At 44.5% G+C, this 64951-nt stretch overlaps 1 protein-coding gene across 1 annotated transcript; it reads left to right on the forward strand.

Moving 5' to 3' along the window:
• The first annotated feature begins 7595 nt into the window (after window positions 1-7595).
• On the forward strand, window positions 7596-58908 carry Fkbp9 (FKBP prolyl isomerase 9). Its single transcript, XM_059257888.1, has 10 exons — window positions 7596-7832; window positions 26311-26456; window positions 27266-27455; window positions 28081-28226; window positions 32386-32575; window positions 36718-36863; window positions 45278-45464; window positions 50342-50487; window positions 52567-52730; window positions 58100-58908. Exons 1-10 carry the CDS (start codon window positions 7612-7614, stop codon window positions 58274-58276), a joined length of 1713 nt encoding a protein of 570 aa, XP_059113871.1. The 5' UTR covers window positions 7596-7611; the 3' UTR covers window positions 58277-58908.
• The last annotated feature ends 6043 nt before the right edge of the window (window positions 58909-64951 follow it).

A 64951-nucleotide genomic window follows, 5' to 3' on the forward strand; every position in this document is an offset into this window, starting at 1 on the left:
CAGTGATTGTTTGCTGTTATCTGTGGAGTTGCTTTTCTGAAGGAGCTGTACAGTCCTTGCATGACTTTGGTCACAAGACAGTCCTGGCACACCTGGATATCTTGGATTCCTGGGTACTGCAGACAGTATATAAGGAGGACTAAAGTGGCAGAGGTGTGATGCTTTGCTTCAGAAAACATGTAGATTAGATCAGGGGTTTGGTACGAGAAACTTGTTTTACCCCCCAAAACAGCTTTTGTGTAACAATCAATAAATATGCCTGTTCGAGATTCAGGTCATAGCAACTGTTCCCCCCTGCTGCCAGAGAGCCTAAAATTCATCTTGGAGTGACCCTCTTTCTTTGACCACACCATACAGAACACCCGACATCTTCAGATGAACCTTACAGAAACCCAAAGGGAGTTATGCAGAAACATGCCGTAAAGAAACTGGAACTCATAGATTAGGATGTTGGCCCACAATCAAAATGGTCTGATTTCTAGCCCAGGGTGTGTCATGGACACTGGAGGTAGGAGACGCTCTTGGTCTTGGGGAGGGAAAAGAATAGGGAGTCTCTGAAAACAAACGTCCCTGGACTGTCCATTGACCTCGGCTCAGACAGCTGTTTTTCTTACCATCTCTTTAGTCATGCTCAGTGAGAAGGCTAGAGTTACACCCGACCTGGCTTAGCTGCCACTGTTTGTTGCTTTCCAAGCTCAATAAAACGTGGAATTCTTTTCCTTTGGTGACCTGCTTTACTTACTAGTTTATGTTTGATTTCCTACTAACACTTCAAATCCTGTTTATTGCTGGGGCATGGGTGGAGCCTAGTTTTCAGCCTTCCGCTCATTGCCATCTGTTTAAAGTAGCCCCTTCTCTCCGGTGAGATTTCGCTGCACTCTGAGGTTGCTGGCTTCCTGTTCTCTCACCGAATCTCACCTATTTTTACATTCTGATCAGCTTTCTCTCTCATCACCCCTTTTTATCCCAATATGAAGTTTCCTTCCTTTCTAGAAAATATTTCTCAGTGCAGGAGACCAGCTGCCATCATAAATATCCATGTGGACTTCCTTCCTATTGTTCACTGTGATGTCAGGCCAGTTGCTCTGATTTCCTAGTCTTAACTGCACAGGAAATTGAGCCAAAGGCTTCCCCATTTGCCAGAGAGAGAGGGTACAACCTAACCCACTTGGTCCCAGCACCATCCACCCCAGGTGGCCCTGGGCTTTGTGGACCACTGCCTGGAGTAGGAGCATCTGATCCCAGGCACTTCTTCTTAGGAAGGGTCAAGGCTGCAAGAATAGGTGTGCAACCATCCACACCATCCAGGGGCGACCTGAAGATCCTTGTTAAAATAGCTTCTCAGAACTCAGCTAGAAACTTTGTCTCCTTGGACTCTGCATTAATCCCTGGCTCTCAGAGCCCCCTGCAGGAGCACAAGGGACTTTTTCAGGGGACAAGGGGCATCATAAATCTAGTGACCCAGCTCTGGTGCAGCTCCCCATCCTTGCCAAAGACATCCTGAGGCTCTGTTCCTCCAGGTCCTGACGAATTTGCCCGAATCCACCAGCAGCCTTGGTGTCTGAGGTCACCCCGCCAGGAAAGGAGGGATTGTTCCCTTGCTGGTGTCACCCTGGAGTCCCCCAACCAGCCTTTGCCCTAGAGTGGATTTATTTGTATAATAGCATTTAATGCCAATAAAAAGAAAATATTGAAAAATACATTGAAAAATAAGAATTGCACAAACTTATGGGCTACAGTGCAATATTTCAATACATATGTACAGTGTACAATGATCGGGGTGGTTGGGTGTCATCTCAGACATTCATTATTTCTCTAAGTTGGAAATATTTCGAATGCAAACTAGCTACTTTGAAATATTTAACTTATTTTTGTGAAGCTCATTTGTCCTATAGTCTTAGAGAAACCACCTTTGTGAGGTGTGAATTAGGACCCTCTGTGGGGGCATGTAACTGAATATGGGGCCTGACTTGTTAGGGTGACTGTTGCTGTGATGGAACACCATGACCAAAAGTGACTTGGGGAATTTGCTGGCTATTTTTATCTCAAATCGATAAAAGCTGGAGTCATCTGAGAGGAGGGAACCTCAGTTGGAGAAATGGCTCCAGAAGATCAGGCTGTAAGTAGACAAGCTAGTAGGGCATTTTCTTATTAGTGATTGGTGGGGAAAGGCCCAGCCCATTGTGGGTGGGGACGCTCCTGGCCTGGTGGTCCTGGGTGCTATAAGAAAGCAGGATGAGCAAGCCATGGGGAGCAAGCCAGTAAGCAGCTCCCCTCCATGGCCTCTGCATGAGTTCCTGCTTCCAGGATCCTGCCCTGTTTGAGTTCCTGTCCTGTTTTGTTTTGTTTTGTTTTGTTTTGGTTGGTGAACTATAGTGTAGAAGTGTCAGCTAAATAGACCCCTTCCTCCCCAAGTTGCGTTTGGTCATAGTGTTTCATCACAGCAATAGTAACCCTAACTAAGCCAGAAGTTGGTACCAGGACAGTGGGGTGTCATTGTGACAGACCTGAAACATGTTGTTTCAGGGAGGACTATGGAAGGACTTTGGAACTTTGGACTAGAAAAGCTATTGAGTGTTGAAGCTTGGTGAGCTGCTCTGTGGGAGCTTGGAAGATATGAGTGTTGAGAGAAATGCAGGTGATGATGGAGGCCTGGCTTGTGAAGTTCCAGAGGGAAGTATGAGAGTCACTCAGAGACTCTATTGGGGCTGTTGCATATTCTAAGTTAAGAATCTGTGGTTCTGGCTAGCTGGGGCTGAAGAACCAGCAGTAATCAACAAGATACCAGAACCACTAAAGTGAAACCTTTGCTTTGCTGGGATAATCAGTGCTGGAGCTGAGAAATAGATGGTGATTAAGAAGATACCAACATCGCTGAGGTAAAATCTTCTGGCAAGTGTTTCCTTGGAGTTAGCACACAGAAACTGTGTTCCAGAAGTGGCCAAGGTTGTACCCTCGCTAGAGGCCGAACTTGGTAATGTTCACCAAAGTGGTATTGGTTTTGAAGGTCATGGAGGATAGTTGAGGCTTGGCACTGTGTGGTAGAACTGGAGTCCCTGAGGAGAACACAGGAGAAACTATTGGTGAAAGGGCAGCCTAGTTGCAGCAGAAAAACCCAGGATTTTGGAGATGCCAGGACCATGGGATGACCACCAAGAACAGCAGCAGCTTTGAAGAGGAGCCAGCCTGAGTTTAGGAGACAGTCTTCATTGGCTGCAGAAAATGGAGCTGGAGAAGTGACTCAGGCCCTTTGGAGGAGCCCAGAAGATCATGAGTCCAGACATCGGACACCAAGTTATTTACACAGTTGGAGTTCAGTTTTACTTTGATTTGTTTGTGACTGTGGCCTAGTTCTTCCTTCTTGAAATAAGAAAGTATTTTTTAAATTAATTAATTAATTAATTTTATAGGACTTGTTGAATGTAAAGTTGGTACAAATCCTGTGGCTGGCAGAGGAATGATAGTAAGAGGCAAGAAGGAAATCCAGCTTAATGCAACCTAGTTAGCTGGTGCTGGTTCAAACCTAGAGTCTGACATCAGGAGATTTATTATAGGCATATTTAAATATAGTACAATTTGGAAAAAAGTTTCCCAGTGCAAAACAACCCCCTGTGCACAAGGAGGCATAACTACACTGAAACTCTTCAAAGTACATGTCACTTCATCTGTGAAATTGGGTTCTAGAGATAGGCCGCATGTGTTATCTTAAGGGCCTAGGGAAGGACCTGGTGTGGTCTTAGTCATACAGATAGCACAGAGGTCATCTGGGCTATTAACCACCTCTAGTTCTGGTGGTGGGAGCTTGGGGGAACCCCTGACCACACAGATAATGCAAAGGTCACCTAGATAGACTATTAGCCACTTTTGGTCCTGCTTGTAGGAGCTTGGTATGGCCTGGCTCTACAGATAACACAGACCATCAGGTTATTATTCACGTCCATTCCCAGCCTTCTGGATAGAAAAACTAGGTATACATATTTCTTTGAAAAGACAGCCTTACTTGTTTGGCTTCCCCAGAACTATCGGTGAGTGGCACTTTGGGTCCCCAACAGTTGAGAGACTACATTTTTAAAGAGACTGTGGATTTTAAAAGAGACTTTGGATTTTTTTCTTTTTTCTTTTTCTTTTTTTTTTGGGGGGGGGGAGTTTGAGACAGGGTTTCTCTGTGTAGTTTTGATGCCTGTCCTGGATCTTGCTCTGTAGACCAGGCTGGCCTCGAATTCACAGAGATCTGCCTGGCTCTGCCACCTGAGTGCTGGGATTAAAGGCGTGCGCCACCACTGCCCGGCATCCTATCTAGTTTTATGTCAGCTTGACACAAAGTTGTAATCATCTGAGAGGAGGGAATCTCAATTGAGAAAATATCTCTAGAAGATCGAGCCATAGGCAGACCTATAAGGTATTTTCTTAATTAGTGATTGATGGGGGAGGGCCCAATCTATTGTGGTTGCCCCCCCCCGGGGGGGGGCAGGTGGTCCTGGGTTCTATAAAAAAGCAGACTGAGCACGCCATGAGTAGCAAGCCAGTAAGCAGACTCCCACAACCTCTGCATCAACTCCTGCCTCCAGGTTTCCTCCCTGCTGGAGTTCCTGCCTTACTTCCTTTGATGATAAACTATAATGTGGGAGTGTAAGCTAACTAAACCCTTTCCTCCCCAAGTTGCTTTTGGTCATGGAGTTTCATCATAGCAATAGTAACCCTAATTAAGACTGGGAGGAAAGTTTTATTTTGCTTATGTTTCCACATCACTGTTCATTATTGAAGGAAGTCAGGGCAGGAACCTGGAGACAAGAGCTGATGAGAGGCCATGGAGGAGTGCTGCTTACTGGTTTGTTCCTCATGGCTTACTCAGCCTGCTTTCTTACAGAACACAGGACCGCCTCCCCAGGGATGGCTCCACCCACAAGGGGCTGGCGCATCTCTCATCAATCACTAATTAAGGAAATGCCTTGATCTTATGGAGGCATTTTCTCAATCGACTTTCCCTCTTCTCAGATGACTATAGCCCATGTCAAACTGACATAAACTAGCCAGGACAGGGTCCTTGTAAAACTGGGTAACTGTCAATGTTTTGTGAATGTGACCTACCAAAAATCAACTAAAAATCCAACACATAGTGAACCCGAGGTGTTTCTGGAAGCCTCTGGGTTCACCACTTAATGTTGATGCAGCCAGGGTTCAGAACCTGCACTGTGTGCTCTTCACTTTGCCACAGCAAACAAATACTTTCTGAAACAAACTAGACATCACTGTCTGACATGAATTCCAGTGTTTTTACTATATGAAGCTTTTTACTCTCATAGAAACATAATGGTTTAGTTCTAGAAAACAAAGACTTTCGCTATTTTCCTACCACCGTTTCTCAGCACGTAATAATTGCTCTTTTTTCAAAAAAATTATTTTAACTTTATTTTATATGCATTGGTGTGAAGGTGTCAGATCCTGGAGATCTGAACTTACAGACAGTTGTGAGCTGCCATGTGGGTGCTGGGAATTGAACCCAGGTCCTCCGGAAGAGCAGCCAGTGCTCTTAACCATTGAGCCATCTCTCCAGCCCCCCTTGGTGCGTAATAATTGAGTTAGTATGTTTTTGGATACTATGTGTAATAATGTTTGATTGTGTGGCTGTTGCACTCTTGAGCTTACAGCAGCTGCCTGCACAAGTCTGTGTCATCCACACTCTATCATGGATCAGGGAGGGCCTCTTAAGGCTCCCCCATTTCCCTAAGGAACTACAGGCAGTTATGCGGGAGTGTCAGTATCAACTAGTCAGTCGGGACTAATTCTTTGTGGGAAAACAAACAAGTAACACCTCGTTATTTCACAAACTTGGTTTCATTTCTAATAAATGGTAAAACATACATATTAAAGAATTGTTTTAAAATAAAATTCTTTATGATTTATCATCAGTAAATATTTGATTTATATACCTATTTATAAATTTACATACCAGAGTGAAAGGGATTATGTGTAGAAAAATTAAAGAATCTCTGTTATAAAACATCTGAAATCATTATGTGTCCTTCCAACTGCTCCTAGCCCAGTAATTTCCTCTTTCCATCCTTTCCCAGGTTCTGGTGACTCCCCTTTTCTCTCCTTCTCTTCCTTCTCCCTCTTCTTTTTCTTCTCCTTTTCCTTCTCTTTCTGCTGGGCATTGGATCCAAAGCCTTGGACAGGTTAGGCATGCACTGATGTATATGTACACACACACATATATATATATATATATATATGTATATATGTAGATATACACACATATTTAAGTATATACATACACACCCATTTTGAGTTGACTTTTGTGTACAGCAAGAGATAGGGTTCTAGTTCATTCTGCATGCAAGAATGTTCAGTTCCCCAGCACCACTCATGGAAAAGATGGTCCTTCATCCAAGGCATGTTCTTGTTAACTTTGTTGAAAATCAGGCAGCAGTGAATATGTGCATGCTGGGGATTGAACTCTTGTCTTTCAAATGCTTGGTAATGGACACTAGGTAAAGGAAGGCCTTTTCAGAGTCTCAGGTAGCTGAGAGTAAAGAAAGGTTTTGGTTGATTCTCAGGTTGCTTGACTCTAAAAGTAGAATTCGATGTGGTCTTGATCTTCAGGGTTCAGGGAAGGAATGTGGAACATTTTTTTCTTCTTTTTCTTTGTTGATTTAGCTTGAAGCTCAGTTAGTATGGATTTCTTTTTTCCTCTATCCTTTCGTCTGTAACTTAATTTCAGGATATACTAGAATTTTTTGAAACATTAGAAAAACTGACAACTAGCATGTTTTTTGAGGGCCACATGTAGCTTCTTATCAGGTTGCTGGACTCTATTAATTAGCTCTATACTATTTTGTAAGTATCCTATTTTCTCTTCAGTTTGCAGATGTCTCTGAAACTTTTTTTTTTTAACTCCCAGCTCCCTCAGGTTTAGGCGCTTTTGCTTTTTTAACAAAATAAACTTGTTTGTTGTCCATTGTTTACTTTTTCTCTTTTGTTGATGTCTTTTCTAGGTTTTTGGTATCTGGATTATTTGTTAACATTCCAAAACAAGTTAAGAAAGCCCTGGTGACTGACTTTTAATATTCCGAAGTTTTAATAAATCGAGGGATGTATTTTAACTAGTGAGTAGCTTGTGGGATCCTACACACGCTTGTCACATGTGTGGGAACTTGACGTTCACTGATCACATTAGCTCACAGCAACTCAAAGACATCCGGAGGGATGGTTCCAGCCTGTTTACTGAGTACACCCCATTAACTAAGTTTTTAAAAAAGACTCAAGTTTCCTTCCTTTCCCACAGCAGCAAGGGGAAACTGGATCCGCTGCCACGTTGGACGCTCCGAACGTCTCTTGGGACCTGCAGAGCTCAGGCGCGGGGCCCGGCCGTCCGAGCGAGCGCAGCGGTGCTCTCCGAGCTTCTGGCCGCGGGGAGGGCAGAGGAACTCCCGGGAGCTCGACCCCCCTGCTCCAGGGCGCGGCTCCTCCCCTCGGCCGGTCTGGGGGCGGACGCGGGCGGCGGGGGGCGGGCGCTGCGGCCCGGGGCGAGCCGGGAGCCCTTTTCCACGTTTGCAACGCTGCTGCGGCGCACCCAGCCTTGCCCCTCGGCGCTCCAGTCCAGGCCGTGCGATGGCGTTCGGGGCCCGGGGCTGGCGGCCCCGGTCGCTGCTCCTGCTGCTGCTCTGGGTGACCGGGCAGGCGGCGCCCGTGGCGGGCCTGGGTGTGAGCTCGGAGCTTCAGATCGAGCGGCGCTTCGTGCCTGACGAGTGTCCGCGCACGGTGCGCAGCGGCGACTTCGTGCGCTACCACTACGTGGGAACTTTCCCCGATGGCCAGAAGTTCGACTCCAGGTACCCCGCGCCCCTTCACTCCCCAGGGACCTCCGCCAGCCCTCCTCCTGCCCCCGGAGGTGGGCTGAGCCTCCCGCTCGCGATCTCAGCGGTAGGTGGGACTTTGAGATTGGGGTCCGGACAATCCCTCCCTCCCTCTCTGACCGGTTCAGCGGCACATGCTTTCACACAGTCATGTAAAATGGCCACTCAAGGAGACCTCCAAGAGTGAGCGATGCCCACCCGCTGCCTCCCTGACGGTCCCTCCCGACTGGCCCCTGAATTTCATCCCTTGAGCGTCCAGTCAGTGGTAGCACTGAGGACGAGGAGGAGGAGGAGGCGGTTGAAGTTTGCAGCCACAGTACTACACTGTTGAGGAACTAGACACCGGTCTGTTGTGTATCTCTATAAATATGCATGAGCTCATTTAAATGTGTTTGGAATTCCGAGAAGAATCTTGCCTTCATTAAAAAACAAAACAAAACAAAAAAACTAACGAGGTACCAAGACCAGCGAGGCCTGTGCAAACAGTGGATCCTCAGGCTACTGGAATTCAAATGCAGTGCCTGTGTGTAACGTCCTGCCCCTTCCCCTTCCGGCTTCACAAAAGCTGGGAGAGATGGCCTAGAGCAGCCCTGTGGGCTTGCCTGCATAACCTATCTTGGAGTCTTGCGTCCACATCAACCTCTCTCCTCTCCCAGGCTGCTGTTACTCACCTTGGGCTGTGCCCTCGTGGTGAGCCACTCCACTAGGCAGGGACCTGTTCAGCCTCTGCAGTGTGCCTGAGTGGGCTTATGAACACGTACAAGCAGCCACCCTTGGTTTTTTTTTTTTTTTTTAAATTGCAGGTAGTGAGTGTGTAAAAGCGACTTAGTTTGTCGGTACTGTGTGGCACAGAACAAGTGCTTAGATATGGTCATCTTTACCGTTAGGTGTTTTGGGGGGACACACAGGGAGATTGAACACAGGGCTTTGGATATTCTAGGCAAGCTCTCTTTACTGACTTACAGCCCCAGGCCTAGTAATACAGTGGTTTCTGTAGTAGCTTTTATACCAGCCAGCTTTGCCGAGGTATTCGCATGGCATGCAAGTCTCCTAGACTGTCGAGGGCTGGTGAGGTAGCTCAATGGTTAAGGTACTTGCTGCCAAGGTTGATGACCTGAATTCAGTTCCTGGGACTCACATAGTGAAAGGAGAGAAATGACTCCCCCAAGTTGTCCTCTGACCTCCACATGAATGACATGGTACAGCCCCCATAAATGAATAATAATGTGTTAAAAAAAAACCACTGAAAAAAATAGGTTATACAATTTGGTGGGTTTTAATATGGTCATAGAGTGTTGTATAAATACCACAACTATCTAGTTCTAGAGTGTTTCCTTCACTCCAGAAAAATGCTGGGCATCTCCTACCTTCCATCTCCTCCCTCCCATCCGAGCTCTCTGGAAGCTACTTCTCTGGACATTCATATAAAATTGAGTTATACAATACAATTTATGGTGCTCTGTGTCTGGCTTTTCTCTATCTCCTGTAGAGTAATGTTTCCAAGTTTCACCTATGGTTAGCATGTCGGAACTTTACTCCATTTAGTGGATACACACACACACACACACACACACACACACACACACAGACCTTGTATAGATACAGCACATTTTACTTGTCACTTGGTGGACATTTGTTTTGTTTATAGTTTGTAGCCGTTGTGAGTAATGATGTTGTGAACATTTATATACAAGATTTGTTTGATCGTACATTTCATTTTTGGATATGTACATACCTAGGAGTGGAATTGTTGAATCACATGTATTTGTGTCTAAGTTTTTGAGGTCCAGTTGTTTCCGTAATGCACTGAATCGTCATTCCTTCCCTCTGTGTTTCTATTTCTTCATATTCTTTTTAAACATTTTTATTGTCTTTAAAAATGACATTTTCTGGGCATGGTGGTGCAAACAGCAGGCAGATTTCTGTGAGTTTGAGGCCAGCCTGGTCTACATAGTGTGTTCCAGTCCAGGACAGCCAGAGCTGCATAGTAAACCCTGTCTCAAAACAAAACAAAACAAAACAAAACAAAACAAAACATGCCACTGGGCGGTGGTGGCGCATGCCTTTAATCCCAGCACTCGTGAGGCAGAGCCAGGTGGATCTCTGTGAGTTCGAGGCCAGCCTGGGCTACAGAGCGAGATCTGGAACAGGCACCAAAACTACACAGAGAAACCCTGTCTCGGAAAAAAAAAAAATCCCAAATCCCCAAATCACATTTATTTATTTATTGTGCACACACACACACACACACACACACACACTCTCGAGTGTACATGCACGTGCATGCCACAGTACACGTGTGGAGGTCAGAGCTCAGCTTGCTGGTGTTGAGTCTCTTCTTTCACAGTGTGCATCCTGGGGATGATGCACAGGGTGAACTCAGGGTGTCGGGCTTGCTGGCAGTCTCTGTTCCTGACTGAGCTGTATTGCTGACCCATCATCAAGGTTTTGATCCTCATTTCCCTAAAGATGTTGAGCATTTCTTCATGTGCTCATTGATTATTTGTATGTCTTCTTGTTCCTCTCATCATAAAATAGGGAATGATTTTTTTTCCCCTTGAACTGAAGGTAATTAATAATTTCCATTAAAACAGGTTCCACTCTCTGGGGGTGGCTGCCACTGTGAGGCAGTATAGGACAGTGGAAAGAACACCTTGGTACTACCATAGCATTTATGCCCTGTCTATCCTCAAGAAGTCTAGTCTCTTACATTTTTCTCTGATCCTATCATTTAGCTTAACCAAGTAATTACAAAATGGTGAGCTAGGCACGGTGGGAATAGCCCAGCCTGCACTGTCTTACGAAAGGCCAGACCTAGTTTTACCCTGTGCCTTACATCGTTAAATTATTTTCATCTCAGAAGAATGCATATGCCCTCACAAGATAGTGAGGAAGATATCTCATTACAGATGAAGAAAGTGAGGCGAAAAATTGTCCAAATGATGTGCCCTAGACACCTAAGAATCAGGTGGTCCTGTGGGGATTTCAGTCCAGGCAGTTTATGAGCATAATCTATGTTCTATAGTGAGCCCATAAATACAGTGGGAGGAAAGAGAGAAGCGTTGGATTCACATGGAAGAATACATAGCTATATGTTGTGTGTGTGCAAGAGGGAGGTGTCAGGATGGAGTCCTAGACTGCAGGGGAAGACCTAAGGAAGACTGAAATGTACTAGCGAGGAGCTAGGCAGGAGGGTTTGGTGGGGGAGGGGTATGGAGGTGGGTGCATGGTGTTGCAGCAATGAGGTCTGAGGAAGAATTATAGGAAGAGTGGGGAAGTGACAAGCGGAAGCTAGAGGTGAAGATTTAAAAACAATTAAAAAGACTTTAAAACCTTTTAATTCTGCATGTTTATAGGAAACAATGTAGTAGCCAGGACTGGTGGAATCTTGCTTTCTGGATATGGACCGTGTCTAAGGTAGAAAGTCCGCGAAGACTGAGTCCTGGGCTCAGGGAGCACATTCACCTTTCACAAGTGGCTGCTGATGGAAGACTGAACAGGAAGGGCAAGACACTGAGAAGCAGCTTCATGGTTTCCCTCTTGGGTCTCTTTTCCTTTGGAATTTGTGGAATGTTGGGATATGAGTGTGACAGTCTCTTTTTTAAAACAGATTTTTATTATTTTTAATTGTGTGTCTGTGTGTGGATATGGACACATGCAGGGGCCCTCAGAGGCCAGAGGTTTTGGATCCCCGAGAGCTGGATTCAGGCAATTGTGAGCTGCCCAACGCGAGTGCTGGGAACCCAGCCCGTGTCTGCTCAGAGAGCACTGTGAGAGTTTCCACTGAGCCATCCCTCTACCCCGTAACTGTGGTAGTCGTACGCAGAGTGTGTGTAGACAGGAGAAACCTACGAGTTTGAACTTTGCCTGCCCTGGGGGTTTTGCCAGAAGAAAATGGCAACTGCTGGCCTGATGAGATGGCTCAGTGAGTAGAGAGGCTTGTGCCCTGCCTGGTGACTCAAGACCCGCCCCATAAGTAACTGTTAAAAAAAGAAAAGAAAACGATGACTTGCATTCCGAGTAGAGTCATAAGCCATCAAGTGTTTTTTGTGCCATGAGTTTTTTTTTTTTTTTTGGTTTTTCGAGACAGGGTTTCTCTGTGTAGCTTTGCGCCTTTCCTGGAACTCGCTTTGGAGACCAGGCTGGCCTCGAACTCACAGAGATCCGCCTGGCTCTGCCTCCCGAGTGCTGGGATTAAAGGCGTGCGCCACCACCGCCCGGCGAGTTTTTTTTTTTTTGTGTGTGTCTCTGTTGTCTTTTGCTGCATATGGACATCCAGTCACCAAGATGACCAGACCTTCAGCCCTTGGCCACTGCTTTGGATGTGGCTTTGTTTAACCTCTGTGGGCTTGTGAATATGCTCCCATGTCCTCTGTTGCAGATGCAGGCAGAGGGCAGCCTCCACCCACTGGGGCTGTGGAGCTCCTGGCCAGCCTTCCCAGGTTCATCTTAGGAGTGCCATCGCATTCCTAGGCATGAGAGTAAGGGGATCAATACTTTCGGGAGCTCTCATTTCCTTCTGGGACCAAAGTTGAATATGTTTCCATTTCCATTGTCCTGGTAAAAGGTGCCTGGCACTGGCTCATTCACAGCCTTCAGGCCTATCTGCAGACCTACAAGGGACTTGATTGATGGTACCATGTGCCCGCCCACTGATTCCTCGGTGGGTAGCTCAACTTGTACTGCTCTAGCTTCCAAACTAAATGCATCAAAGTCACCTGGAGAGATCATTACACCGTCTCTGATTTGCTAGCTCGGGGGTTTGGGTCCAAGAAGAATTTGCATTGGTGACAAGTTCCCTACTGATCCAGCTGTCCTGAAGACAGGCCTTTGAGAACCCTTGCTCCGAAAGAACCATAGATTTGATGGATCTCATTTGGCTACATTTTCATTCACTCACCCATTCATGTATTCATTAAACAAGTACTTATTGAGAGCCTACTCTTCCAGGTACTGGAGATGTAGCAGTGTGAAGAAAACAGAATCCTGACTTTATGAAGCTCACATTTCTAGTGGAAGGACACATACTCTAAGTCACACAGGAAAACAGAAGTTGGTGAGAGCTGTAGAGACAGATAGAGCAGTGGGAGGTTCTGAGGTGGGGATGTAGCACTAGGCACAGAAAGATGTGATGGCATTGGACATCCTGATAATAACTAATTTCTGACTCCGCGGTAGACTCTCTGTGCCTCCTGTAAGTCAGCTGGCATGCAGAGAGTGCTGTGTGAGTGGCAGACATCTAGGCCTCTGCCAGTTCCAATGAGAAGGGATTTCTGTCTGCTGGAGAAGACCTGATGCTTGAGATAGGCCTTGAGCGTTGATGGGATTTTATTTCTTCAACGAAGAGAGTGTCTTTAAGAGAGAAAGGGGTACAGGCAAAGCCTGGGCATGAACAGTGCATGCCCAAGGAACAGAAAAAGGAAAGAAAAGCGGAGTAGAGAAAAGGTAAGCCCGGATAGTTGGACCAGGAGGCAGACCACCCAGAGCTGGTCAGGTGTGGAGGAGCCATTCCATAGAAGCCCTGGTAGCTATTGGAGGTTTTTTTTTTTTTTTTTTTTTTTTTTGGTTTTTTTGAGACAGGGTTTCTCTGTGTAGCTTTGCGCCTTTCCTGGAACTCACTTGGTAGCCCAGGCTGACCTCGAACTCATAGAGATCCACCTGGCTCTGCCTCCCGAGTGCTGGGATTAAAGGCGTGCGCCACCACCGCCCGGCGCTATTGGAGGTTTTTGTGTAGAGTGTCCAGGAGGTCTTCAGTGGATGGATTATGAGTAGGACACCCTAACCTTGTTACAAATTTATTTAGTATAATTATTCAATTCAGTTTCTAATGTTGGGATATAACAGAGAAAAGTACCCAAACCTATTCCAGAGCAGAGAGCAGAGGGAGTTATTGGAAGAATCTCCGATGACTTTCTCCAGATCCCCAGGGGGCTGCATAGAAGCTTTCCTCAGAGGAGAGCCAGCTCTCCATGCTACACACACGACTAACCAGACCCTATCTCAAGTTCAGGTTCCTGGGAGACAGTTTGGTTGGTCCCATTTGGGTGAGCTGTCTTTTGTATAGGCATTCGATTGTATAGGCATTCGGTTAAAAGTCTGTTGAGGTTGGGACTCAGGCACATCCCTTCAGTAGGCCTGGTCCTTAGAGAAGAGCCACTGGGCTGGGTAGCAGCTGGGCTAGAGTCGGGGTGGACTGGGAGAGAGAAATGATCAGGCCATACTCACAGGCAGGCAGAATTTAGAGCGTGAGTGTAGTGTGGCAAGAGCAGAGACGCTGGTGAGTATGAGTATGAGTGCAGCTGGTGAGGTATGAGCCTTGGGATTCCTTCTGACTTAGGGGAAAGTACTCTTCCTGTGAGGGTCCCTGGAGGCTATTGGCAGGTTGACAAGACACCCCACCCTGGGAAGATTTATTGGCAGGACTTTTGATTCTCTTAGTGGGGCATTGCAAGGCACTATAGATTCATAAGAATAGTTTGATTTGGGTGTATTTTTCTGACTGAGCCCTTGTTAAGAATTATCTACAGGAACCTAACATTTTAATTTGCAATTGTTTAAGAGGAATACTCTGTAACAGGAACGTGACAGCTTGACTTTGCTTTGAAACGTTTTCTTTTAATATTTTAATGGGCTGGAGATCATCCCAGCTCCCGCCGGCTCACTCTCTCTGTTCACCCTTCTTTTCCTTCATCACAACCTTCTTTCATTTTTCCATCTGGGCAGCAGACAGGTAGCTTGCCAGATCATTTACTGGTGTCTTAATCTTGCCAGGTCCCATTAGCTGCTGGTAGACGTGGCTGCTTGAGGGAAATGCTCTTGCACAAAGCATCTGGGAAGGCCAGCCACCTCTGGGAGTGTACGGTGTGGAGGGTGGGAGGCAGGGAAGTCAGACCTCTCCTGTCTGCCTTTGAGTCTGCAGCTGGATCCATTCTTAGTGGAGGGATGTCACCAGGGGAGGGGGCCAGTCACCCTGCAAAGAGGAGAGTCTTAGTCCCCTTTAGTAAGAGATGCTATGTCAAGACCACCGTTGTCGTGTGAAGCAGATCCCAGGTGAGGCAGCCACCTTGAGTTGGCGTGGGGGAAACTGAACTAACTTGGAGGCACCTCAGGTGGCTTCCATACTCAGGGCTGCTTTTTCTTGTGTATTTTCCACACAGCAGTTTTGGATATCCTTTTTTTGTGTTATTTTGAGATAAAGATGGAAGGACTCCCTATGTGACCCCAGCTGGGCTCAAACTTGACATCTACCTGCCTCAGTCTCCTAAGTATAGGGATTGGAAGTGTTGGCCACCACGCGTGTTCTGATTATTTTTGAGACAGGATCTCACAGTGTTGCCCAGGATTGGCTCCAAGTCATGGGTTCAGCAGATCTTCCTGCCTCAGCCTCTGGAGCGGCTGGGGCTGCTGTACTAGCCTTGGTAGTCTTTGTCGTCGTTGAAAACATTGTCTTCAGTTTTGAGTTGTCCAAACAATCTTAAACTAGAATTTGAAGCAAGCCGACTCTTTCCCTCCTAGCTGATGTGTATAACGGAACTGAGAGGAGAATTGTCTGTCTCCTCTGGGATGGCCATTTTTCTTTTGTCTCTGGATCTGAGATAAGAGTAATTTAAGCAAAGGGTTGTCTAAGCCTATGCCATTTCATTTTAGTTTTTAAAAAATATTTTTTATGTTTGTGTGCATGTGAATGTGCCCGAGTGTTTGTGCACCATGTGCATGCTGGAGCCTGTGGAGGTCAGCAGAGGGTGTTGGGTTCCCTGGAACTAGAGTTACAAGGTAGTTGTGAATGGTCATGTGGGTGGTGGGAACCGACATGCAAGCATAATGAATTCTTGTAACTATTGAGCCTTCTCTCCAGCCCCACCAATTTATTAAAAAAAATTAATAGGAATGTAGGCTGGGGGTGTAGCTCAGTGATAGGAATGTGAGACCGTGGGGCCGAAGAAATGGCTCAGTGGTTTAGAGCACCGCTGCCCTTCCAGAGGACCGGGGTTCTGTTTCCAGAACCCACCATGGTACCTATTAACCCTCTGGAATCCCAGTTCCAGGGGATCTGATGCCCTCTTCTGGCCTTCACAGGCACCAGGCATACATACGGTACACAGATATACATGCAGGCAAAACACTCATGCACATAAAAAAAAAAATAAATAAAAGTACATGAGACCATGGATTCAATTCCAAGTACAACAAATAAATAATAATAATAGTGATGTATATGCACTGGTTAGGTATTTAAAACTTAGAGTTCTAGCTGCCCAGCCGCTAAGAATTGAGAAGGCGCTTTCAGGCAGGTGTGGTTCTTCCTGTTGCCCTGCTCTAGCCTCTCCAGGGTTAGGAGGCCCACCGGATGGGCCTTTGGCCATATCTTGTGTTACACACTCTCGGATCTGTGTCTTCTCATTTGGATCCACTCTGTTCTCCTAGTTGCTTTCAATTTTTCCAGAGTTTTATTGTCATCCCTGGGCTATTTGGGTCATTTTTTACCGTTTCTTTAATCCCTTTGGAGGGGAAGGCATGCGAGGCTTTATGGATTCATTTTACTATTTGTTCTTTTATTTTTTAAAAAGATTTGTTTGTTTCATTTTAGATGATATGTGTTCACTTGGGTATAGGCATGTACTTGTAGGTACCCAGAGAGTTCAGGTGTCAGACTCGCTGGAACTGGAATTGTAGCTGGTTGTGAGCTACCCAACGGGGTCCTCTGCGACAGCAGTATGAACTCTTCACCTCGGAGTCATCTCTCCAGTCCTCTTTTATTTATTCTTATTAACAGGTTTTTGTTTTTTCTTTTTTTTTGGAAGGAAGGTTTTGCTGTGTAGCCCAGGCTGGCTTCAGTCTTCCTACCTCAGTTTCCCCAGTGCTTGGATTCCAGGCATTCACCAGCCCACCCAGCTTGCCATTTGTTCCTTCAAATGTTCTTCCTGGCTGTAAAAAACCCTATATTCAGAGGCACAGCCTGTTATTTACACTGTAAGAATAGAGACACCACGTACTTACTTACGTTAAGTGATATGTTGCAAAGTAATGTATGCTTCTGTGCAGACAGTTTACTGAGTGGAGTATCACGAGTTTTACTTGCGTCCAGCAAGTGTCCTGGCTGAATCTACTGTTTTTTTTTCCCCTTTTCTTTTTTGAGACAGGGTCTCAAACTTGCTGACCTTGACTTCTGATCCTCCTGCCTCCACCGCCTGAGTGTTAGGACACAGATCTGAGTCGTCAAGGGGTCATGGTATGGGGATTGAGCCCAGGGCTTTGTGTGTGCTAGATAAGCACCCTACTGCTGAGTTACACCCCCTAGCTAGATTCCCCGCCCCCCTACTTTCTTAAATGTTAACTTCATTTTGCAGTTTTAGTCATTTATAGAAAACACCTCAGATCTCCTGGAGTCAGAGATAACTTTCTAGAACCATCCAGCGTGGTTTGGTGTTTTTTTTTTTGTTTTTGTTTTTGTTTTTTGTTTTTTGTTTTTTTTGTACAAATGGGAAAGAGTTCCATGAAACTTCATCTATGGAACCTAAAATTATTTTTATGTACGATGTCTCATGAAGTATAACCCATCATCCTCATATGCTCCTCTTTTCTAAGTGGTTCTAATCAAAATTCAGGGTCTTACTAAAGGACAAAAATCTAAATCTTGCCTAAAATACCTTATAATGTTTTTAAAAATACAGAATATTTTCATCCTCAAAATTCACTGTTTCTTTTTTCCTTGAGCTTGTTTCTTTTTTAAAAAATTTTATTGCGATGTATTTTGATCATATTCACCTTCACAAACCTCCCCAGACCCACTCCTCTTCCCTCCCCACCCAACTTTGTGTCTTCTTTCTTTTTCTCCATCGACACAAATTGGTGCTGCCAAAAGGTTCATGGGTGTGTGGCTTTCCACTGGGCATGGTAGACATACCATGGGAACTCTTAGAGGAAACTGACCTTTCCTCTCCTGCAGCTAAGAATTGGGAGTAGCCCTCATCTAGAGCGGAAAGTTCTTTACTCTCCATGCTGGGATTTGGTTTGGGCTCGCACAGGTCTTGTCCCAGATATCTTGAAGAATGTCACTGGGAGGTACTATAGATCCCATCACCCTCTGGAGGCAGGTAGTAGTGTCCAGGGGCAGTGACAGAAACAGGCGTGAGTGAGCTGTGGAGAGGAAAGGCAGGGTGTTAGATGTGTTGTTTCCCTTGGCCTTTCTCTTCCTTCCTTCCTGCCTTCCTTCCTTCCTGCCTTCCTGCCTTCCTGCCTTCCTGCCTTCCTGCCTTCCTGCCTGCCTTCCTGCCTTCCTGCCTTCCTGCCTGCCTTCCTGCCTTCCTGCCTTCCTGCCTTCCTGCCTTCCTTCCTTCCTGCCTTCCTTCTTCTTTTTTTTTTTTTTTTTTTTTTTTTGATTTTTCAAGACAGGGTTTCTCTGTGTAGCTCTGGAGATTGTCCTGGAACTCTTTCTGTAGACCAGGCTGGCCTCGAACTCTCAGAGATCTGCCTGGCTCTGCCTCCCAAGTGCTGGGATTTAAGGCCTGTGCCACCACCCCTTCGCTTCCCTTGGCCTTTCTGGGCCCACTTTTCAGCAGCTTCACTGGCAATTCGCTCTGCAAGGCTCTCCTGTTTGGACCATACATTGAAGACCCACATGTCCTCTGGCTTTAGTTGGGTTCAGCCATAAGACATAAGGAAGGGTCCTCCGAGGAAGTGAAGTAGTAATCTTTAGTCCCTGTCTGTGGGGTCACCAAAGTTTGTGTCTTGAAACCGAAGGTCCCAGCCCTAGTCATGTGTCACTTAGCTACCCAAACTCCCTGGGTCCTTCCTGGCACAAGTGTAATAAAGGCACTTCCTCCTCAGCCTTGGGCTGCTGCTCTGTCCCCTGTATTACTCTGCTTCAGCCCTGTGCATGCAGCCCCTTTGCTAAAAAAATGTAAAATTTACTTTTGTAACCGTTTAAAAGGATGTAGTAGCAGTGTGAATTACATGCATGCTGATATGCAATTGATCTCTAGGACGTTTTTTTCTTAAAAACTTCTAACTCCAGATGCACTAATAATTCCTCCCCATTTTCACTGCACCCCACTTTCCAGGTGACTACATTTTACTTCTTTTTCTATGAGTTTAATTTTTTTTTAATGTTTTATTTTTGAGACAGGATTCCACACTAGAGCTCAGGCAGCCCTGGAGTTCACTATGTAGCCCAGGCTGGCCTCAAACTTGGTGTCTTTCTGCCTTAGCTGATCAGGTACTGGTATTATAAAGTCCTGTGCTCATGTACTTGGTGGAATCATACATGTTAATCTTTCTTGACTAGTTCATTTCACTTAATGAAGTATCCACAAGGTACATTAATAATATGTAGCAAATCATACAATTTTCTTTATTTCCTTCATTTTGTGTATTTTTCCCCGTTTGTTAGTTATTGGACATTTAGCTTGCTTTCATTTTTTAGGCTGTTGTGGATCATGCTTTAGTGAACATGTTTGCCCAAATATCTCTGCAAGTCTCTGTTTTTAATTCTTTTGGATAAAAAGGGTTTTTGAGTCTTCTTTTACTTCTGAGTTAAATTTTTTGATGAAATTCCTTTTTCCATAGTAGCTGAACCATTTTGCATTCCCACCAACAGTGCACAAGGTTTGAGTTTCTCCACATGCTCATCTATACTGGTTATTTTCTGTGTTTTTAGTGGCCTCCCTGCCTGACCTGAGGTAATATTGCTATCATTGTTTTTAATTGAATTTTAATTATTAAATTTATTCTGTTTAAAATAATTACATATCTCTGTGTGTATTTGTGTGTATGAGCATGTGTGTGTGGGTGCTCACAGAGTCCAGAAGAGGGTGTTGGATCCGATGGGACAGGAATTATATATAGGCAGTTGTGAGGCAGTGTGGGTGTTGGGAACCAAATCCTGGTCTCCTAGGAGAGCAGCAAGCACTCTTGACTGCTAAACCATCTCTCCAGCCCCCTTAGTTCTGTCTATAGATGAGGAAACTGAGAGGCCTGGAGAAGAACATTGACTGGCTTGAAGTCAGAGCTGGGATTTAAGCCTGGGTTTGTCAGCTGCAGAGCCTCTGAGGTCAACCTAGGTTTCAGGACTGAGGAAGGAGAAATAGCAGTAGAGGGAGTAGATATGGGCAGATTTTTAAAGAAAGCTACAGAGAAGGCAAAGTTAGAGTTTAGGGGAAGAGGGTAGTGGTGCCAGCATAGCCCAAGAGGCAGGAGAGGCTACCTATGAGTGTAGATGAAACTCTAAACAGTCTTAGTAAATAAGAAGCACAGAGCCAAATACAGGGGTAATAGCCGAAGAGATCAGAGAAATAGCGAATACCCACGACTAGCCTTAGCTTACCACCTCACCATTTCTTCCCCAGAGAGAATTTCTTCCTGTCTAACCTGCGCTTTTATTGTCTTCCTGTTCTGCCTTCTCATTGGCTCCAAGCCCAGCCACACCACTTCCTCATCACTGCCTGTTTATACAGACCTCCAGGACTCTATGGTTGGTACTGGGATTAAAGGCGTGTATCACCATGCTTGGCTGTGTCCTTGACCACACAGAGACTCTGCTTGCCATGTGACTGGATTAAAGGCATGTGCTACCACTGCCTGACTTCTGTTTCTGGCTCGCTACGACCTCTGATCTCCAGGCAAACTTTATTTATTAACATACAAATAAAATCACATTTCAGCACAAATAAAATATCACCACATATGAGGGTAGCATTTGAAGTCCTTTGGCAAGGCTTCCAGATGGTTCATTTTCTGCCCCCTAATCCCTAGGTAAAAATACCTGCTTTGGAGCCTGGTGGGAAAGAGTAGAGTCTGGGCTACTATGGCTTCATGCCTGACTGTGTTCAGCCCCTTGGCGAGGAAGGGCCTATCCCAGACTCTTTGACTTGGCTTCCAGTGCTGTCCATGGAACTTTCCTCCTACCCAAAACCAAGGCCAGTGAGAAGGGCCAGTGGGTCTTGATTTCTCTAGGGTAGTGGAGACAGTCTTTGCATTCTAGAGTGGGTCCATCTGTGTAGATCACAGCAGAACCAGGAACCCAAGCTGCTTGAGATTCATGTCAGGCTGTGTGGTTTAGATCCTGGTTGGCAGCACATCCCTGTTCTGAGTGCTCAGTTGCGACATGTGGTTAGTGGCTACCATATGGACAGCACAGGATTCGACACATGCTTTTATTCATTGTTCTGAGTCAGAATGATAGGTAAGGAAATGAAGGCCAGTGATTGTGCACTGGTTGGTACTTACTCATCGAGACCTGAGTTGTCTCCTTGGGAGTATGTTGGCCACCTGCACTCGCCAGAGGAGGGCATGCAGGTGGTCAGTGCTCTGAAAATACATTACGGTTTTAATTTGTATTTCCTTGGTGCTTGGTAATATTGAACATCTTTTCATATGCTTATTGATCATTTGGATTTCTTATCTGAAGAAATGTCTATTGAAATAGTTTTCTCGTTTTTTTTTTTTTTTTTTAAGTTGGGTCATTTTGTTGTTGTTGACTTATAAGACTTCTTAGATTTTTCTAGATATGACTCCCTTATATGGTGTATTACTTATTGTTCTTATTTGTCACTGGGACAAAATGCGTGACAGAGGCATCTTCAGGAAGGAGAGGATTATTTTGTCATGTGCTGTGGGATGGTCTTTCTATGTGCTGTGAATATGTGTTGCTACCATTGGTTAATAAAGAAGCTGCTCCAGCCTATGGTAAGACAGGTTATAGCCAAACAGGAAATCTAAGCAAAGATACAGGGAGAAGAAAGATGGAGTCAGGGAGACACCAGCCTGCCACCCAAGAAGCAACATGCCAGCAGACCGGTAACACCATGGCCACGTGGCAACACATAGATGAATAGAAATGGGTTAATTTAAGATGTTAGAGCTAGCTAGCAAGAAGCCTGAGCCACAGACCAAACGGCTTGTGATTAATATAAGCCTCTGTGTGTTTACTTGGGACCAGGCAGCTGCAGGACACAGGAAAACTTCCGGTTACAGTCATGTAGTTTAGAGATTTCAGTCCTTGAAGGCTGGAAAGGCATGGTGGCTGGAGCAGCTTGGTCTATGACAGCTGGAGCTTGCAATGCAGCTGTGTACATCACAGGCTTGGTGACAAGGGTCACTGGATCAACCGCCTTGCCAGCCCTCTTGAATTTCTTTCAGCAATATTTCTCTTATTTTTCAGTGCATAGTTCTTTGGGGCCCTTGCTTGGTTTATTTCTAGCAGTTTCATGTGTAAGCACAGTGATAGTTACCTTTCTCCTCTCCAGCTCAGATGCCTTCTACTTCACTTTCTTGCTGAATTGCTCTCACCAGTTTTTCCAGGACTTGGTTGACTAGAATTGGGAAAGTAGGCACCGTTATTTTATTTATGAGCACATGGAGAAAGCATCCGGTCTTTCCCCCATTGAGTATAATGTCAGCTGTGCACAGCCCCTTCATGAGGCCTCCCTGGAATGGCCTGGCTGGGTGAGCCATCTGTTTCCTGTCGGACCCCAACTGGGACATCTGTAAAAGGTGTGAATGAGCTGGACAGTGGGACAGGCTGCATCAGTGCTTATTGTAGAACTGCTGAAATGATTTTCATGACCAGTTCTGGGCTTGATGCTTCGTGTGAGTTTGTGCCAGTTGCACTGATCAGCACAAATCTAGAACAACTTCAGTTTTTCCAGATGGCCAGCCTTTTAAGCAACAGATAGCGCTGGTTTCGTATTGTTAGAGCTTTATGTGTCTGGGTGTGTGTGTGTGTAATACATTTTTGCATCATTGCTCACAGTGCTGTGTGACCATCAAAGGAAGGAATTAATACTGTGAGGCTGATCATCAAAGGAATTAACAATACTGGGAGTCTGCAGAACCTCCAGAGGCCTGTGCCAGCCAGGAGCTGAGTCCTGAATTAGACAGTCCTGGATTCTTACATTTTTGTTTTTTCCCACTTGGCTAAATTTTAAGCTTGGAAAAAAAATTTTTAACTACCAGGGAGACTGAATGTCTGAGTACCTACCTACTGCGTTGTGTAAAGATTATGAGGATTTCAAGGATTAGGAGGATTCAAGCTCTTTGTGAAAAGCTCACTTTGCTACCGGACCTAACGTATAAGAAATGTTCTGTAAATAGTAGTTACTGTTGAAAATGTGCATTAAGTTATATTGAGTGAGGTCAACCAGACGTGGAAAGAGAAGCACCATGTGCTGCTCCCTCTTCTTTGTGGACACTAGCTCTGAATCTTCGGATTCGAGTATGTAATCTGAAGGATCTGAAGAACCCATAAGAAAGCAACTATGGTGGGATGGAGACGGAGGAAAAGGAGTCAAGAAGTGGGCATAGTAGGAGAGGAGTGCTGTGAAGGGTTGTCTGATTTGACTTAAGTCCTGCTCAACAGGAGGGAAGCATGCCTGGTACTGTAAACCTAGTCAACTACCATGGCTGGCAAGGTCATAGACCTGAGAGAAGAACCTACTACCACCATTTTCCTAAACCAATATAATTTCTAGCTGCATTCTAAATGATTATCTTTACACCCACAGATAACTGATCAGCCTTGGGATTGCATAGCTTATGTTCATATAAGAAATGCTAGATGTATAAACATGCATATATATGTATATATATATATATATTATATGTAGGTACACACACACACACACACACACACACACACACACACACACAGAGGAGTGTTGGGGTAAGCCACTGTCATCTAGGGAATCCACAGAGTTTACTCCCTGGAATAGCCAGAGCATTGGACTTCTGGGAAAGGTAGAAGACTGAATCATGAAAAGGAGGAACCACTTGGCACATGCCAAGAAAGTAACACTTGGGAGTCAGAGGGCCGCCAAAGTGGAGAACTTGGCTGGAGCCCAGATAGTAAAAGTGATAGGTGGGGATCTCAGTGCTGCAGATGCAGAAAAAGAGTTGTGAGCTACGCAGAGAGACAGAAAGAACGAAAGGACAAACTCTGTTAGAACAAACAGCTCCCATCAAGGGGGTTGAAGGGACCCTAGAGGCGAGAGACCACTCAGGGACTCTGGCATTCTCCCTCCTACACCTCTTCAAACTGAGTGGTCTGACTAGGATCCTCACCTGAGTAGACTTTTCCTTCCCTGGCCCTCAAACCCCTTGGAGCAAGAAGCAGGCCCTCTGAAAGGGTCCCACACCTGGTTTCCTCATCAGCTTCCGTTCTCCTGGCCCTCCTTCAATATGTCTATACACGGAACAATAATAGTTAAATAAGGGAGAATAAATTTGGCGGGACACGGGAGGGGGTGGGGGGGGAGGGAAGAGGTGGGAGAGAAGTAGATGCAGTGCTCATGTGTGAAGCTCTTAAAATAAAATAGGGCCAGAGAGATGGCTCTGCGTTCGGAGCATTGGCTGCTCTTCGGGAGGACCCAGGTTTGAGTCCCAGTGCCCATGTGGTGGCTTACAATTGTCCATAACTCCACTTCCAGGATATCTGAGGTGGGCACCAGGCATGCGTGTGGTGCACAGACATACATGCAGGCAAAGCACTCATACACATAAAATAAATTAAATTAAAGAAAAAACTTAATAAAGACTAGTAAATAAAATAAAACACAGCCCTAAACCACTCTCAATTTGCAAATTCTGTATTCTCCACGTGTAAAGATGTGGAATGATTTTTGATCTGTTAGCTGTGCCTACAATATTCTTCTATAACCAAAATGATTGTTTGAATATTTTATTTTAGTTTAATGGACTTTTAAATAGGATTCAATGCCTTTTTATTTCTAAGCATTTTCAATTCTTAGAAAATGAACTAACATCATTAGAACAGAATGTGTGCACTTAAAAAAAAATTGCATTAAACTTGGGAACTGTTGACGTCCTACAGACGAGGAATGCATTTCTAACGCCACTCCCTGCCTTTGCATTCTTGCTGCTCCCACATATGCTATGCCTGGGGAGTCTTGGAAGCTTTGCTTTCGGATTGGTTAGTGTAATCTTAAAGATGGTTCAGTGATACAGCCATGCTCAAGCAAAAGTAAGAGCTGGCCTTCCAGGAGGTGGCGTTTGTGCCAGCGTGGAGGTACAAGGTTGCCGTGTGTAGAAGCTGCACATGCTCCTTTGTGCTCTAGTGTGGTCTTGAAATCCTGCTTTCTGTTCCTGACCTTGAAGAAAGGAAGGCAGTGAAAATGTGGTATAAGACTAGGAGGAGATGGGGAACGGGGCAAGTCTAGAGGAAGCTGGCTCCACCGCTTCAAACTGTTAATTAGGAGAAAATGAGGAAAAGGCAGGAGGTTCGAAAGGAGGGTTGGTACAGCCTCATGAAGTGAATGCTATTACTTATTGTCTTTCTCTCTTTTTTGGATTTTAAAATGTGGGTCTTTCCATATCATCTATATATGAGTAAATGGAAAATGGTACCATTTTACACTGTTACCTATAGCGCGCGTATGCATGTTTATCATAGCACACACACAGAGAGGTCAGAGGATGTCTTCTAGTAGTTGGGTCTCTCCTTCCATCCACCATGGAAGTCCTGGGGACCCAGGTTTCATCAGACTTGGCAGCAGGTGCCTCTACCAGCCGAACTACCCCATTGTCCCTACACCTCACTTACTGTGACTGTCTTTCTTGTAAGTGAGTAGGAATCTGGAGTCTGGCCACGGAACATTTCATGGTACATCTGAGTAACATGCAGCCAGGGCCATACCCTTGAGTTGTTCCCACTGTTTACTATTGTAACCCAAGGTCTGCAGCAAGTTTCCTTTTGCTCATTTTTCTGTATTTTGCAGTCATTTCCCCTAAGGCCACCCTGTCTCTTTTCTTTGTTCTGCAGCACTGGGGATTAAACCCAGGGCCTTGGAGTGCTAGGCGACTCCACTATTGAGCACTATCCCCAGACCTCCTTCCCTTTAAATTTTGAGGCAGTCTCATAAGGTTGCCCGGCTGGCCTTGAACTTGTGATTCTTTTCCCTCAGCCTCACTTGTAGTGATGTTTGGAACTATGGGTCTCTGCCAGTTTATAAAGTACTTATAGAGAAAGTCCTTGTCTTGGACTTGGATTATTTCTCTCTCAAAGCACATATCCATCATCTCCTAGAAGATGTGGTGTTGCTGAATTGAACATGAAAAAACAAGGGTGCCATGATTTGTTATTTATTGTCTAACCTGTCAGCATTTAATAGTGTGCATCCCCTCTCCTCTGCATGCGCCTCGGTGTGCTTAGGGCATCAGAGGGACAGTTTTCAGGTCTTGGCTCTTTGCTTCCACTGTGGGGTCGGCGGGGGATCAAACTCAGGTTGTCAGGCCTGTGTGGCAATCATTTCTAAGTGGATTTGTTGGCAACATTCAAGTTAATATGAAAACCTCAACTCTGCAAATACTGTCCAGTGAAAACATTTGCTGGGTCAGTAACTTTTTGCTAGGCCGTTTCCTTTGCTGTGACCTTCATGAATCGGCTTTCTCTGTGGGGATAACGATGCTTTTGTTTCTCTCTCCCTACCTTCTGGATCTTCAGCTATGACAGAGACTCCACCTTCAATGTGTTTGTGGGAAAAGGCCAGCTGATTGCAGGGATGGACCAAGCCCTGGTCGGGATGTGCGTAAACGAGAGGCGTTTCGTGACGATCCCTCCAAACCTCGCCTATGGAAGTGAAGGAGTTTGTACGTTTTCACTCTTTTTATAGACACATTGGCATGCAGGCTCCGCAGCCAACCTGACTGGAGAATTTGGGGTCTTTAATAGGGGAAAAGAAAGGCTGAACACCCACAGCTAGCTTTTCCATTGTAGATTTCTCTCTTGGACATAGAAGAAAGGGTCAGCCCAGGAATATCTAATGAACTCTTGATGAGAGGAGACTCTTTCCTCTCTCTCACTTACCTTAATTTTATTTGGAGGAAGGATGTAGGAAGAGTGGGCCTTTTGGAATTGTACATCAGTGATGGGTTCGAATTCTTTTGACTTCTGGTACATTGATAGCAGTCTTCAATGGACTTTTCCCTTGTGGGATGTGAAGAAATGTTTATTTAACCCACTTAGGTCATTGATAGCAGACCAAGGGTTCCCACCTAAATCCAGCCTGGTGAACCAGTGAGTTTTTTGGAGTAACTTACAGAGCATAGCGGAGGGGTTCAAGGGATGTGAGTGACTCAGAAGCTCCAGGGTCAGTCAGAAGCCCACTGTACCATGGGTGATGCCACATAAAAGCTGCATCTCTGAGTACCCTGCTCTACTGAGAGGCAGCTCTTCAGAGCACAGTTCTCCTCCGTAGCCACTGTTCACACTTTTACAACGTTTGGGAAAAACCAAGTAAATCTTGTAACCTTTACATTAGCTCCGCAGCCTGCTTCCCCCCCCCCCCCCACCCGAGGGAGTGATTCAACATGGAGAAAATAGCTGTTCCAGCTTTCTAGGGATCTCTGTATCGCCAGGAGATGGCAGCCTTGCAGTGTGAATTCACTTTAATTTCTAGCTGGTGTGATCCCTCCAAACTCAGTACTTCATTTTGATGTGCTCCTGATGGATATTTGGAATTCTGAAGACCAGGTTCAGATTCAGACGTATTTCAAGCCCCCCACTTGTCCTCGGACTATCCAGGTGTCTGATTTTGTGAGGTACCATTACAACGGAACGTTCTTGGACGGGACACTGTTCGATTCCAGGTAAGTCCCACTGTTGGTGGCAGCGTGTGAAATGCCGTTTGCCTCCTTCTGGTTCCTTCTGTCATGTCTTCTTTCTCTGCCTATTTGGAAACCAGAAAATGTACCCTACCAAACTATACCTAGGACCAGATCCCATCCCATATAGTTTTGGTTAGTGTCTGATTCTTTGTGGTGCCAGAGTCAAAATTTAACACCTTAGAAAAAATGAAAAACGATCTTGATTTAATGTAAACCATATATCTGAAGATCTGCCCTTGTGAAGAGCCACATTTCCCAGTAAGCTCATGAGTGTTTGACTCATTCATATAATTCTCCCATGAAAAGAGAAGGGGAAAAATGAAACTCCAGAGCAGTATGAGGCTAGGATAAAAACCGGGAACTCTCTGGGGTTTTCTGTGAGGACAGAATGTTCATGGGTGGGATAGCTGTTGACTGCTGCTATAAATATGAGCTTTTCGCTTCTTTCTAATATCAGGGAGCAAAAATGGGAAATACCTGTCACTAGGGATGCGTGTGGGCTCTTTGTTTACCTGAGACTTGGGAAGCAAAAACCCCAAGGGATGAATTAGAATTGGGATGGAACTTGTTTCCTCCCTTGTTTTTTGTTTTTTTGTTTTTCTTTTAGCCACAATCGAATGAAAACCTACGACACGTACGTGGGAATTGGATGGCTGATTCCGGGAATGGACAAAGGGCTGCTGGGCATGTGTGTTGGGGAGAAACGTATCATCACCATCCCTCCTTTTCTGGCCTATGGAGAAGAGGGAGATGGTAAGTCCCCTTTCTCAGAGCTTCTCTCATTCGTCTTTATATGTTTATTTTTATTTATGAGTATATGTGTGTTCCTGCTTGTCTGTATGTGCACCACATGAGTGCATTGCCCTCAGAGGCCAGAAGAGGGCTTCAGGTCCCCTGGAGCTGGAGAGACAAGCTGATGTGAGGTGCCTGATGTGGGTGGGTGCTGGGAACCGAACCTGGATCTTCTGCAAGAGCAGTAGATGCTCTTACACTGGGCCATCTCTGAGCCATCTCTAGCTTCATTGTTCTTACTTTTATTTGTAGAGTTCAGTTCTTTTCATCCATGAAATACACCAGTCCCTTTGCTCTAGACCAACACTACCACCATGGTAGCCACTAGCTACCACATGTGGCTGCTTACATTTAAGTGAAAATGAATTAAAATTAAAATTCAGTTCTCGTCACATCCTTACATTTCAGATATGCAAGAGCCACACATTGCCGAGGGCTCCTGAGTTTCTACACAGTTACCTTTCATTCCCATCATTGCAAGGGTTCTGTTGGAGAGTGCTAGTCAGGATGACCTTCTGTGTGGAACTTGCCTTTGCTCATGGCCGTTGGTGTTCATGTAAACACCGTGTCTCTCCCCACCTTGCCAGCTGCAGCCTGGGGCACCAACATCTCTTACTTTTTATCTGTAAGCAGTATTTGATCTAGACAGTTTAAAAAGATGTAAACATCAAAGTCAAGATTTAGCCACTAATGTCTGAGCTGGCGAATTTCCCAGCTTTCCACCTTTATTTGCTTTATGAGTATGTGTGTGTTCTGTCCGGACAAACTCAAAGCGTCACATTGGCTGTGGATATGGTGGAGTTGGTAGAGTGCTTTGCCTAGCATTTGTGAAGTCCCCAGTTTGATTCCCCAGCACATGGGGGTGCGTGCTTCTAATTTCAGTACCTGGGAGGCGAGAGCAGGGGGATCAGGAGTTCAAGGTCATCCCCAGCTACAGAGTAAGTTGGAGGACCCCATCTCAAAGTAAAATAAAATAATTATTTTATTTTATATTAAGAGAAGTAGAGTGTTGGCTGATATATAAGGTTTATTGGTTATTCATATTAAATTTCACACATTTGATCATTCTGACAGTTGGACACAACAGAGACCTTTAGGCATTTAAGTAGTAGGCATACATGGAAGAAGGAATAGAAATGAGAGCAGGGCATGCTGGCATACTCCTGTAATAGCAGATGAGAGGCTGAGCTGGAGGAGGATCATGAGTTCAAGGAAGGCTGGTAGGTAAGACCCTATTTAAACACACACACACACACACACACACACACACACACACACACATACACACACAAGGAATACAAATGAAAACATGGTGCTATTGAAGAAGTTGAATGGTACTCAGCTTACTATAACCAATGTAATCTTTTCCAAGCTGTTTTCTGTCTCTGTAGTCTGTAGAGCAAGGGAGAGGGGGAGTCTGAGGGAATGGGGCTAAACCTTTCTACATTTTCTGTTTGCATGCTTGAGATCTGCAAACAGCTCTTCTGGTGGTACTTTTCTGTTACTGTGATAAAAAACCATGACCAGAAACAATTTATAGAAGGAAGGGTTTATTTGGGCTTATAAATCTGGGGAATGAGTCCACCATGGCCGGGAGGCATGGCAACAAGCCACAGGCATGGTAGCTTGAGTGAGGTGAGAGCTCTCATCTTCAAATTTGTGTACAAAACCAGAGGCAACTGGGAGGTACAAGGCTTTTAATCTCAGTGTCTGTCCCCAGTCACAGACTTCTCCAGTAAGGCTTTGCCGCCTAAACCTCATAATCAGTATTACCAATGGGGGAGCAAGTGTTCAAATGCCTGAGACTATGGGGGACACCTCTCTTTCAAACCACTGCAATGTCTATTTTTTTTTTTTGTTGGTGCTTGTGGTCAGACTTGTGCATGCAGAAATGTGCTATCCCATTGACTACAAACCATTTATGTTCAGGTTGTCTCATTCATGGCCAATAGGAGTGCATTCATTTTGGCTCCTAAATCTTTTGCTTTGTAGCCAAATCTGGCCTTGAATTCCTGATCCTCCTGCCTCAGTCTCCCAAGTGCTGGCAAAATATTTTGGATATCACCTAAATAGCAAAACAAGACCCCCAGCCTAATATGAGAATTGTATTCATTCATTTAAAGTAGATGACTAGTGCTTAAATATTTAAAATGACAATTTAAAGGTACTTTATATTTATGCAATACTTTCCTGTGCTCAGCTATGCAAGTATACTTTAAATGTTTGAATTTTGTGGTATATAAATTATACCTCAGGAAAGCTGTGAAAATATTCGGTGAGTATATGTTAGTGCTAGGGACATTTAAATTCTGCAGTTGATTTTGATGCTTTCCTTTTGGGACTGGAGCAGTAGTAGATCACTCTCTTTGGACGTGCAGGCTTGGGCCTAATTTTTAACAGCACAAGGAAAATGAAACAAAAGGAAAGAAACTTCTTTTTTAAAACATTTTTTTCATACAACATATTTTGATCGTAATCTTTCCCTTTCCCAACTTCTCTCAAATCCTCCCCACCTGCCTACTCACCCAACTTCATGCACTCTCTCTCTCAAAAAAGAAAAAAAATAAACAAACTAAAAAAAAAAAAGAAAAGAAAACCAATAAGACAAAAAATACCCAAACAAAACAAACAGCGGATGAAAACATGTAGTCCATTTTGTGTTGGGCCTGCCTTTAAATATGGTTGATAATCCCACTGACACTTCATTTGAGAAAACTGGTTTTCCCTTTCTCAGTAGGTATCAATTGCAGATAGCTTCTTGGTTAGGGTAGACGTGGTATTCGCTTCCCCTATTCAGGGCTGGGATTTTGTCTGGTTTGAACCTGTGAGGGTCCTGGGCATGCTGTCACGGTTTGTGAGTTCAGATGTGCATCAGTCCTGTTGTGTCTGGAAGACGCTAAAGAAACTCCCTATATCCTCTTTATCCAAAAGCATAAAATATGTGGTCTGTTTACCTCCTGAGTCTTCCAACTTCTGGCGAGAATGTTTCAATTCCAGCATATATATGTATGCTATACAACATACGTAAATAATTGTCATTCTGTATAGTTTAGAGAATAATGAAAAAAGAATACAAGCATTTTTTTCTTTTTTGTTTTTTTTTTTTTTTTTTTTTTTTTTTTGGTTTTTCGAGACAGGGTTTCTCTGTGTAGCTTTGCGCCTTTCCTGGAACATCACTTGGTAGCCCAGGCTGGCCTCGAACTCACAGAGATTCGCCTGGCTCTGCCTCCCGAGTGCTGGGATTAAAGGCGTGCGCCACCACCGCCCGGCTCATTTTTTTCTTTTTTGAGCAAGGTCTAATTTAGTGCAGGCTGGCCTTGAGTTCATTATATAGTTGAGGATAACCTTGAATTCTCATCACCCTCCACCTCCCCAGTGCTGGGATTACACTTGTGTGCCACCATGTCTGGTTTTACAGGCATCACTTTTTGTCTTCCATGTTTTTGTTCTGAGGTTGGTTGAATCCGTGGATGTAGAACCCATGAATACAGAGGCTAGACTGTGTCCAGTGCATCCTCTCTTAGATCCATCTACGAGAAATAGCACCGTGCAGAAATGAGATGTTAGAAAGGATGTAAAAACTATTTTTGGATTATGCGTATCCTCCTTTTCTTTGTTATCTAACTTCTGTCTATTTATATTTTGTTTTGGATAAAGAACTTTACATTAAAAAAAAAAGAAGTGGCTCTTGGTTTTAAAGAACAAGACTGTGTAGTGTTTTCCAGGGCAAAGTCACAGGTTTGGAATTTGCACATTTGAATGCTTACAATGCATTTGTGCAGACAGAACCCACAGGAGGTATGGATTTGGATTTCCATGTGGATGCACACTGCCCACAGAGAGCGTCTCATTGCCATCTGAGCATCTGAAGTATGATCATGGCGGTAGTATGCGCCTATGTTAGCTTGTTCTCCCCGAGTCAGTCAGGCATGCTGTGCCCACTAGCCCATGGTTGGACACCAAGGTGAGACACTCGTTACACAACACAGAGAACGGAGTATTTGTTTCCTTGGCTTGAAAACTTCAAGGAATGCGGAATACCAACACAGAGGGCATGAGTGGTGGTCTAAGCACTTCCCAAATTTGTGTCTGGAATGAAGGGTTCTTTCATTTACTCTAGGGAAAGACATCCCTGGGCAGGCGTCCCTAGTCTTTGATGTTGCATTGTTGGACCTCCATAACCCCAAGGATAGTATTTCCGTTGAGAACAAGGTGGTTCCTGAGAACTGTGATAGAAGAAGTCAGAGTGGGGACTTCCTCAGGTATCATTACAACGGCACACTTCTGGATGGCACCCTCTTTGATTCCAGGTAAGGAATCTACTTTTCACTCATGAGAACATCTGCCTCTTCAGGAAAGTCTGACTGACCACGGTTGACCATGGTCTAAGTTTACCATCAGTGCTGACTCTTATTTTAATCCTCAGTACAGGTCTCTGTTTTCAGATTCTGAATTTGCTCTTAGGTGTTTACAAGGGTTTCCTGATTTAGATGCCCCTGAGAGAAAATGGGAGGGACTTACCCTAGATACCTATTGTATTCCTTCCCACTCTGAACCCCACTGTAGACTCCAAGAGGTAGAGTGGTCAGAAGTGAGGTCACAGAGAAACAGTGGACAAAGAACCAACTCTCGGTGGTGCCCGAGCGTCCTGACATTGGATAGTGTTGGAGCTCTCTGAACATCAGTTCAGTTTATTCTTGTTTCAACATGTTCTCCGAGCTGGTTCAGTTAAGGTATTGGAAAGGCTGTGTAAATGTTAAAGGATGTCCCGCTGGAGGAGACTGCTGGATGCCTTCAGCTCCCTGTGGAATGGATGCTGCAGAGGGTAATTCCTCTGCCACTTCATCAGCAATTCCACACATGGCTTCAGTGTACAATGCCCGTGGCAAGCTGTGGCATGTCTTGTTCATTCAGGTGGCAGGTTAGTTTTGCAATCACTCTTTTAGCTTCCTATAAACAAGTAGCGACAGAACCTCCGTGTCTCTGAGGTAATAGACTTCTAATTTGTTTACACACCCAAAGCATCAAAGGAGGACTTTCCTTTGGTATTCTTTTTATTGGGATAACTCATCCTTCCTATTCTTGAGATCTGTTCTACATTTTTTTAATTACATTTTTTCATGCAAAAAAATAGTCCCCATATGGTTCAAAGTAAAACTAAGCAATAAATTAAGATATTCAATATACCTGTCTGTTTGCCTTATTTGTCCTAGTCTTTAGAGTTAACAGTCTTAATTAATTAATTAATTAATTTAGATTTATTTATTTTAGGTATGTGAGTGTTTTGCCTACATTTATGTATGTGTACCTCATGTGTGTCCGGTGCCCACAGAGGTCAGAAGAAGTAATTGAATCTTTGGAACTAGAGTTATGGATGGTTGTGAGCCACAATATGGGTGCTGGGAACTGAACTTGGTCTTTTGCAAGAACCATCTCTCTAGCCTCAATTTAACCATTTTTATAAATGTCTCTCTTACTCTTCCTTTTCCTCCCCCATCCCCTCTCTTCTCCTTTCTCCTCCATTTCTCCCCCCTCTTCTTCTCTTCATTCTTTTTGTTTGTAATTTGGGATCAAACCCTACGGCTTCATATTGAGCTAAAACCCAAGCCTTTTTTAAGTTTTTGAAGTGGGATATTCCTGTGTAGCTTACACTGGCCTTGAACTCCTGAACTGAAGGCGATTCTGGTAGAGTGGTATGTGCCTGTGTTCCCAGCTATTTGGGAGGTTGAGGCAGGAGGATTACTTGAGCTCAGATGTTGGAGGCTAGCCTGGGCAACATAGGGATTTCTCTGTTGAAGGAAGGGAGGGAAGGAAGGAAGGAGGTTGACAGATTATTTTCTGGGCATATTATATTTCTGCCCACATGATAGAACTATTGTTTCTGCAACTTTTGAGTAGTTTTCTACTTGAGTACAATGGGATCTTGCCTGTCCCAAACAACATAGTATTCCATTGTATAGATTTTGTCCTAAACTTGGACAATCACTTCTTTTTTGGGACCATTTATGGTTTTATTACCCTTTGACATTTAAAAGTTGTAATTATTTTTGTACTTAAGTCTTGGAATATATAGTTGTTTCCAAGAAGAATCTTCAGGTCAAAGCTTATATGTATGTGTGTGTATATATTTAATTTTAGTTATTCTTAATCAAAATAGAATTATATCACTTTCCCCTTTCCTGTCCACCCTCTTATGTGTATTTTTATAGCTTTTGATATATATTCTCCGGGTATCATTTAGAAGTAAGAGCCAGGTTTGGTTTCTTATGTCTTCAACCCTACCACTTGGAAGACTGAGGCAGGAGGATTGTCTCAAGTTTTGATGCTAGCTTGGCCTCAAAACACAAAGCAAAACAAATTAAACTTTGTTAACTTTCAAGAGGAAAATCATGCCTATGGTTTTAATCTGTAGTTCTTTGATTATTGTTTCCAAATATTTATTTGGATATCTTTTATTATTATTATTTCCTATTTTATATTGATGATATTTAATTTATCATTTTCTTATTGATTTGAAGAAATTAATCCTTTTATGGCTGATATTGTTGAAAGCATTTTCCTCTGTTTACATTTTAATTTTTGTTCTATATTTTTAGTATTTGGACTATAATACAGCATGGGAAAGTTCTCCTGTCTTGCATTTGCCTATCTGATTGGCATTCTAAGTAAAACCTATTTCTGGGTACCTTTCCCCCTAGAACTGGGGAAATTTCTGATATGATTTTATTGAAAATGTTTTCTATGCCTTGAACATGAAATTCTTCTCCTTTTCCTGTACCTAGATTTGGGGTTTAAATTATATTCCACAGATCTTGGATATTCTGTTCATATTCTACTATATTACTTAATCTGTCTTTGATTACAATTCCTCTACCTTGTCTTCAAGCTATGAAACTCTGTCTTCCTGTTGATCCCCTCTGCCGGTGAGTCTCTCAACTTAGATGACATACTGAAATTTTCATTTCTCGTATTTCAATTTTGATTTTTTCAGTGTTTTAAAAAAATCACATGTATGAATGTTTGTTTGTGTGCACATTTATGTACACATGAGTGCAGGTATCTGCAGAGGCCACATTCCCATGGAGCTGGAGGTACAGGAAGGTTTGGGCCATTGGTCGGGGTGTTGGGAACTGAACTGGGGTCTTCTCTCTTAACCATTGAGCTATCTCTCTGGCTCCTCAGTATTTCTCTTTATTAAATCCCACTTTTATATGTTGTATTGACTTCCTTATTTCATTCATTTATTTCTGTTCTCTCTTAATTGATTCATGAGTTTGTGTTCTGTTTGATTTCCTAGAATATACTTACAATTATTCTTTTGAATTTTTTTCCTGGGATTTCATCTAATTCCTTTCCTTTTCTTTCTTTCTTTCTTTCTTTCTTTCTTTCTTTCTTTCTTTCTTTCTTTCTTTCTTTCTTTCTTTCTTTCTTCCTTCCTTCCTTCCTTCCTTTCTTGTTTGTTTGTTTTGTTTGTTTGTTTGTTTGTTTTGAGACAGGTTTTGTCTGTGTAGTTTTGGTGCCTGTCCTGGATCTCACACTGTAGACCAGGCTGGCCTTTAACTCACAGAGATCCGCCTGGCTCTACCTCCCGAGTGCTGGGATTTAAGGTGTGCTCCACCACTGCCCGGCCTAATTCATTTTCTATGTAGGCCAGCCTGTGGAATTGGTAATTTTTGATGGAGTCAGGTTGCATTTGTTTTACACAGTCCTTGTGTTCTTACACTGGGACTTGTGCATCTGGGCTTAGGTTATATTTTTGTTCCTGCTCTTTTCACCTTCACCCCTATTTTTTTCACTGGAAGCGTCTGCAGTGCTCAAGAGGGACTGGGCTTCATTAACTTGAGGTGTCACTTTTGTCTGCTAGAATGGCGCTGAGGGCACCAGGCTCAGTCCCCAGTACTTCTAGAGAGTAGAATACTACCTCCCAAAACAATTACTGTTAAAGGGAAGGCCCACTATGAAATTACAAGATAAACAAAACACGACCATTGTTTAAACATTAATTATTTTAGGAGGTTGGAAACATTGATAGTACTTTGTATGCTCTGCTGTGGGTGTGAGTGGGAAGGGAAAAAGCAGAGGAAGACTATTAGTATTGAGTTGATAAAAAAAAAAAAAAAGAGGAGAGAAATGTAAATACCAGGAACAAATAGGGAACTGGGAAGGAGATAGGCAACTCCCATCAGCTCTGTTTTGTGTGGCTGTTTCTTACATTCCTTTTCCTTTTATAATGTGACCATACAGGTGGTAAGTACAATACGTTGTTTCTACAGATGCTCACGTGTTCCGCATTCCAGGGGAGCATTTCTTGGGCTGTGTCCTCAGATTCTATGGTTTAGCTGTTCTGGGGTGTGGTGGTGCCTATGGCCCTTTGGCATTGGAATTTTGAGTAATTTCCACAGCTGCTGTGGGTGTCCCTTATGAATGACCTCATCTTTTCCTTCTTTCTTAGCTACTCACGGAACCACACCTTTGACACATACATTGGGCAGGGCTATGTGATTCCTGGGATGGATGAAGGCTTACTTGGTGTTTGCATTGGAGAGAGGCGAAGGATTGTGGTCCCTCCTCACCTGGGCTATGGAGAAGAAGGAAGAGGTGTGTATTACCTGCCCTCCTCACTAACTGGTTGCTTCCACGTTGTTCAGGTCAGCACTTCTAGAGACAAAACCAGGAAGCCAAATGCATTATATGACTCCACCCCACTGATGGCTTTCATGTCCAGAGCTGCTTGGTTGCAGCTGTGTCCCCTACCCATTTTCCATTTCTTTCAGAAAAATTTAAAATCTACACCAGTGTTGAAAGGGTTGCACAGTAAATTCTACTTTGTTTCACCAATTGTTAACATTTTACTCTATCTGTCTGTGTGTCTATCTATGATTATATATTATTATATATTTATTTTTATTTTATATGTATGAGTATTTCACCTGTGTGTATGTAAGTGTACTATGTGTATGCCTCCTGAGGAGGCCAGGAGAAGACACTGGATCCCCTAGAACTAGAGTTAAAGTTAATGAGCTGCTGTGTGGGTGCTAGGAGCTGAACCTGGGTCCTCTGGAAGAGTAGCAGCCCGTGTTCTTAACTGATGGGCCATCTTTCCAGCCCCAACATTTTACTATAGTTTAACTGCCTTTATATTTCATCATTTATTTTAAATAAAGTGGTTGAAAGTAAGTGTAACTTCACACCCCCCCGTTTTTATTTTGCACACGAAGAAACGCCCCCCCCCCCCCCCATTTAACTACACAGTTGAGCAGCATTAGTGAATTTAGTGAGTTGTATAGCCAGCACCTTAACTCTAGGGACATTTTGTCACCTTAGGAGCAAACTTCCTTTAAAAAAAAATTGTAGAAATAGCTAAGTGTGGTGGCACAGACCTGCAGTCCCAACACTTTAGGGGTAGAAAGCAGGAGGATCAGGAACATTGTCATTCTTGGCTACATAAGGAATTTGAGGCTAACCTGAGCTAAATGGGACCTTGCATCAAAAACAAAAACAAGCAAACAAACAAACAAAACACTACAAAAAAAAAAACCCAGACAAAGTAGATGCAAATAATATATTTTATCTTTGGGATCAAAACAATAGATAAATAAGACCTCCAGATCTCCCTAAATCACACCATGCAAAGTTAATGCTACTGTGATAGATGTTAGGGTCCTGGAGAATCCCTACAAAAGACCACCATCCACATATGCAATCAGCAAGAGGGTTATTATTCCAGCATGCTGGAGTCGACCATCCCACACAAAGGCAAATTGGGATGACCTGGAGAGGAGCCTGAAGGCTCCTTTTAAACACAGCCAAGGGAAGTTCGGCCATCTTTGATATCATTGGTTTAAGGAGTGGCAATCGTGTTAGTATGATTTAATTGGCCAGGGCTAGTCAGGGGCTGGTTAAGGCTATAGTTTTTCCTTTTTGGGCCGGCCTGGACAAGTCCCAAGCTTGGTCCTTATTTGATTATCTGCTGACTGTGGCTCAGGCCTGGCCTGGCCTGGTACTGCGTATACCAGGCCTCCTCGTCCTTGCTGTCGTAGGTGTTGTTGGAGACTCATTGTCCTTTGTTCATGATTCTCTCAGAAACTACTTGTTCAGTCTCAGGAAACGGAAATTGAGGCTTGATGTCTGAGAGAAGACTGAGCAGCCTGTTAGGGCGTCTGTTTGGTCCTCTCAATAGTCATATTACATAAAATGTGTCCATGGATCTCTGAATATTTCCTTCTTAAAAGGGTATTTGCTGGTGTGACCTTGAAGGACCTTGAAGCAGGGATTGTGTTCTGGATTATCCAGATGGCCCTGAAATGCTTTGAGGGTCTTTGAGGGGGGCAGGATGCGAGCTGGATGAGAAGCCAAGTAAGCTTGGCTGAGACAGAGGCCGTGGCCATGGTCACTGATGCAGGTTGCCTTTGGTGGGGGGGGGGGGGACAAGGGAACTCTCTCCTGAGGCCTCCAAAAGGAGCATATCCCCGGCCGGTGCCTTTAAATTATGCCTCTGACTTCCAGAGCTGAGTCTGTTTGCTTGTCCTCTTTCCCCGTCTCTTCCTGTTACCCCACCCCCATCTCTCTATCTTCCCTTCTCTCTCTTTTCCTTACAGTGCTGGGCATGGAACTCACAGCCCTGTGCAGCCCGGGCAAGTGCTTCACTGCCGGCTTCATCCCCAGCTCAGTTTTTGTGGTTTCAGGCCCCCAAATCTGAGGTAATTTCTTATCCCAGTAGTAGATATTTCTGTACATTTGGGTATATCTCTAAGTTAAAAAAAAGTGTATGTGCTCAGCATGGGAGGTGGAGGCAGAACAATTGAAAGTTCAAGTCCAACCTGGACTACGTAGGTAGGCCCTTTCTCAAAGACAGAGGGGAAGAATAAAGAAATATCTACCTATACTAATACATACTGAAAGAGATTATCTTTTCATCATATTGTGTTGTAATTCCTTTCGTCACCCAGGTTGATGTGAACAGTTTTATATGTCAACAGGTATTTTTGGTTGTGCACCTAGCCTTTAACAGCCAAGCCATCTCTCCAGTCCATCAACAGATACTTTTAATAGCTACCTAGTATTTAATATTTGAAATCATGTTTATATTTGTTTTTGTTATTGTGTTTTTTTCCTCTGGCGTTAGTTCTTGCTGACTTGCTTAGACTTCCTTGGGGATAATTGATGCTGTTTTTTTAAAAATCATGGTTTTATATTCTTTTTGCTGCTGGGATTCTGGCTATTCTCATTGGCTAAATATACTCACTTTGTTAGCCCTCTTCTGATTTCTATTCACATATGATAGGGATCTTGGGAATTTTCTTAGAGATTTCCTCACAAAGGATCCAAGATGAATCAAACTGATTGGAAGCTAGAGGGTACAACTGAGAAGCATTTTTTCCTCTCTGACTTAAACTTCTGATTTTCTGGGCCATAAAGGATCATACTTTAAGAAATCGGAGCTGGCAATGAATGCTGTAATCTCAACACTCAGGAAGCAGAGGCCGAGTTCAGAGACTTAGGAGTTGTAGGTCATGTTCAGTGTCTTAGTTACTTTCTATTGCCCTGATAAGACACCGTGACCATGGCAACTTGTAGAAGCGTTTATTTGGGGCTTACAGTTTCAGAGGGTTGGAGTCCGTGACGGCAGAGCAAAGGCATAGTAATGCAAAAGCATGGTGGCATGAATAGCCAAGAGCTTAGCTCTGTAAGAAGGAGGCAGAAAGAGTTAGCTAGGAATGGCATGGGCTTTTGAAACCTAGTGACTCACATCCTCCCACAAGGTCACATCTTCTAATCCTCAATCAGTTTCACCCACCTGGGACCAAGCATTATTCAGTATATGAGCCCACAGGGTCATTCTCATTCAAACCACTACACTCAGCTGATAGTGACTTTGAGGCCAGTCTGGGCTACATTAGACCCTGTTTAAAAAAAAAAAAGGAAAGAGAGAGATAGATACAGAGGGAGAGAGAAAAAAGATGAGGAAGAAGAAGAAAAGAAAAAAGATGAGGGATATACCTCAGTGGTAAAATGCTTGCCTAGCATACATGAGGCCCTGGGTTCAACCATCCATCATGAAATGAATGAATGAATGAATAAATAGGTAAAATAGGTCTTGCTTCATGTCCTGTTTAGTGTTTCGACACTACTGTTTTATCAGTGCCAGCCAGGTTTTAGTTCTGGTCAACCACACACAGAAGCAGATAGTTTGAGTATTCTTATTTCATTATGACTTGAAGAATAATCCTTCCTGTCATTAAAAAAAGAACACACTGATGAAAACCATTTGCTTAAAGTGTTTTTTTTCCTTTTGGCTCTCCATCAAGTATGAGACTGAGGTCTGCACAGACTTAAATGGGGCTCTGGGAAACCTCCAGAGAATCATAAATGTTATGAGCAAGAGGCTGCTCCATCCTGAATCCCATGTTGAAGTGTAAAACCCGGGTACTCTAGGGGGGGATTTACTGCCTCGGTGCTCTGGATTAGCACTTTTCTGCCTTGCCGTGTTCCTCAAGGACAGCTCTGGATTGTGGACACTTAGAGTGTTTGCGGCTCTGAAGTGCAGCTTTCTTTGTTAGAGAAGCGAGCTCCCTTGTGGTTTGCTGGGTAACTGTCTTTTAAGTTAAAGTTAAACTGTCTTTTAAGGGAAAAAGAAAGTGAACAAAATAACTGCTGTTTTGCCCACTGGTGTCTGGGATTGTGTGTGTGTGTGTGTGTGTGTGTGTGTGTGTGTGTGTGTGTGTGTTGTAGATGTGTGCGTACACATAGGTGTTTGTGCATGTGTGTGCACATTGGGTGGAGGCCTGAGGTTGACGTCAGGTGTCTTTTCTTTTTTTTTTTTTTTTTTTTTTTTTTTGGTTTTTCGAGACAGGGTTTCTTTGTGTAGCTTTGCGCCTTTCCTGGGACTCACTTGGTAGCCCAGGTTGGCCTCGAACTCACAGAGATCCACCTGGCTCTGCCTCCCGAGTGCTGGGATTAAAGGCGTGCGCCACCACCGCCCGGCCAGGTGTCTTTTCTTGATTGCACTTCCTTCTATTTTTTTCAGACTGAGTTTCTCTGAACCTGAAGCTCATCTGTTTAGTTAGTTGACCAGCCAGTGAGCTTCAGCCTAGGGTTGCAGGCATGCAGTCTGTGCCCAGAGGTTTACATATTCTGGGGATCGGAATTCAGCCTATCATGCTTGTGTGGCAGACACTTTGCTGACTGAGCCGTGTCCCCAAACCCTCTGGGACTTCTTGCACAAAAGCTCATGGAAAACTGAAAACAGTTGTGGACACTGTTACTATAATAAGGCTTGTCATAGAAACTTGAGGACCAGACATTTGATCCTTAATATTCACACAAAACAGCCAGATATGGTGGTTTTGGTGTATACACTGAGGAGGCAGAGACAGCTGGATCCCTGGGGCTCCCTGAGTGAGCCCAGATGACTTGTTGAGTTCCTGAACAGTGGGAGACCGTGTCTTAAAAAGAAAAAGCAAGAAAGAAAAGTGGACAGTGCTCATGGAACCACACCAGAATTTGCCCGCTGGCCTGTATACTTGTGCGTATATACTTACACACACATGACCGTGCACGAAAGAAAGTGTTACTGTAACCACTGTTTAGATAAGATAGTAAGACCCATAAACGTTGAGCACTTTCCTTAAGGCCACAGAATGGAGCCACAGTTAGACCCACAGCTTTCTAATGTGTCTGTGTCAGAGGACAAGTCCCCATTAGGCAGTGACTTGTTGGTTTCCATAAGTTGTGAACTGAGAACTCAAACCAGAAGTTCCAGAGATCTCAAGGGGAATTAGTAACTACCAGAAAGTGGAAGAGTGTTCTGCTGGGCCAGGCAGCCTGCTAACAGCCTTTGTGTCTGCCTTGCTGGCTCTTTGGGGGGCTCAAGACTAACTCTTAGGGTTCAAGGTCTATTCTCTGGTTTTATAGGTGAAGAAACTCCACTTAGATGCACTGAGTAATTTCGTGACCATGTTCTGCTTAGTTGTTGGGAACTCATCACAGAGTAAGAGAAACAATAACTCCTTGCCCACACAGAACCTAGATCCTTATTGACACCCTCACTGGAATGTTTGTGTCTCTGAGTTAACTGGGCACCTGGGAGACTGAACCACACCAACTTCCTAGAAGCTGACAGGCAAGCCTACTGTTAATGCAATACTCACTGAGTGGGTGTGAGTCTGTCTCTGGGCTGACAAGATGTTTGTGTCAAAGAAGTTGACTTAGTCATCAGCAGAGTGCTTGGCAGACTAGTAGCAGGTCCTGGGAATGTGCTGGTCTGGAACCTATTCTGTTTTCTCCCATGGAAGGCTGTTTCCCAGTCATCATGAAGGGGGCATTTTATTTACATTAATCAAGTTTAGTACCTTGCTGAGAAATGTTAGTCAATCACATGCCATTAACATAGTCTTTCTTTCTTTTGTTTTTTTGAAAGTGTCTCACTGTGTATCCCTGTGGCCTGGAACTTGCTATGTAGACCAGGCTGACCTAGAATTCACAGAGATCTGCCTGCCTCCTGGGTTCTGGGGTTAAAGGCATGTACCACCATGCCCAGCCATAGTTTTTCTTAAACATAGTCACCTAGGAAAAGAAATCCCTGGTCCTTCTCAAGCCAGAGGTTCTTGAATGTTGGTGCAGCTGAGAGTCACCTGTGGTGTACAGGGGGTTGAGTGGCAGTGGGCCAGTTCTCAACCTTGTTCTCCATCCAGATAACATTGAGAGCACCCTTAAAGCCCCAGAATAAGGCCGAGGCACTGACATTTTAAGTTTTCTTTTTGAGACAGGGTCTGTCTGTGTAGCTCAGGATGACTCAAGAACTCAGAATTCTTCTGCCTCAGCCTTCCTGCTGCTGCTGCTGACATCATTTTTAAGGCTTTCATGTGATTTTTTTTTTCCAGTATACCTTTTTTTTTGTATTCTTCAGTGGTGGAGAATTACATTATTTGATTTTTTTTAACTGTCATAAATACACACACATGAACACATGAGCAACATTTTTACTTTTTTTTTTTGAGACAGGTCTTACTGTGTAACATTGGCTGGCTTGGGGCTTGGGATTCTTATGTAGATCAGGGTGGCCTTAAACTTATTTCTCTTCTTGCTTTTGTCTCCCAAGTGCTGGGAGTAAACAGATTGTGGTTCATGTCTTTCCCATTTTAACCATTTTTAAGCTTACAATTCAGAGAAATTAAGTATATTCACAATATTATTGGAGTTGTTGGGGTCAAAGCCTGGGCTCAGGAAGCCCTAAGAAGTTCGGTTCAGACTCATCCCTGATGTACCAAGGAGAAAGGTAATAATAAATAATTCATCACTTCTCTGATGAAGAGCAGAGAAGTGAGATTGATTCAGAGTGGTCACTCTGGACAGATGAAGTAGTCTGATAAGCCCTTCCCACACATCCATCTTCAGTGAAATGAGGGGGAGAGATACGTGTAACTGAGCAGTCCTGGTCAAGATGTGGTCCTGCCCATCACTGACTTCTAACTGCCTGGCTACAGCCTCTTCCAAAAGGTGATTTATTTATCATCACGGCTTTTTATTATTAACTTTATCAGTAGCTGTCCTGAAGAGCCACCTGGCCTGGAAGGCAGATTCAGGGATCCTTTATAGACTGGTGGCTGCCTCACAAGTGGAGGTTTGTAGTCTGTGGACAGATGACCACAGAGAGATCCTGACCCTAACTGGAGTCTCCTCACCAAGCCAAGAGATGCTGATCTCAAAAACAAAGGTCATTACCCTTTACCCTGTTCTTATTACCTTTAAGTTAACTGCCCAGAGGCCATCTGGCCAGTGACCAAACTCATGGTTGATAATAAAAGAAACTACTTCACTTAACTACTGTGAAAAGCAAGGTCTGAGTGAATAGGGAGCTGGCTGGAGGTCTGCTCTCAATGCTTGGCTTCAATTTTGTGCTGTTTTTAAAAGATTTATTTATTTTATATTTGGGAATATTTGCTTGCATGCATGTATGTGTGCCACATGTGTTAAATGCCTATGAAAGCTGGAACCAGAGTTGTAGATGGATGTGAGCCACTATGTGAGTGTTGAGAATGGAACCCAGGTCCTCTTCTAAAGCAACAAGTGCTCTTAACTGCTAAGCCATCTCTCTTATCCCTGCTCAGCTTTGGTGTTAAAGCTTAACACTTAGTGGTTTGTAGTATATTCACACTGCGGGTGCAGACCTTTGACAAGACCTGTTACAAAAACCCAAACCAAAAAAACCACAAACACAACAACAGCCACAGGCGAGAATATCAGACATCTATGTTTTATTATAAAGCACAAATTTCTCTATGACTCTTAACTTTGGGCAAATCTCAAATTGTGCACTAGTTTCTCCATTGTATATGGAAAATAAAAGATTATGACAGGTATTAACATATATATATATATATATATATATATATATATATATATATATATATGTAATAGGTGGTTATTAAATACCAGGCACTCATCTAAGTGCTTTATGCCCTGATTATGCCCATCCTGTGTGGAACAAGCTGGATGCATTGTAGACACTTTCTGACTCTTGGTACGCTAACATAAGGGGTGTGCGTGGTACAGTCTGTTTTCCTTTTATGAAGTTTATGATAGCTTTGCTTTTCTTGAGTAGTAGGTTGGACACTGACCTACTGTTATTCTACAGTTCATTTCCCATGCTGCCTCTTCTGTTGGGACAGGGCAACCCTTCAGTTGCATAGGTATGAGTTTCCTGATCCGCGTTTCACTTAGCCATGCCTCTTTTCATGCTTAGCAACTGGGGCAGTGGGTTTGTCTTAAATTTGGATTCAAAGTGTACTCATAATTAGTTTCATGACTCCTATCAACTGTGCCTCAGTTTCCTCAAGGGCAAAATGAAGATTTTTTTTGACATTCCTTCCGGCTTCTTTTTTCCTAGTGCCCCTGCGATTTCATGCCTGGATCCCTGTGTTCCTTGCCAGGACACACCTGCTGGTCCTGGGGAGGCGAGTGTACCGTGACTTGGTGGGCTTGTTCATTGATCCCCTGTGTCTCCCCTTCAGGGAACATTCCTGGCTCAGCTGTGCTGGTGTTTGACATCCACGTGATTGACTTCCACAACCCTTCAGATTCCATCAGCATCACTTCCCACTACAAGCCTCCTGACTGCTCGGTGCTGAGTAAGAAGGGGGATTACCTGAAATACCACTACAATGCCTCACTCCTGGATGGGACTCTGCTGGACTCCACGTAAGGGTACCTGGGAACCAGATGTGGAGGGAGCTTTTGATAGTAGTTTTCACTGTCTTCCCCTCTTCGTCAGACACTGGGTAGGGGTTGCTTGGTCCAACCCTCCCTAATGTGTAGTGTAAGCCTTCTCAGTGCTCAGTGGATCATTCTGAGAGTTTCCTACCAAAGATCTTCTTGGCTCTAGACTGTTTCTTACCCGGTAGAACTCTCTTTCTCAAAGTCAGATCTGTATTTAGCAACTAAGTCCTTGGAGCCAGATGTAGTGACATTGACCTGTAATTCTATTGCTTGGAAAGCTGCAATAGGAGATAGAAGGTTAAAGGCAAACACAGATGCATACTGAGGCCCTTGAGTAAGTGTTGTTTTTATATAAGATGTTCTATTTACCAATAAAGACCCGGGAGTCAGATGTTGGGGTGAAAACCTGCTAGATCAGAGAAGCTGAGAAGCAACCAGCTGACCTTCCTTTTTGGCTGGAGATCCAGCAAGAGAACATTTCTCTACCCATCCCAAACCAAAAAGGCCTGTGAATTTCTAAGTCCCTCCTCACTTCTTCCTGTGCATCCTTCTGTCTTCCTGGGTCCTCTGTACTCTCTGTGGCTAATTCTTGTCAACTAGTCACTGGCTACGCCCCCAAAGCCAAGGTTAATTTTATGAACACGGTCTTGGAGTTTCACAGTGTGATCAAATACCCCACAAGTAAGAACTAGTGTTGGGGTCTGATGCACAGGGCTTTCTTTGTCCTAGTCTGTTACAGAAACTGTGACCTCACTGGGGTCCCACCCTGCACAGTGGCACAGGCTACAGACTGCATGGTCTCTTTGCTGGCGAACATTTGTTGCTACTTACATGTCCTTCTTGTTCTCAAAACCATCCCTAAATTCCTGGGAGGAATCGCATTTCCTGCTTTTTCAGTCTCCTAACACTATTTGTATTTTTCATCCCCTGGCTTTAAGTTATTTTTGTGTCTATTATGATCTGAATACTGTAGGGATACGTGGTTTGCTTATTGATATTTTTTCTTTTGTGTACCCAGTATCTGTAACACAAAAGGATCATTTTATAAATGTTAGGTGATAGAAATAAACCTGAAAATAATGGAATGACGTAAAAACAGGTTTGCTTACTGTGACTCTGAGTCTCAAGTGAATCTAGAAGTTCAGCCGGTCTCCTCTCTGGGAAAGGACCATTGTCAGACTTTATATTTCTGTAGAAGAACATCTACTTTTATGCTGAGCCTGATTCAGATCCCTGAGTTCCAGAAAGGGTTTCTGGATTCAGATCCCAGAAAGGGCTTCCTTTGTGTAAGTAAGGGCCGCTGTTTGTTCTGGGCATGGAGGTGCTTCTCTTTTACCTGTCCCTCAGCCTTCTACCTCTGACAGTCTGGCTTTGGACTATGAGGTCCTGTATGCTGACACATTCAATGTTATTTCATCAAATCTAAAATTCATTCATTGTTGGAAATGCTATTTTATGAATCTCTAAGAACACAAAAGTGTTTTGCCAAGAAGTAATGATGCTGTCTGTCAAAATCACAGAGATGCTAAGATGTATGTGTGTGGGGGAAGTCCACAGTTTAGAATTGATGAAATATATCCTTAACTTCGGTGGCCCTGATTCACAGAGATCTGGCTTACAACAGGCCTTGCAGAGTAATTCTGGCCAGTGGTTGTGGGAAGTATTCAGAGGTAGTGGGAGTGACTAGTGGCCCAGAAGGTTAGCACAGTGGAAGTCCCTGCTACCGCCCCTGCTCTACTGTTCAGACTGAGAAAAGGGGAGTGAGGGTGAGAGATGAAGGACTTCCTCGTTGGTGCAGGATGCACTTCTGTGGCCGGAGATCAGACTTCCTGCTCTCTGATGTGTTGAACGGAATCACCATATTCTTACTGAGTGGGAACCACAGGATGCAGGGAGCCTTTTTTTTCAAGATTTATTTATTTTTTATGTACACAGTGTTCTGTCTGCATGTATGCTTCTTTTTAAGAGAAACTTCACTTTGTGCCTCCACAGTTATTTGTGTTACATGTAAATCCACAGGCAAGAGCAGTGGCCACACATCCTTCCTGGTCTCTTCAGTGTGTGACATTACAAAGAAAGGAATTATGGGAAGGAAGGCAGGCACCTGCCTTCCTGACGCCACCTTAAACCCTACCTGGGTACAACAGATACAACCACTTCACTGGTGTCGGTGCGTGTTAGGGTTTCTGTTGCTGTGCTGAAACACCATGACCAAAGCAACGTGGGGAGGGAAGGGCTTATTTGTCTTACACTTTCTGTATCGCTGTCCATCACTGAAGAAAGTCAGGACAGGAACTCAAACAGGGCAGGGACCTGGAGGCAGGAGCTGATGCAGAGGCCATTTGAGGGGGACCCTGCAGGTGTCAGGCAGGGAAGTGAACTACGGAGAGATGAGAATGAAAACTTGGTTCAGATTGACTTTGCCACCCTGGATCCAGACTCCAGGGAGTCTGATATTAGGCTGTCTATTCCCAACTAATTTAAACACAATGTAATCTGGGAAAAAAGTTTTTCTGGTATAATACAATCCCTGGTGCACAAGGAAGCATAATTACATAGAAACTTGATTCAGGGTACATGCCATTTTTTCCAAGAAGATGGTTCTAGAGATAGGCTACCTGTACTAGCTTAAAGACCTAAGGAAGGTTCTGGCCTCGTCTTGGTCATATAGATAGTGTAGAGGTCATTTGGGCTATTAGCCACTTCTGGTCCTGTTTGTGGGAGCTTGGGGGAGCCCCTGGCTATACAGATAATATAAGGGTCATTTAGACTATTAGGTGTCTCTAGTCCTGGTTGTGGGAGCTTGGGGAGTTCCTATCTGTAAGGGTCATTTAGATTGCTAGCCACCTTCCAGTCCTGGTTGTAGGAACTTTGTATGGCCTGGCCCAACAGATAATGCAGATCACCAGGCTATTAATCACTTCACAATTTTCTGGAAAAACAGGTTCTACATCCTTCCCTTTGAAAGAACAGCCCTGAGTGCTTAACATTCCTAGGTTCCCTGGAAATCTGTGGGCACAAAGACCTTCATGTTCCTAACAGCCATGGTGGAGGGGTGCTGTTTACAGGCTTGCTTCCCCATGGCTTGCTCAGCCTGCTTTCTTATAGAACCCAAGACCACCGTCCCAGGGATGGCACCACCCACCATGGGCTGGACCCTCTCCCATCATTCACTAATTAAGAAAATGCCTTATAGGTTTGTTTGCAACTAGATCTTATGGAGGTATTTTCTCAATTGAGGTTCCCTCCTCTCAGCTGACTTTAGCTTGTATCAAATTGACATAAAACTAGGTAGCACAATGCTGCTTCCAGGAAACATGGAAATCCCAATGAGAGACTGAGCAAGGAGCCAGAGAGCTAAGGAGACTCATGACAGGAAGCAGGAAGCCTGGGGGTGGGAGAACACAGAGGAATGAGGATGGTGTTTAACAATCCCACAGAATAAGTAAATAAACAAAAATAAAAAGACCCCAGAGAAAAGAAGTAATGGAGTTGTTTGCTTAGAGGATCCTCTTAATGTCTATGTATTTCAATTGGGCATTTGTTACGGGGTAAGCAAGGTCTTGGCTGTTCTGTAAGCCGCAGAGACCTGTACTGCTTCCTGCTGGGACCTGGAGAGAGGCAGCATGGAGATTATTCCTGGTCGCTAAGAAAGGCTGACAGCCAGTGGGTCAGAGGTGGCTCCTCTGCAGGTCTTTCCTGAGGACATCCTGTGTCTGTGCTGGCTTTGTCATTTTCTTCCTAGGTAGGGTAAGCACAGGGTCTTTTTGGGTTTGCTGGGTTCTGAACATCAGCTGGCCTGGGGAAGGAGGGAAGGAAGCGGCGGTCCTGGCCTGTGGAGGCTGGGAGGCCCGGGAGACTGTAACCCTAAGGAGACATCTGCTCCTTGTCACCACCTGGTGATGGGCACCAGGGGATTGAAGAACATACTAGCTGTTGTTTGCCCTTTTGGAAATGGTAGGAGTGCTGTTGGTTTTGAAGTAGTAGATTGACTTTCAGTCATGGCTGAGGCTGTGGGGCCCACTTCTTAGCTGGGTCTCCAGGATCCCTGAACTTTGTGGTTAACGAAATTCTCAGTGGGATCTGTGGAGTTGGAGACGGCACAGACCGCGGTGCCTCACACCCCTTTCTTTGCTTTCCACCATGTCAAGCGTATTTATTATTGACTGTTATTATCTCTACATTATAGACAGAGAATCCAAGGCTACATTTCCCAGGTCAAATGAAGTGGCAGAGCCAGGATTCTTTCGGGTGCTCTTAACGGCTGGGCCACACCTCCCTCGTCCACAACCAGGAGTCTACCTCAGGCTTTGAATCTAAAAGCCATGCTCCTAAGCTTGGTTCTTGCCTCAATGCTAGAACTTTGGAGTCTGAGGCAACAGGATCAGAAGTTTGAGGTCATCCTGGACTACATGGTGCTTTCGAGGCCATTCTGGGCTATATAGTGTTTCTAAATAAATCAGTAATAAATACAATAAGATGCAGGCTCCTAACTACACCATGCACACTATACTCTCATAAAATGCCTGTCTAGATACAAAGAACTTACTCCTCGGAGCCGCTGGAGAGCCAGTTGTCCCCAGGAATGTATCCATGTAGCTCAATGCTCCCGCTTCATTTTTACCAGAACTCCTGTGGGCTCCCTCATTGCAGTAGGATCCCAAACCTGCGTGCTCCTGTGCTGTGGAACAGCCATTTTTGTTTTGATTTTCACGCCTTTGTCAGTCTAGAAACAGGCAGGCTGGTTGTTTGGCAGCGTGTCTCGCTGTGGGTCTCTCTGACATTTCTTCAGAACTGTACGCGTTGAGCAGAATACCCTCCACCACCATTGATGGGCACTCATTTCTTCCCTTTTTTAGGTGGAACTTAGGCAAAACTTATAACATTGTGTTGGGATCTGGACAAGTCGTGCTGGGGATGGACATGGGTCTCAGAGAGATGTGCGTGGGAGAAAAGCGAACAGTGATCATTCCACCCCACCTGGGCTATGGAGAGGCCGGTGTAGGTAAGTGACGGTGTTCAGGAGTGCTGGGAAATTCCCGTTGGGCTTTTGGCACCGTAAGTAGAGCCATAGCAGGATTCTTCATGTTAAAACCGAAGGGTTGACGGGTTTTGTGGTTTTTGTTTTTTTTTTCTTTTTTAAGTTTTGAGCATTTTTTTTTTTTTAAAGACCCTGTGAATTTTGTTTAAAGACTCCTGTCACTGCCCTGTGACTGCCTTGGGAAAGATCAAGCTTCGGGCAAACATACCACTGGTCCGCAGGTTCATCTGCTAGGCCCGAGAGGAGGGCTTTGGGTGATCTGGGGTCAGGCTGCCTGCTTCTGTTGAACTGTTACCCGGGCCAGGTTGCGTGCTAAAGGCCATTGCTGTTCACTGCTCTGTAGCCTGTAAGTCAAGGAAGATGCTGTATGCTAGAGATTGCTTTTGAGTTCTGGGAAAGCCAGCTGCTGCACCCTTCAGGGGTGATGACATTTTTACTTTATTATTTCGTGATTCCAGAACACCCCTTTACGGTGTATTTTATATTGCTGACAGCTGGCGCCGAAGGGTGCCAGTTTGTAAAAGTGATTGGCATCCTGGGTTGATTTTCTTTTTCATAAAAACAAAAACTTTAAGAAAATATATCAAGTGCTGTCTGCTCCTCTCACTTATCCCAGGAGATGCTTCAGACAATTTGTGTGTGTCCTTTAAGACTTTCCTCAACGACGTATAATTATATTATACACTGTATGTAAAATATAATTTGCTGGAAGAGCTTGTGCTTGACATGCATGAGGCCCTGGATTTAATCTCCAACACCAAAAATAAAAACAAATTTCAAAAATATAATCTATAATTTTTAATAATTATAGTACTTATTTTTAATAGATACAGTACTTCCTTCGAGTCTTCTTGGCCTTGAATTGTGTATCATTTTCAGGCATTGTTATTGTCCTTAAAGTTCTGCTATTAAATTGATCCTAAAATTCTTTAATTGGGGTTGGGAGTGTATGTCTGTGATAGAGTGCTGGTTGGACATGTATGGGGCCCTGGCTTGATCTCCGGCACCTCAAAGGAGAAAAAGATTCTATAGGTTTTGTTTCCTACCAGTGGCTTACAGATGTTTTGTTTTCACCAAAAAATAAAGCGAGACATACTTTTTTCTCCTATAGTTTTTACTGTTTGGGTTTTCTGAAGCAGCATTTTACTATGTAGCCCAGGCTGGCCTCAAACTTTGAGTCTTCTTACCCCAGCCTGCTAAGAGCCAGGATTATAGGCATGGGCCGACATACCTGGCCCAAGAATTCCATGCTGTCTTTCATTTTCTATTCCACATAAACATAGAATTGATTCATTTATGTGTATGCATGTTTGTGTGGGTCACGTGTATTTGTGAGTGCATGTGTGTGTATGTGTGGGGCCAGAAGGCCATTCTGAGTGTCTTTTTTAGGTGCCATCCACCTTGGTGGTTGAAACAGGGTCTTGTACTAGCCTGGGACTTAAGTGAGCCAAGCTGGCTGGGCTCAGGAGTCTCCCTGTCTCTGCCTCTCCCCTGCTTCCTCAGTGCTAAGGTTATGAGTGTGTGCTACTGTGCCTTGCTTAAATGTTTTGTTTAACTTGCACTGACTGATTGATTGATTGATTGTGTGTATGTGTGCATGTGTATGTGTGGAGGTCAGAGGCCAATCTGTGGCATAAGTTTTCTCCTACCATGTTGGTCCTGGGAATCTTCTTACTCAGGTTTTGTGGGAGACACCTTTTTTGCTGAGCCATTTTGCCTGCCCATGCCTGACGTGGGTAATGGGAACGAAACCCAGGCTAACTTCCCAGCCTCTACATTTAGTTTGCATATAAACTGAGACGCAGGTTTCATGAAATGACACGCACCCTTCCTGTGTGGGATATTCAGGGATCTAGTTTATTTCATTCCTTTAAGAAAATATCTGGTCATCTTCCCTTAAGCTGATCTCATGCTTCTATGAGGGGGCACTGGGAATTAGTAGCCTCCTTGGGTGTGGCAGCTGGAGACTGGGGAGGGCGGCACACCTGGATGGTCCCAGCCACCGGCCTGTGGGTTAACGCCGTGTTCCACTTTGTTGAATAGATGGAGAGGTGCCTGGCAGTGCCGTCCTGGTGTTTGACATTGAACTGCTGGAACTCGTGGCTGGCCTTCCGGAGGGGTACATGTTCGTATGGAATGGCGAAGTGGCTCCCAACCTCTTTGAAGAAATCGACAAGGATGGCAATGGGGAAGTCCTCCTGGAGGAGGTAAATGGCGCTTGTCGGAGTTGTTCAGGGGCCTTCTCGGGGCAGGAGTCCATTCAGGGTGCCCAGGACAGAACTGGCTGTGCAGATCTCTTGTGATGGTGGGAACTAGCACATGTATGTACCAAGGGCTTTTACACACATTCCCACACACAGGAACAGAGCTCCTGAGAGATGGACGGATGTCTCAAACACACAGATCTGGATTTAGTTCCCAGTCACTGGGTGCTCACTGCAGGTCTGCCTGGACACATGTTCTCCAGCTCCACCCTCACAGCAGCCATGTGAAAGGCATGCTTATGTTTTAGAACAGTGGTTCTCAACCTGTAGCTTGCGACCCCTACAGAGTCTTCATATCAGAGATCCTGCATATCAGATATTTACATCCTGATTCATAGCAGTAGCAAAATTACAGTTGTTAAGTCTCAACAAAATAATCTTATGGTTGATTGTTATGTCACCACAACATGAGGAACTGTATTCAAGAGGCACAGCCTTAGGAAGGTTGAGAACCACTGGTTTAGAAGAACCTGCAGAGAAAGAAGTGGCCCATGGAAGGGACACAGCTTCATAGTGGAGTCTTTTGTGCTGTCATGGTGCATTGAGTTAGAGCTCATGGCCTACTCCGCCCGGCTCCCACGCTCTAGCCCTAACTCTGTCGTTCTCCAACATCGGCTTTTCCTGGACCTGGAACGTTCCTTTTATCTTTTGCTCCCTTTTCTTGTTGTTGTTTGTTTGTTTTATTATATGCATTCCTTTTTTATTTGTTCTTTTGTTTTTGAGATGAGGTTTTGCTCTGTAACTGAGGCTGGCCTTGACCTCATGGTCTTCCTGCCTCAGCCTCCTGAGTGCTGGAAATATAGGTATGAACCATTGTTCCTGGATTTATTTTGCTTTTATAAGATGGGTTCTTCCAAGTCAAGCTTTCCCTATTTGCAGATGACATGATAGTATACTTGAGCAACCCCAAAGATTCCACCAAGGAACTGATACAGCTTATAAACACCTTCAGCAACATAGCAGGATACAAGATCAACTCCAAAAAATCAGTAGCCCTCCTATATACAATGGACAAAAAAGCGGAGAAGGAAATCAGAGATACATCACCCTTTACTATAGCCACAAATGACATAAAATACCTTGGGGTAATACTAACCAAGCAAGTGAAGGACCTATATGACAAGAACTTTAAGTCCCTGAAAAAAGAAATTGAAGAAGATGTCAGAAAATGGAAAGATCTCCCATGCTCATGGATAGGCAGAACTAACATAGTAAAAATGGCAATCTTACCAAAAGCAATCTACAGATTCAATGCAATCCCCATCAAAATACCAACACAATTCTTCACAGACCTGGAAAGAATAATACTCAACTTCATATGGAAAAACAAAAAACCCAGGATAGCCAAAAGAATCCTGTACAATAAAACAACCTCTGGAGGCATCACGATCCCTGACTTCAAGCTGTACTATAGAGCTACAGTAATAAAAACAGCTTGGTACTGGCATAAAAACCGACATGTGGACCAATGGAATCGAATTGAAGACCCTGATATTAATCCGCACACCTATGAACAAATAATTTTTGACAAAGAAGCCAAAAGTGCACAATGGAAAAAAGAAAGCATCTTCAACAAATGGTGCTGGCAAAACTGGATATCAACATGTAGAAGGCTGCAAATAGATCCATATCTATCACCGTGCACAAAACTTAAGTCCAAGTGGATCAAGGACCTCAACATAAATCCAGCTACTCTGAACCTGCTAGAAGAGAAAGTAGGAAGTAGTCTTGAACACATTGGCATAGGAGACCACTTTCTAAATAGAACACCAGTAGCACAGACACTGAGAGAAACAATCAATCAGTGGGACCTCTTGAAACTGAGAAGCTTTTGTAGGGCAAAGGAAACGGTCAACAAAGCAAAGCGACAGCCTACAGAATGGGAAAAGATCTTCACCAATCCCACATCTGACAGAGGACTGATATCCAGAATATATAAGGAACTCAAGAAATTAGACATCAAAATGCCCAACAGTCCAATTAAGAAATGGGCTATAGAACTAAACAGAGAATTCTCAACAGAGGAAACTCAAATGGCTGAAAGACATTTAAGGAATTGCTCAACATCCCTAATCATCAGGGAAATGCAAATCAAAACAACTCTGAGATACCACCTTACGCCTGTCAGAATGGCTAAGATCAAAAACACTGAAGACACCTTATGCTGGAGAGGATGTGGAGCTAGGGGAACTCTCCTCCACTGCTGGTGGGAATGCAAGCTTGTACAACCACTTTGGAAATCAATATGGCGATTTCTTAGAAAATTGGGAATCCATCTCCCCCAAGATCCAGCTATACCACTCTTGGGCATATACCCAAGGAATGCTCAACCACACCACAAGAGCACTTGTTCAGCTATGTTCATATCAGCGTTGTTTGTAATAGCCAGAACATGGAAACAACCTAGATGCCCTTCAACTGAAGAATGGATAAACAAAATGTGGTACATATACACAATGGAATACTACTCAGCAGAGAAAAACAATGACATCATGAGGTTTGCAGACAAATGGATGGATCTAGAAAAAATCATCCTGAGTGAGGTATCCCAGACTCAGAAAGACAAACATGGTATGTACTCACTCATAACAGGATACTAGATGTGGAACAAGGATGACTGGACTGCTACTCACATCACCAGGCAGGCTACCTGGAAAACAGGACCCCAAGAAAGACACAGGGATCGCCCAACGACAGAGAAATGGAATGAGATCTACATGAACAGCCTGGACATGAGTGGGGGTAGTGAAGGGCGAGGGTCGAGGGAAAGAGAGCTTGGGTGAGTGGGAGATCCCAGCTGGATCAAAAACAGAGAGGGAGAACAAGGAATAGGAGACCATGGTAAATGAAGACCACATGAGAATAGGAAGAAACAAAGTGCTAGAGAGGCCCACAGAAATCCACAAAGATACCCCCACAACAGACTGCTGGCAATGGTCGAGTGACAATCCGAACTGACCTACTCTGGTGATGGGATGGCCAAACACCCTAATTGTCGTGCTAGAAACCTCATCCAACTACTGATGGACCTGGAGGCAGAGATCCATGACTAGGCCCCAGGTGGATCTCTGGGAGTCCAATTAGCGAGAATGAGGAGGGTTTATATGAGAGAGAATTGTTGAGACCAAGGTCGGATAAAGCACAGAGACAAATAGCCAAACAAACGGAAACACATGAAATATGAACCAATGGCTGAGGGGTCACCAACTGGATCAGGCCCTCTGAGTGGGTGAGACAGTTGATTGGCCTGATCTGTTTGGGAGGCATCCAGGCAGTGGGACCGGGTCCTGTGCTCATTGCATGAGTTGGCTGTTTGAAACCTGGGGCCTATGCAGGGTCCCTTGGCTCAGCATGGGAGGAGGGGACTGGACCTACCTGGACTGAGTCCACCAGGTTGATCTCAGTCTGTGGGGAAGGCTTTGCCCTGGAGGAGATTGGAATGGGGGGCGGGCTGGGGGGAAGGTGAGGGGGGCGGGAGGGGGGAGAACAAGGGAATCTGTGGCTGATATGTAGAACTGAATTGTATTGCAAAATAAAAATTAAAAAAAAAAAAAAAAAAAAAAAAAAAGATGGGTTCTTCCTCTCTTGCCTAGGCTAGCCCTGGATTCTTGAGTTCAAACTATCTTCCTTCTAAGTAGTGGGGACTTGAATTTTCCACGGTGATCAGCTTTTCATTCTTTATTTTCATTTTATGTGTATGGATGTTTTGCCTGCATGTGTGTCTGTAGCACATGCATGCGGGCTAGAGAGGGTATCAGATCCCCTGGGATTGGAGTTACAGGTGGTTGTGAGCCACCATGTGGGTGCTGGAAGTCAAATCCAGGTCCTCTAAAAGAGTAGCCAGTGCTCTGAAGCACTGAGTCATCTCTCCTGCCCCATCCATTCTTTTTTTAAAGCCACACTTGTTAAGCCTTTGTACCTCCAGGCCACGGGCCGTGCTCCTGCCTCTTGAGCATGTGCTGATGTGCACTCCTGCAGGACCCTCTTTTGCTCCCATCAAGCCTACTTGTTGGCATTTCCTTCTCAGACCTCTTCTCTGCTGTGTCTTCCTGTGGGAGGGTGTCAGGCTAGACCCTGGACTATGTTCATTCTTCTCTCTGCCTTCCTCCTGTCCTGGTGCTACCATGTCCCTTGGCTTCATGTCCTGCTTAAGTCTTCCAGACTTGGAGCTTCAGCCCTGGCTTATCTCCCCACTTCGCAGTCATATATCCAACTTCCTGCTGTACTTCTTCATTTATTGAACCTCGATCCTTGTCCTAAGCCCACCCTAAGCCTGCCTCACCCCGAGCTCCATGACAGTCACTCACAGCTCCTTCCTTCTGAGGACTGCAGAGGCCCATCTCCAAGGCTGTCAGGGCCCTCTCCATCTGCTGGCTGCCACCTCCTCACCAGCTACTCTCTGTGTTTGTGGTCCAGCATATGTTCTGAGAACCCACCAGGCAGGCTTCCTCCCGGGGCCTCTGAACCAACTAACTGCTCTCTGTGCTTAGAACAGACTCATCCCAGACAACTATTTGGCTCGTTCCCCGACTTCCGTTAAGTCTTTGCACAAGTCTCCCTAACTTCAGAGGTTCTACCCTGACCACCAAATTCACTGCTTCAGCTCACTCTCCCTGCTTAACCTTCCCTTGCTTTCTCTCTCCACCCTCCTTTTGTAAGTTAAAGTGTAATTTACTTATTATATTCATGTAGAATATTAATAGAATCACAAGGGCAGTTCTGTTTATGACGTGTCCTGTGAATTTAGAACGGTGCTTGGCACATGGTAGATGCTGGTAGGGTTTTATTGTGAACGAGTGAACGTGTGGATACAGCACATCCACTGTTTTTGGAGAGGTCAGCCTCGGGTGGGAAGCTAACACTGTTCAGGTGCCTGAAGCTGGATACCTGGATCCTAAGGACTTGAGGTCCTTTAGGTAAGGGATTTAAAACAGTTAAATATTATCTTTATTTTTTAAATTATGTGTATGTGTGTGGGGGGATAGGTGTATGTACGTAACAGGTGCCAGAGGAGCCCAGAAGAGAGCATCAGATCCCGTGGGGCTGGAGTTCCAGGTGGTTGTGAACGACCCAACATGGGTGCTGGGAACTAAGTGCTCTTAACTGCGGAGCCATCTCTGTAGTCCCTAGTCCAGGGACTTTCACCCGCATCTCGGGGAGGAATCCCAGGTCATGTAGCCGTCAAAAACAACTTGGTTTGGAAACACAGACTCTTATTTCACAGTCCCCCCGCTTTAATGCCACAACAGTCCAGGCTTGGTTGTGTATTCTCAGCTCTGCCATTTCTCACGTGTGTCCTGTCTCCTTTCCAGTTCTCAGAGTACATTCATGCCCAAGTGGCCTCAGGCAAAGGGAAGCTGGCTCCCGGCTTTAATGCTGAAATGATTGTGAAGAACATGTTCACCAACCAGGACCGGAATGGAGACGGGAAGGTCATGGCCGAGGAATTTAAACTCAAGGACCAGGAAGCCAAACATGATGAACTGTAAGCCTGACGTGAACCAGTTTGTGCCAAGAAGTGCATGACACCAAGTGACCTGTCATGGCAGAGCATGCTGTCAAGGTGTGAAGGTTTCTAGGAAGGTATGACGTTAGCAAGTAGTAGGTGGGCCGTGTAGTACCTGGTGCATACATTGGGGTGGGTTGATGTCTGTGGTGAGAACTTGGGCAGATTTCAAGTGATAGTAAATAGAATCTGTGCAGAGGGCCTTGACATTGGGGAAGTCTACGCTGCCAGACTGTGTTTATGGGTCTTCTGGGAAGTTGTGTTACTAAAGGAACATTATTTCATAGAAGACATAGCTGTTATTGGAGGAAACAGAAGTGCCAGGTGTCTACCTAAAGAGAATTATTATTTTTTTTAATCTTGCTGGTGTCTTAAAAAAGGGTTCACTACATGGGCAGCAAGAGAGCATAAATGCTCCTGCAAGGTTCCCTGACAGCAGCCAGTGCTCTTAGTGCCCTGCACAAGCTCTGGTGATACCAGGCCCTGTGCACCACCCCTACAAATCCCCATTTCATGCTTTTCCAGTTCACGCCCTACACTGGCCGCTCTCTACTTGGTAGTGTAACTTGAAGGTTTAACAGGAGCTTCCTGGATAGGAAAATACACAGACCAGGTGGACGAGTAGAGGATTTGGCCTGTATTGGCTCTGTAGGAGTCTGTGCTTGGCTCCTCCTTATCTTTGTGACACCGTCCTGTAGGGCTCTCTCTCCACTGTGCATTCCTTCGGTTAGATAGATCCATGTAGGGCTGACGCTGGGTCTCACTGCTCAGCCAACAGAAAATCCTACTGTGACTAAAGTGGATGTGTTATCCCAACAAATGAAGATGACATTTTTCTGCCACTCATTTGTGTCTTGGAGGGCAATTTGAGGTCTCCTGCTGTAGCAAAGTACTAACATTGTTCAGGCCAGACCGTTCCCACGCCATGTGGTAGCCATGTTCCTGCCTTATGTCCTGTTCCCAAGTGGTGTTGGCACTTACCCTGAAGTAATCAAGGTTTTTCCTTTTGAAATGGCTTTTTGAACAAATTGAAACTGTTTTGTACTGGCCCTGAGATTGTTCATGCAAATGCTGTGCACTTGTTCAACGGAATTAATGTTGGAAACCTGACTTTTTTCCTGATATAAAATGTTGAATCTTATCATCTGGCTTTGTGGTGTTTTATTTGAAAATGGAGAGGATTTTATGAGAATGTAGTCTGTGATCAGTCCAACCCCCTTGACAAAAACCGACAGGACAGCATTGCCTTTTTTACAGAGCACTGTGTGGGACACCGGGACATCTATGGTGTGTGTGTGTGTGTGTGTCCTGACAGGAAACACACTAGATAAACTCTTGAAAGGACTGTTTACAGGTGTGTGGGCAGGGCCCAGGGGAGCAGAAAATGGTGAGATACTGTGAAGATAGGTTGCTTAGCAACAGCTGGAGTCTGTTTGCCACTCCTGGGCCTGGAGGTTAAAAGGTGAATCAAGTGAAGAATGAGAGGCATCATCTCTTCTCACCCTCCTGTCTAGTGCCTGCCCTTGGCTCCCATCAGGCGAACCCGTACATAAGCCAGAAGGAGAGGACCTCAGGGACTGGGTTTCTCAAAGGTGGGCCTCATGGAGTGGGCAATTTGTGAAGAGTGAAGTTTGGGGCGATGACTCAGTTGGCAAGGTTCTTGCCATGCAAGAGAGTCCGAGTTTGATTCCGAGAACCCACATGAAATAGCTGGGCGTGGTGGTGAGTGCTAACAGTCGCAGTGCTGAGGTGGTGAAGCAGAACCGCCTGGAGTTTGAGGCCATCCTGGGTTACAGGGTGGGTAGTACCAGGCTAGGGAAGGTCACATAGCAAGACCCCCTCTAACCCATCTAAAGAGATAGGGGGCGATTTTATTGGCTGGCCTGTCTGAAGGACTGTAACCCTGAGCACTCACCGGCTCTTGCGCTGGCCACTACTTTACTGTTTTAGGCTTCCTGGCACAGGTATTTAAAGTCCTTTCCCCTTGGCTCTCCCAAGGAACTTGGGTCCTTTCATTTAATAAGGAGAGTGCTTATATTGCTCATATTTAAAATGCTGGTAAACTGCCTAGGCTCAGTGTGCTGGGCTCTGCTGACTCTCTATGAGAGACCTCGATTTGGGGGATGTGGGGATGCAGGGTGGCTTGGGAAAGAAGGCTGGAGGGTGGGAGGAGGGAGGAGGGGGGTCTGTGGATAGCATGAGGAGTAGAAAATTTCTTAATAAAGAAAAATAAAATAAAAAAACAATTGTGTACGAAATAAAGAGGAAAATTTCAAATTATAACAAAAAAAATAAAATAAAATGCTGGTAAAGTTCATTTTTTTTTTTTTTTTTGAGACTGGGGTTTTATGTCTCTAGTCTATTACCAAACTCTTGTACTCAAGTGATCCTTTTACCCCAGCTTCCAGAATAGTTGGGATAACAGACATCCACCATCACACTTGGTTTAGCTTGGATTTTATTTATTTAAATTCATGAGTCTCTAGACTAGGCTGGTCTTCAGTATCTCATGCAGCCGAGGGCTGGGATTACAGGTATGTGCCATCACATGCAGTTAATGCAATGCTGCATATTGAACCCAGAGTCTCTCATCTTCCCAAGTGCTGGATTACAGGCATGTGCTGTCACATCTGGTTTGGTGGGAAGCCTATAGGCCTTGGGAGCTTGTCCTTCAAGAAGACTGGAATTCCTTTATTTCCTAGCTACAAGGAGTAAGTTTTGCTTTGTTATGTATTCCTGCCTCTAGGGCCTACCATTTCTTCCTTTTTTTTTTTTAAATAAAATATTTTTTTAAATAATGTAATTCTTTACTGATTCTTTGGAAATTTCACGTCATGCACCCCAATCCCACTCACCTCCAAGTCCCTCCATATCCTCCCCTCACCCCTGCAGCACTCCCCAATTAATTAAAAACAAAAACAAAAACAATGCCTCAATTCTCTGTCTCTCCAAGCCTCTTCATTCATCCTAGTGGCACTGGGTGCTGTGGTTTGTCCACTCAGCCCCACCCACATATTTATTGCAGCGAGTCATTGTTGTGGTTCAAGGCCTCAGGCACACCATCACCACCGGACCCTCACTGAAACTCCTTTAGGATATACTGCTGTTGCCCCGGGACATGGAGATCATGTGGTTAGGGTTCCAGAGGACCAGTCCCTGCCTGCACTGCAGGTCATAGATGAGGTAGATGTCAGGGTGGGCCAATCCAAGGCCCAGGATGTGGGTCTGCGTGGTAGCTGAGCTGGTCAGTCGGGGCCCCTGGGGCCACCTACCTCCAGTGAGGGGCAGAGCCAGCTCTTCCGCTGCGGTGTCCAGCGAGACGCAGGGTATGGTTCTACCTTTTCACAGGCCCAGAGGACGAAGAATTTTGAGCCCAAATGAACTTTTCGCCTTCATTATCTAATTGTTTGTATTGATGGGAAAGCTGATTGCACAATGTAATGAACAGCCAAATTTATAGTTTCTGTTGGAAGGTCTCCTTTGTGTTTGGTATCTTACGCAACTCAGAGACTCTATGGAGCATTGAAGGTATGGTTCCATTTTCAAATGCTTCTGTGATCCTATTCCATTCCCAGGGTTCTTTATGCCCATTTGCAGATATGAGGCTCCTCTATTCATTCACCTTGCATAGTTCTTCAGCAATTTGAACTTCATTTCCTAAGACTGACTTCCTGTTTTGTCTTCTTTGAGTTGCTTGAACATAGCTGTAACCATTCTTTTCAATTCTGTCTGGGAGTTCCAGGTCATTTTCATTAGGGGTCATTATTATGGAACTTGTATTTTTGGAGATATGTGTACTTTCTGCATGTGTGGGTCGTTTTTTGTACGTTGTTGAGGTCTGTGCATTTGAAGCTAAGTTTGGTGGTTGAGTGTTTCCTTTCTTTTTTTGTTCAGGTCACCTTCTTTCAACAGAGGTGTATGCAGTGTTTCGTAGCATGGTGAGGCTTGTGATTTCCTGGTGGGATTCAGGGATACAGTCTCTAGTTCAGGTCCTGGGTCTTCTGCTGGTCAACTAGTCAAGTTCCCACAGTAGCTAGGTCAAGGAGGTTGAAACAAGTTTTCCCAGGTAGTATGGACTGGTCATGGGTCTCAAGCCTGGAGAGGACAACTGGAGGGTCATATGGTGGGCGTGGCTCCCAGTGAGGGAGGAGACTGGGTCTCAAGACCACAGTTGGTGGCTGGACTTGCTGGTGGAGAATGGGCTGGGGACTGGTTAAGACCCAAAGGAAGTGAGAGAGGCTGGGGGAGGGGGCATGTGTTCCCTATCAAGCCGCTGAGGGCTTGGGCAACCTAGATGGAGGAGGGTCCTGAAGAAGACAACTACAAACGGAATCTTCTTGGGTCTCAGGACAACTTGGAACAGATGGCTCATCTAGCACATTTAATTACTGTGAACCATTCACCTTTTATCTCCATGGCTGTAGCTGCACAACTTACCATAATTTGTTTTAGATCCTGCACCCAAAAGGTTTTCTCAGGTTAACCTGCACCTACCAATTCACTATCCATGTGCCAGCATTTTGATGGGGTGCTTGGCAGAGATCTGTGCCTCACCTTTGCAGAAAAAAAAAAAAAAAAGCCCATTTGCTTTTCTTCTTCTTTTTTTTTTTTTTCCTATTCTTTTTGAGACAGGGTCTTGCTGTGTGGCTTTGAACTCATGATTCTCCTGCTTCATCCCAAGTTCTGAGGTTATAGGCATGTACCACTGTACCCAGCCCCAACTTCTGGTTTAAAAAGCCCTGCAGTTTTACCTACATCTGATGCTGTTCTTTCTTTTGAACATACTGTTGTGTGTTCTCAGTCCTCTGACCACTAAACTTTCTCCTGTAACATCTCCGCACACCCATCTCCTTCCTTGGAGAGCTGCTTCCTCCCTTAACTCTTACAGCTGGCATCTGCCTCCCCATAGGCTTCCGCTTCACTATCACCCCGTCAAAGAAGTGCTGATTCACATTATTGTGATCTATGTGACATGTACACGTACACATCATGTGTGTGGGAGAGAGGGGATGGGGTATGTCTGGGCACATAGCCTGTATATGGAGGACAGAAGACAACATGTGGTAGTTACTTCTCTACTCCTAGCCTGTGGGTTTCAGGAGTGAACTCAGGTTGTCAGACCAGGTGACAAGTGTCTTTACCTGCTGAGCTATCTCCTCAGCTCCCATAACTCTTGATGGCTACATGAAGAAAACTGAACTCTGAAAACCAAACTTGAATGCAAATACCCTGAGCTTCAGGAGTAATCAGGTAGCAGTGAGATGTGATGGGTTACAAGCCTGTGGTAGCAGGACTTTGGAGAGTACCAGTTCTCAGGATGGCCACGTTACAGCTGACAGAACCTGACTAAGCGGGGGCTGCACCCTGCTTAGAATGCAGATCTTGGGATCAGAATGTTCCAGTGATAGAGTACTTTCCTATCCCGTGCAAAAGCCCTGGGTTTGATCCCTAGCACTTAAGAAAAAAAGAATGTAGATCTTATCTTCCTTTTTTGACACAAAGTTATTGTGTAGCCTAAGCTGACCTCAAACTTATGTTACTCCTCTCTCAGGCTCTGAGCACACATTGTATGTACCCATTCCCATGTCTGCCCCATTAACTTCAGTATTCTTTACAGGCAATGTATGTTATTTATGGGAACATAGGATAAAGCCCTTTGTAAACAGCCAGTAGGAGAAGCTGTGGGGAGTGGAGGAAACTCCAAATGAAAGTGGAAGGAGTGGATGAAGTCCTGAGTGAATGTCTATTATTGACAAGGACCCCAATGCCCCAGACCCATGGGAACTGGTAAAGTCTTCTCTGGTTGGAGTGCAAACTGACAGTTTATGGCATCAACTGCATCTTCCTCCTCCTGGATGTTTACAGCCAGAGACTGCTCCCCTACAGACACCTCCTACTGAGACTCGCTAGTTCCTCTTCCCTGTACATAGAAACAGCTGAGTTGTTGCTTAGTAGTAGGTGCCGCTCCAGGAGAGTGAGTACAGTCCACTTGACCCCAGCTTTCCTGTATGTGTGTCTGTCCTCTCACAGTTCTTCTTTCACCCAGTCAGGTTTCTAGAACCTAGCTGTGCAGCACCTGGCGAGAGGCCTTGACCATAATACAGGAGCAAAATGTTATCATTAGATTATTGATTATATGTGAAAAGCCTTCCGAGAAGTCCTGATATGCTTATATTATCTACAATTTTACTTTAAAAAATGTGGTTGTGGGGATTGAAGTAAGGGCCTTGTAAATATTAAAAATGTTAAAACTGAATAATACTTGGAGCCCATAGGTTTACATTTAGAAATTTTTTATTTGATATGGGATCTTGCTATGTTGCCCAGGCTGGTCTTGAACTTGGTAGGTTCAAGTGCTCGTGTGGGCTGAGCCTTCCAAGCTGCTGGGACTGCCCATGTTTGCCACCACGTCAGGCTTACCATTTACTCTTGAGTTTATTTGGAAGTACTTCATATTAAATACTTTTGCTCTTTCATATACTGTTTATTAAAAAATTAAAAACACCGATGGAGGATAAGGATAAGAGGTTTTCTATCATTTAATCTTGCCTTTCTGCCCCATCTCACTGGACTAGAGACTGCTCTTCACAATGAATGGCCAGACCAATCAGATCATACCTGGTGACTGTAAGCAAATCACTTAGTTGCCCTCAGGAGC

The sequence above is a fragment of the Peromyscus eremicus genome, chromosome 3, assembly GCF_949786415.1.
Source record: "Peromyscus eremicus chromosome 3, PerEre_H2_v1, whole genome shotgun sequence".
Taxonomy (NCBI): domain Eukaryota; kingdom Metazoa; phylum Chordata; class Mammalia; order Rodentia; family Cricetidae; genus Peromyscus; species Peromyscus eremicus.

Excerpts from the sequence above, each read along its gene's own strand:
- Fkbp9 (XM_059257888.1), top strand. The coding sequence starts at position 7,612 with ATGGCGTTCGGGGCCCGGGGCTGGCGGCCCCGGTCGCTGCTCCTGCTG. Across the intron at positions 7,833-26,310 it reads GGCCAGAAGTTCGACTCCAG|CTATGACAGAGACTCCACCT; the intron begins GTACCCCGCGCC and ends CTGGATCTTCAG. Across the intron at positions 32,576-36,717 it reads GGCACCCTCTTTGATTCCAG|CTACTCACGGAACCACACCT; the intron begins GTAAGGAATCTA and ends CTTCTTTCTTAG.